The 72,089-nt window shown below is 42.7% G+C and overlaps 1 protein-coding gene across 1 annotated transcript; it reads left to right on the top strand.

Annotated features, from left to right (window-relative positions):
- The first annotated feature begins 16,378 nt into the window (after positions 1-16,378).
- LOC121880038 (collagen alpha-1(III) chain-like) lies at positions 16,379-68,330 on the top strand. Its single transcript, XM_042387032.1, has 2 exons — positions 16,379-18,625; positions 64,931-68,330. The coding sequence occupies exon 1, from the start codon at positions 16,599-16,601 to the stop codon at positions 18,615-18,617; it is 2,019 nt and encodes a 672-aa protein (XP_042242966.1). The 5' UTR covers positions 16,379-16,598; the 3' UTR covers positions 18,618-18,625; positions 64,931-68,330.
- Positions 68,331-72,089: the final 3,759 nt, after the last annotated feature.

The raw sequence follows: 72,089 nt of genomic DNA, 5'->3' as shown, positions 1-72,089 counted from the left end.
ATTTGCGAGATACACAATTTAGAAGCATCCTTTAATCAGCACCGGCTAAACGAAACACATTCACATGACTTCTGAAGGCACATAACAAAGACCTTGTCAAGAGACGAAGTGCAATCAACTCTCGAAGATTCCCGTGGAAAATGTGTGTAATGGTGGTGAGACACGGAGCAGTACAAATATTAACACACTATTCCGGCTCGGCTTCTCCACCAAGGTTGGGTCTGGCAGTGTAAGCTAGCTAGGCGTCGTGGACACTGCTGGCGCTGGACCTCCAACATCCACTAAGGTGCTCCTCCACCATGCCCAAGGATCATCTCTTACTACAACATGGTCTGCTCGCAACACCCTCACAGCCCTGGACTCCATTTCTGCATTGTTTGTTGGCTATAAGGATTACTGTTAAAGCAAATGAGCTTCCATGCAATTTGTGGTATAGTTTTAGCATTGGTGAACAGTGCACAAACAACCGTAAAAGTGGTATAGTAAACATTCTCGTGGCAAGAAAGTTTATTAGTCACAAGAGAACACAGGAAGGGTAATGCTAATAGGAATTTTCAGAATGCTTTTATATTTCTGTGAAAACTGGAAATGTAAAATACTGACTGTTCTGTTGTAGTGGAATACTGATTCTCTGGTCACCATTGTCCAGTGTTTGTGTGGGAGTGTTGTTGTGTGAAGGTGTCTGACGAAACCAGTTCCGTGTGTCTTGTAGCCCTGCCTGCCAGGCTGGCCATTTTGGTCCACCCTGATTGGTGATTGTTGTCCAAGCCATTGTACTGATGCTATTGTTCCCTAACACTGTAAACTCGCTATAAATCACTTACATTTTCGAGAAGCCGTTAACAGAAAGTGAAAATACAGTAAATAAAAACAGGCAGGTGGCAGGAGCTGTTCACCTTACAGGACGCCATCCATCCAACTATATAAGCGCGTTTCTGGCTCAGTTGGGGATGTTGATTTATATTTCAGCTTGACACACTGAAAATAATATTTGGGAAGCAAATGTCCCGACGTGTTTAACTTTGTGTGTTTCTTGGTATATATATATATATATATATATATATATATATATATATATATATATATATATATATATATATATATATATATATATATATATATATATATATATATATATGTATGCACTCTTTTTAATAGCCTTATCCTCCAAAAGAGAGTAGGGGTTGCCAGAGGTGCGAGAGTTGTGATAATGAGGGTAAATTGTGTAAGAATGGAGAGAAAACCCTCGGCTGAGAATACCCAAATGACGCAGCAGGTGTGGCTTTGTTGAGTGGCGGGAGGTGCTGCCTGGCCTCTCTTGTTCTCTCATGTCGTAAGATGTGGTGTGACGCTCACACCTCGCACTAACAGGTTGACGACGCCAACTTCAACCTTCAAAATAACTGAACAAATTACAGCATTGTGTTATAATCAGTACAATACTGAAATAGCTCTGCTTTAAGATAATACTCTCATTTGTAAACACCTGTAGTTTATACAGAAACGAATCAAGGGTTTGAAGCCTAATATATGTAATTTATCGTCAGAGACAAATTTTTCTTGGACCAGGGATGGGCGAACTGAGTGGCCCTTCATCTTGGTGGGCTGCATGAGTGGCCTTACTTCTCAGTGGACCACAAGATTGAATTTGGCATGATCACCCCACGATTTGCCATAAATACCTTTAATATAGGCAGAATATTTCATAAAGAGTCATGGAAAATATTTACCTATTAAGAGCATAGCCATCAACTTCAAATACTAAGAGCGAAAGAGAGCAGTAATAACACAGTACAGTCCATTTCATGAGACACCTGAAGACGAGATTGAGGAGGTGTAGAATATATATTTACCAGTTACGATTCCCTTATAATGCCTCATAGGTAAGCACAACCTCCCACAACCTCTCACCACCACGGGCAGTAGAACACTAAGTTGAACATAGAGTCTTGCCATATCAAAAAGTAAATAAACCTACTTTAAATTTTATGTATGAATAAATAACGATAAATTGTTAAATCAGAGCCGCTCCTTGTATGATTCGTGTGTGTGTGTGTGTGTGTGTGTGTGTGTGTGGCAGGTGTGTGGCAGGTGTGTGGCAGGTGTGGGAAAGACATGAGCTGGAACATAACTCTGGTGTTGTGGCCACTTCCTAATACAGTCAGTATCTGGTAATGTGACCCAAAAGCAAAATAGATAAATATTTGTGTTTAGATTTATCTCTCACCTTTCTCGTTTCTTGGAATTGAGGAAAATTACGTATCCCAAGTATGGTAAACTATTGTGAATGTGTAGTAAACAGACAAACATTTACATTCATGACAGGAGATTAGACCGTACCATCCTGCCTGGGCTGGTGTGAGAGGTCCGAGCTCCTTACCTCCACTGTCTCAATAAGATGTGATACTGTAAACTATTTTGACGAATATTTTTTTATCTATTTACATATTTATTCACAAAGCGATGTTGTGATTCACCCAAGCTTGATAGTGGAGTGAGTGAGTGAGTGTGTGTGTGTGTGTGTGTGTGTGTATGTGTGTGTGTGTGTTGGTTCACTCACAGGTCCTTTATGAGATACATTATATACTGACTTAAGTATTTGTGACTAGTACCCTTTAACAAGTCGTACTGCCACCATAAACTGGGTCCACAATAACACTTTAGTGGCTGAGACTGGGTTTAATTTTATTCTGAATAGGTGGTCTTGTTTCGTTTCATTAGTATGTAGTAAGTTCTCTACCAACTTTGTTCTTAGTGTTGTATTAATTTATATTTTTTGATGAATCAGGTTTTTAAGAAGACTCTGCATTACTGTGTACATTTTGTATTTGTTGAGTGGGTGCTTCAACAGTCGGTGATGGTGCACCAATAAGAGCTCGGATGTGAGAGGGTGATGGTGCACCACTAAGGGCCAAGTATAAACAATATGATGGCGCCAGGTAGACATACAAGGTGAGAGTTACCAATGGTCGAAGCGTGAAACAAGTGAGGACAGCAACGAGTGGTCAGATGAAGATTAAGTCATAATGTACAGCAGTAAATTAATGTATCAGGCAACCAGCTTGTAGTCTGGGGCCCTGAATAGTCAACAAGAACATCAATGACTGAAAATACAAGTCACAATTCATAACTGCTCCGGTTTTCTGTTCTTTCACGTCGACTTTTTTTTTTGCAACTACAAGAGCTTTAACTTTGACTTTACTGAAAAACACAAGATAGACATGTCGGCCATCAGCTCTCTCACCTTACCGCTGCTTCACAAACAACAAACCACGAAATTAACCCTAATACTAATGATGAGATTGGGGCCTAATAGTAATGAGACCCGCAAGTGTAATATCTGCATTATTGCCTGTTGTTGGGTTAGTGAGTATTGGTCAGCTTTGTTCGTTCAGCGACAAAATTCAGGTGTAGAACGCTGTAGATACATCACGCCATATAGTGTCTGAATCTTTACAATGTAGAACAGCAAAACGTATATACAGTTTATATGACAAATTGTTATATATTACCTCAATACAAGTTATTGTACGAGATGGCGCCTGTGGTGAGTGACCCGCTTACTGTACACACACAAGTGACCTGTGGTGAGTGACCCGCTTACTGTACACACACGAGTGGCCTGTGGTGAGTGACCCGATTACTGTACACACACATGACCTGTGGTGAGTGACCCTCTTACTGTACACACACTGAGTGGCCTGTGGTGAGTGACCCTCTTACTGTACACACACTGAGTGACCTGTGGTTAGTGACCCTCTTACTGTACACACACTGAGTGACCTGTGGTGAGTGACCCTCTTACTGTACACACACTGAGTGACCTGTGGTTAGTGACCCTCTTACTGTACACACACTGAGTGACCTGCGGTTAGTGACCCTCTTACTGCGGTTAGTGACCCTCTTACTGTACACACACTGAGTGACCTGTGGTGAGTGACCCTCTCACTGTAAACACTTTGAGTGACCTTCCTGTAACTCTGTACTTTTTGAAGACTCGGGTTCTCATATTGACCTATGTAATACGATTCACCATATTTTATAATTTTTATAGAATCCGGCGATTTACAAAATATTGTATATAACATGATGATTTATATAATTTATTTATATAATAATGGATTTAAAACTATAATTTATATAATACGATAATATAGTGTGTTTCGGAAATACAGTACATTCATAATTCGCGGATGTACGATATTCCTGTATCCCTGAGGCATACATAAGAATAAATGACTCCATGATCACAAACTCGGGGAAAGGAAAACTGCAATAAGTCTATGGACATAAAACATAAAATATCAAGACCTATATAAAGTAAGTGGTAACAGTCGAGTGAGTCTGTTGACAAACCACATGCAGTGACACGTACAGTACACCTTATTAAGTACGATTCTCATTCAATGTTAGGTCCGGCATTATTGGTGACCACTTATTGGCTCATATCTGCTGCCCAAGCGACTGACAGGTGCAACATACACAATTTTCCCTGAGGATACTTTGCCCAGTGATGCTTGAGGATGTGCCCATCAGTATACGTCAACAACTGTGGTACATGCATGATGGTGGCCCAGCTCATTTTGCTCGAGTAACAACGGAATTCCTAAATGTTGGCTGTCCTGGCAAGTGGGTAGGGCGTGGCCATGGCCTTGTTCTATGGCTACCTCGATCATCTGACTTAAATCCCCTTGATTTCTACTTGTCGGGTCACGTTAAAAGTAAAGTGTATGCTACAGAGGTCCAGACTCACGAGGAATTGAGGCCCCAAGTACAAGACAGTGCCACAAGCATTCTCAACACCCATGGAGTCTTACAAACGTGTACGGAAGTCACTTTTACGACGGGCTGAAGCCTACGTTCAGAAAGAGGACCGGAACTTTAAGCCTTTACTGTAAAATACCATATATCAGATTGCATATGATTGTAAATAAATTATACCAGCAACATTGAATATTTCGTCTATACTCCGTAGATTTTATTACAGCCCGGCCCCCAACTGTCATGTGTTATAACTCGGAAACTATGGAGTATTAACATTATGGTCATGAAGTCATTTATCATTCTGCTTGTCTCAGGATACCCCAGAATTATGTAACGTCTTTCCGAAACACCCTGTATAGTGTACTGTATCTATATATAATATGAGGATTTATAAAATAAGATAATCTATTCTGTATAATAGGATAATTTATGAAATATTTTTAATATAAGATTTATATAATATGATGCTCTATATAATGTGATGATATTATCGAAAAAGATAATGATTCATAAAGAAACATGGTAATATATAAACTAGGCTCACGATTTAAGAGAAAAGCGATAATTGTACACCTAAAATAAGTTAATTTCTCTTGTTCGTATAATTATCAGCATATTCTATTATCGCCTTCAGCAAGAACCATCATCACAAACTCCTTACGTTACACTTCAAGGGAGAAAAAAAAAATATGAACATCAGTACGCGCGTAACTCTCTCCGGCCCGGGAACACGCGTGAGAAGGGTGTTATCCAGCGTAGCCCCACTAAACATGATAGGTTTTCTCCGGGTAATTCAGTTTCCTTCTCAACTAACACCGGACAACAAATTTCATAACAAAATAACAAAGAACAGACTAAAACCTCCCAAATTGTTAAATAAATGGAAATAATATAAAACCTTTTAATTAATATAACGCTTACGACAATGGTGTTATGTGAGGCGTTTGGGATTACTACTGGATGTCTTATTTAAGTCTCCAGTAAAGCTAATGTATTTGTCAATGATAGTTTTAGCAATATGGTGTATTGTGCAGCTGGTTTCTTCCATTGGTTTGTGCAGCTGAATCGTTCCATGCGTCTGTGCAGCTGGTATCACTCCATGGATCTGTGCAGCTGGTATCACTCCATGGGTCTGTGCAGCTGGTATCACTCCATGGGTCTGTGCAGCTGGTATCACTCCATGGGTCTGTGCAGCTGGTATCACTCCATGGATCTGTGCAGCTGGTATCACTCCATGGGTCTGTGCAGCTGGTATCACTCCATGGGTATGTGCAGCTGGTATCACTCCATGGATCTGTGCAGCTGGTCTCACTCCATGGGTCTGTGCAGCTGGTCTCACTCCATGGGTCTGTGCAGCTGGTATCACTCCATGGGTAACACAATGGTATCCAACAATTGTATTAAGACAGGGGGGTGTAAAAATTCCCATTTTCTCTAATACAAAGTTATCGTTATGGGGTAACTATTGTATTTGTTGAGTGAGTGTCGGTAAGTGGTACTCACACGCCTCGGTAAACACTGTGCCTGAAGTTACCTGGTGGTGGTGTGGAAATACTGAGGAAATGCTGCTATTACTATCTACTAATAAATGATCCAAATGTCACTGCTGCTTCTAATACTTCCGCTACCGACAGTTGTTTTATCAATGGTGCTAAAAACTCGTGTTGTCCTTAATGTTATATACAATTACAAAACATTATGAGTTCTGTTTGGTTATGTATTATTCCGCCATGTCTTCTGGTGTGTGTTTGTGTGTGTGTGTGTGTGTGTGTTACGTGTGTGACTTTCCCATTGTATAGGTGAGGTAGGTAAGGAAGGAGGAAAGGGGATGTGGAAGGAGGAAAGCGGATGTGGGAGGAGGAAAGGGGATGTGGGAGGAGGAAAGCGGATGTGGAAAGAGGAAAATGAATGTGGGAGGAGGAAAGGGGATGTAGGAGGAGGAAAGCGGATGTGGAAAGAGGAAAATGAATGTGGAAGGAGGAAAGGGGATGTGGAAGGAGGAAAGGGAATGTGGAAGGAGGAACGGGGATTAACTACCTTATCGTTGACACAACCTAACATAACCTAACCTAACCCAACCTTGACTCAAGCACGAATCACCTGAAGATTAACCCCTAGCTTATTTCATCATAAGATTAACTACCCTAAGGCTAATGCTAACGTAACCTAACCTAATGTAACCTAATTTAACCTAATCTAACCTAACCTAACTCCTCCCCAAGTAGCGTTAGTGTGTTAAGTCATTAAATATGCTTAGGAGAGTCTAATATTCGGGTGGTCCTTAGTCCGAGCAACACAGCTAACCAAACGATTATTACAACAACAAAGTCATCCCCGAATCTGTTTATAAATTGACTTCATCATGTGTATAACATTTCAATATATTACTTTTTTCTTTTACTGGACGATTCACGATTTATTGATCTTATCACCACGACTTTTAAGTTTAATTTTTTTTGTCATAACATGTGTGTTTTAATCAGCTTATAACATTCATTAGAAGACACACACACACACACACACACACACACACACACACACACGTATACTAGGACCACTACTAGTTTGCTGTCACACGGAATCGAGTAAATATAACGATCATCCAGTGATGATACAATGATATGATTTATTGGGGAAATTACCTTCGTTGGTGAGTTCTGAGGCTCGAGAGGCCGATACTTGACCGACAGGGTCGTCCACGGATATTGCACGTATGGAGGGCAACATCTAGTGCGGGTGGCGGTAGCGACTTTCCGGCGCTGGGACTTGTCCGTCTCGGCATGTTGTCGAGCTAACTCGAAAGCATTAACTCCTTCACTGCTGGACTCCACTTTTAATACTGTACTTCACTAACACAGACGATTTTATTCAACACAGAGACACCCCTCGTATCCATGGGGTTAACACTTCTCATGGTGTTTTCCTCCAAACGTTATGGTGTGTAATGATCGTCTCTTAGGTGCGGGAGTCGATTTGGGACTTTTCAGGTTTGTCTTAAACGATCATTATCCTTTCCCGTTAACCGCAACATTACATTTGCCATTCTTTAGAAGACTGTAATGTTGCTGCTTTGGCAGTCTACTGTCAACCATGTGGGTAACAAGGCCGATCCAACATAGTTGTTCGTGCTCTTGTAATTGGTGTAATCGAGGATATTGGCATTTGTCCTCTTGTCTTCTCAGCAGACTCAAGATGGAACGTTAGTGAAGGTTCTCAAGTGCATCGAGGCGTCTCCTGTATGTGACCCATGTCTCGCTGCCACACAGAAGGGAGGGGAGGACCATTGATAGATATACACGTAGCTTTGTAGATAATTGCAGCTCCCTACAGCTGAAAACACGGGTAGGTAGTCTGCTAAAGCCTTGAGACGTACATCTGATCCGATGTTGGATCTCTGCATCGATGTCTGCGGTGGTGGACAGGTGGGAGCTATTGTACTGGAAATGTTTAAAGTTGGAGATGGTAGTCCCGCTAACCTGGTGGATGGCGGAGGCGTGGTTGAACTCGGGGAGAGCTGTGAAAGAATTTATGGTTTGGTTCACCTCAAGGCCGAAGTGTGCATACGCGTCTACTTCGGTGTTCAGGATTTCCTGAAGGTCCCGTTCAGTGTGAGCGACGAGGGTGAGTTAGTCTGCATACTGGAGACCAGTGATGGAAGCTGCCTACACCTTTGTCCTTGCCTGGAGTCGACTCATGTTAAAGAGTCCCTTCATCCAGTATTGGATGTCCTCCCCGCCGGTGTCTTATCACTGGTACGTGTAAGGAAGGCAGCCAAGAAAATGGAAAAGGGAGTTGGTGCCAGTACACATCCCTGTGTACTGGAAGGGCCACACTAAGCACTTGCAGTCACCACACTACCAGAGCCACAGTCAGCACTAGCAGTCACCACAATACCACTCTCACCACAAACAATCACCACACTACCAGGGTCACACTCACCACGACCAATTCTAACAACCTCTCACCAATTTCATTCATTCCTGGCACTACTTATTGACCCCAAATCCAGTTCACATCCCAGTCACCATTTCTCACGGTTAATTCCCCCAATATATCTTACACTGAGGTTTTCATAACGTAGGTGTAAAAATATTTATCGATAATACAGCACAATACCTATAATACGCTAATATATATTATAATTTTAGGGATAATATTTTTTTTGCAGGATAACAAGGAATGCCTATAATGCAAGTATAAATGTACAGTAAAGTTTAAGAAGACGGTATTATACATCTCTCCAATACTAAGCCGTGATTTGGTACCAACAGGGTGTGTAGGTATGGCAGCACCTGAAGGAACGCTGAAGGTGTGTGGAGGAGCCACCTGTAAGGCGTGGGAGCGTGAGGCAAGACTCCGGCGTAGCTGTTACACCCACTCAGCTGCCCCGCGTCCTGCCCCCTGCCCCACGCCACGTGTCATCACGCCCCCTGCCCCACGCCACGTGTCATCACGCCCCCTGCCCCACGCCATGTGTCATCACGCCCCCTGCCCCACGCCATGAGTCATCACGCCCCCTGCCCCACGCCACGACCTGTTCATCACACAGTGTTTCACCACGGCCCCTAGACCACACCATGTGTCATCATGTACCCTAAACTGCACCATGTGCCATCACGTTTCCATGCCATACCATGTGTCATAATACCCCCACCTCACACAATGTGTCACCACTACCCTTGAACCCCACAATGTGTCCTCGTATCCATTACACCACACCATATTTTGCCACGTCTCTGCACCACACTGTAACCACACCCTGCCACACGTCATGTATGACTACACCCCCGGCCACACGTTTTGCTGTACCATACCCCCTCCACACGTCCCGTATTATCACACCCCTGTAACACGTCACATGATACCACCCCCTGTCACGCGTCACATGTTACCACATCATCTATTATCACAATCCCTATTCCACACCAAGTGTATCCCCGCCCCCCATCCCACACCATGGCATCAGTCGGCCACACTACAACTTACCACGTGGGTGTAACAGGTCTGTATATATTTGTATATAGTTATACTGTACAGGGTGTCCAGCACATTAATATGAAACAACTTTGAATCCTTGTAGCTTTTATTGAACAATGCAAATAGAAGAATATTCACACAGCTCATAGTCAGTATGGTTGAGTTTCATTAGGTGTATGGATACACATCACTCGGGTACATTGGCGAACGTTAGGGTACACATTCAACATATGACGCAAGTACTCAATTTCCCTCCACACATTGTTAACATCTTGGGGGTCATGGTGGCCATAGTATGATACGTTCTTTCAGCTGAACAATGTCCTGCGCCTTTGATGCCTGGGTGCCAGACCCCTGGCTTGGGTAGAGACGGACACATTTCGTTTCCATCGAGATTGCCAGACCTTACCCCGCTCGATTTTTTTTTCTTTGGGGTTAAGTGAAGTCCCAACTGTACTCCACAAAGGCGCAGGACATTGTTCAGCTGAAAGAACGTATCATACTATGGCCACCATGACCCCCAAGATGTTAACAATGTGTGGAGGGAAATTGAGTACTTGCGTCATATGTTGAATGTGTACCCTAACGTTCGCCAATGTACCCGAATGATGTGTATCCATACACCTAATGAAACTCAACCATACTGACTATGAGCTGTGTGAATATTCTTCTATTTGCATTGTTCAATAAAAATTTATACAATATTTATTTTTATGTAAACACATTAGCCTCTCTAATCTGGCACGATTGGTTCCGGTGGCAAACTGGACTCGTAAATTTTCCGGACTAACAAATATCGCCTCTACAACCTTGCACTTATTAGTGGCGCACCTCCATTACGTTAATAACTGGCAGGCGGCAACACACCTTTAGCTGATGCTCAACTGTTGCTAAACACTTGAGTAACTTAGGGGAAAAGGTTGTGAAGAGCTTCGGTGTCTGTCTACTCATCTCTCATTGACTGGTGGGTCTACGCCGCTGGAGGATCGTCATGTGTATGTCATCACACGGCATTGAGAAAATTGGGGGGAGTACACCTCTTGGTTTCCACGGTAAGGCAGCAAGTTGTTAAAGTTAAAAAATGGAAGTAAGGAAGCAACTGGCAGGCGAGAAATCTCATCCAACGACAATCCGGCATAGCCAAGCGCCAGCAGTGGGGGAACCATCAACCAATCAAAGGCTGAGAGTTTTCTTTCCATGTGGAGTATACTGCGGTTGTGTTGCCGGAGTAATTTCAAGTAGTGCCAGAGTATTAAAGGGATCACCGGATTACTGGGCGCGAAATAACAATCAGAAAAATGTTGATCATCCAAGTGCCGGTTTACCGTTGTGCCACACGAGAAAGAGGCTGTGTGAATACAAATTAATATACTTGTGTGAATATAACTTTACTGTATGTATCTCAATTTGTATTTGGATTTTGTGAATGTTCTCTACATGTATTTAGGATTGTGCATGTGTATGTACTTATCAATCACAAAATATATTTCAATATACGTGTATACTGTATATTGAATGTTTACTAATAAATGACTTTTGAATCATTAATAAACGATCAGATGAAAGATGAAGTGTAAATAAACACAATACACGAACAATAAAGATTACATTGGTTATTTTTCTCCTTAGCAAATCACCCATAAGGGGCAAAAATTTGTTACACTTCTCTACGATTCTTGCCCCGGGTGCTTACTAGGCTACAGGAGTGGTGAACTATATTACAGATCAAATGCATACAACACTCTTCATGTATTTCAAGATGTATAAACAGAGTCTTATTATTTGGATTTTAAGGCACCACCGTCCGAGATAGGTTAGGTTAGGTTAGGTTAGGTTAGGTTGTAATTATGTTTTTCAGATGGTTTTTGATGTATTTTGAACGATTGTTGGACAGTTGTTAGGTGTTGGACAGTTGTTAGGCAGGTGTGGGACAGGTGTTGAGTGGGTGTGGGACAGTTGTTAGGCAGGTGTGGGACAGGTGTTGAGCAGGTGTGGGGCAGGTGTGGGACAGTTGTTAGGCAGGTGAAATGGTATGAGTGGAGAAAGTGTAAGGCAAGTATGGAACAGAATAGAAGAAGTATGAGGGATAGGTGGAAGAGGTATAAGGCATGTGTGGGAAAGAGGTCTGGTGCAGTCGTTGGACAGGTGTAAAAAAAAAACATCACGAGTATAGGACAGGTGTGACAGATGTGTAACCCTGGACTAATCTTAAATATCTGACAAGCCACATAACATTTTCACTATTACGAGCCAATAGCCAGAGATGAATAACCACCATTACAGTGTGTTTTGACTAGGCTTTAACACGGTAGAAATACAGTCACCCCAAAAAAACTATCTGTACTCGGGGTGATCGATGAATTTCACAATGAACACTACGATTCCTTTTGTCTCGGTAGGGTTGTCAAAATACTTCATCCATTGTGTCATATTTTTTCAACACAATTTTGTATAGATATTTTTTTTTTTTTTAGTAACTGTACACAGACGTTACCTTACACGATATACAAGGGGTTGCCTAATAAACGAGTCACCTGTGCTTAATGAGGCATAGGTGGGAGAGATGGTAGATAGGTCGTAGGTAACAATAGGTGGAGTAAGTAGGGAACCAATGTCTGGGAGATATGGGAGAGGGTGAGAGACAGGTATGGGATAGGTGAGAGACAGGTGTGGGATAGGTGAGGGACAAGTATGGGATAGGTGAGAGACAAGTATGGGACAGGTGTAAATATGTGGGACATCTGTGAAGGTGTGGACAGGTGTGGGGCTGGTGTAGGGCTGGCGTGGGACAGGTGTGTAGCAGATAAGAGACAAGTGTGAGGCAGGTATGGAACAGGTGTGTGGGGCTGGTGTGAGGAAGGTGTGAGGCAGGTGTGGAACAGGTGTGTGGGGCTGGTGTGAGGCAGGTATGGAACAGGTGTGTGGGGCTGGTGTGATGCAGGTGTGGAACAGGTGTGTGAGGATGATGAGTCAACAGGGAGGGTGAGCCGCCGCCGACTTCCTGCTTACTCAACAAACATTCACCCACTGACGTCACACACCTGATAAAGGCATTACCTCAGGCTAGATGGTGAAGGATGGAGGGTGATGGGTGAAGGATGGATGATGGAGGGTGAAGGTGGAGGGTGATGGGTGAAAGGTGGAGGGTGAAGGGTGAAGGTGGAGGGTGATGGGTGAAGGTGGAGGTGATGGGTGAAGGTAGAGGTGAAGGGTGAAGGTGGAGGGGTGATGGGTGAAGGATGGATGATGAAGGGTGAAGGTGGAGGGTGATGGGTGAAGGTGGAGGGTGATGGGTGAAGGTGGAGGTGATGGGTGAAGGATGGATGATGAGGGTGAGGTGGAGGGGGTGAAGGTGGAGGGTGAATGGGTGGGGAAAGGTGGAGGTGAAGGTGGGGGTGAAGGGTGAAGGTGGAGGGTGATGGGTGAAGGTAGGGTGATGGATGAAGGTGGAGGGTGATGGGTGAAGGTGAGGTGAAGTGAAGTGTAAGGGATGATGATGGGTGAAGGTGGATGATGATGGGTGAAGGTGGGGGGTAAAGGTGAATGATGTTGGATGAAGGTGGAGGATGATGGGTGAAGGTGAGGGTGAAGTGTAAAGGTGGATGATGATGGGTGAAGGTGGATGATGATGGGTGAAGGTGGGGGTAAGGTGGATGATGATGGATGAAGGTGGAGGATGATGGTGAAGGTGGGGGGTGAAGGGTAAAGGTGGAGGTAATGGGTGAAGGTGGAGGTGATGGATGAAGATGGAGGTGATGGGTGAAGGTTAGGTGAAGTGTAATGATGATGGGTGAAGGGGGGAAGTGGATGATGATGGATGAAGGTGGAGGATGATGGGTGAAGGTGAGGGGTGAAGTGTAAAGGTGGATGATGATGGGTGAAGGTGGATGACTGATGGGTGAAGGTGGATGATGGATGAAGGTGGAGGATGATGGGTGAAGGTGAGGGTGAAGTGTAAAGGTGGATGATGATGGGTGAAGGTGGATGATGATGGATGAAGGTGGAGGATGATGGGTGAAGGGTGAAGTGTAAAGGTGGATGATGATGGATGAAGGTGGATGATGATGGGTGAAGGTGGATGATGATGGATGAAGGTGGAGGATGATGGGTGAAGGTGAGGGTGAAGTGTAAAGGTGGATGATGATGGATGAAGGTGGAGGGTGATGGATGAAGGTGGAGGGTAAAGGATGAAGGATGAAGGTGATGGGTGAAGGTGGAGGGTGATGGGTGAAGGTGGAGGGTGAAGGTGGAGGGTGATGGGCGAAAGACAGAGGATGTATGGAAAACGGTCCCGCGCGTGTGTGTGTGTGTGTGTGTGTGTGTGTGTGTGTGTGTGTGTGTGTGTGTGTGTGGAGAGGAAGAATCACCCCACACCCTTAAGGAGTATAATAACAGGCATTAAACTTAGAAGAAGTCCCAAGATGAATAATTATACTGACGTCATTGAATCCTACAGAAAGGTCATACGGCAGGTGGTGGTGTGTGTGTGTGTGTGTTATGAGGTCCTATCAATGCTTCCCAACGAGTAAGTCAAGTTATTTAACCAGGAATTCAGCTGTTTAAAGGGGGATTAATAATTACCGTAACTTAAATGTACACAGTATTTATGGACTTATCTGAGTATTTGAGTCAGGGATAAGTTAGTGAAGGTATGAATCATCTCAACTACACAAAGGTAAACTGTTAAGAATCCTCGTAATTTATCACATCCTCGGGACAGAATATAATAACTTGACGAGCTTTACTTAACACCACGACAACGTTTCAACAGTATATAATAAGAAAAATATATAATACTGAAAAAAATATTCCGTTTTCAATGTTAAATTAAGATAAAAAAAATATATAACAAAGCGCTATCACACGACAAGGAGCCAAAACATCTAAGTTGAAAGAGTAGGTGAAGTTTATGTCAGTCTCTGCTGTCTAGTGTAGTGCCAGAAGAAGCAACTCACGCAGTCAGACACATGAGGCGATCACGTGACATTATCTTGGTCACCAGTGGAAAGAAGCCGACAGCCCAATAGTCTAAGTTATTTCAATATTTGATAATGAAGAAATGTTCACCTCGTCACTATTGTACCACACGGCTATTACCACTGAGGTCACTATTGTACCACACGGCTATTAGCACTGAGGTCACTATTGTACCACACGGCTATTAACACTGAGGTCACTGAGATAAAGTTCTCATAATATCCGAGCAGGATAGGACTCGTAGCAACGATTTAAGTTGGATAAGTTTAGGTTAGGAGGGAGATAGGAAGGAACTGGTTCACAAATAGGGTGGTGGACGAGTGGAACAAGCTTAGCAACTTTGTAGTAAGTGCTGGAACGCTGGAAAGTTTTAAAAGGAGGCTAGATAGATTCATGGATGATAGAGAGTGGTAGTAACTCTCGACAGGAGCTGCCATGCACAGGTCAAACGGCCTATTGCAGACTCCTTATTTTCTTATGTTCTTATTGTTATCATAATATCGATGACGTCACACCCAGACTCAACAAGAACGTCGGGTCAACACAGCTGTCAGGACAATTACAGGTAGCTACAACATTATTTAATTAACCTTATAATTCAAAAACTTATATTTACTGTATATCACTGGTGTTGTGGTACCTGCCGGGTGTTGTGGTACCTGCCGGGTGTTGTGGTACTTGCTTGGTGTTGTGGTACTTGCCGGGTGTTGTGGTACTGGCTGGGTGTTGTGGTACTGGTTGGGTGTTGTGGTACTGGCTGGGTGTTGTGGTACTGGTTGGGTGTTGTGGTATCTGCCGGGTGTTGTGGTACTGGCTGGGTGTTGTGGTACTGGCTGGGTGTTGTGGTACTGGTTGGGTGTTGTGGTACTTGCTGGGTGTTGTGGTACTTTCTGGATGTTGTGGTACTAGGCTGACAAGTAGTGTGTGGGCGTAATAACTAATATGTGGGCAAGACAAGTCGCGGGTGGTGGTGACATGCCCACCCGTCCCGGATATCGGGAGCCCTGGGGACAGGGAATTCAGGGGAAACACACACACACACACACACACACACACACACACACACACACACACACACATGCGAGCGCGCGTGTGTGTGTGAACGCGTGTGTGTTTGTGGGTCTGTGTCTGAGCGCGTGCACTCGACCCCGGATACCGTCTTCCCCGCCATTGCCATAATTACAATGAAAGACAGTTGCTGCAGGAAAATAGTTCACTTAATAATCTAATGCTGATGGTTTACCAGAGATAAATAAATGTACAAACAATAACAGTTGTAGAGTTGTAAGGTAGGTAGGTGTGAGGAGTGAGGTGTGAGGGGTGAGGTGTGTGTTGTGTTAAGGCGGTACAGTACATCTCGACACCAGCCACACTTTCCTCGGTGGTCACAGTCACCCACCCATCCTCTCAACGCTCACATTGATGCCTTCTTGTGTTTCTTCTTTAATGAAGTTTACAAATTGAGTCAAGCAGAAATGAAGCGAAACACCTGGAGGAGGTGAGCTTGAGAGAACTTAAGAAGTCAGATGATCTTGAGAGACGGCGTAACCCAGTTTCTGAAGTCGCTCCAGGATTGGCTGGTGATGTGTTGCGGGAGCCGCCGGCTGGCCAGGCATGCGCAGTGCGGCCCCACATACCTGAGCCTAGGTGTGTGCTCCCCCACTCACCTCACCTGTGCAGTGTTGTCGTCGCACCCAGAGCGAGGTAAAGCTGGGGAGCGTTCTCACCCAGTGTGTGTGTGACTTACGCAGTATGAACAAGCGTAGAAGAAGCAGGGCTGTAGCCTCTTGTGCGTCGTAGTGCTTCACAATAAATATAAAAAGGCCAATAGTGGCGTGGATTTCTTTAAGGTAAAGTGACGTTTCTTGTAAGTTGAAATCATGAAGATGGCCAGGCGAGGAGGTGCGGACGCAACACCTATCTGCCGCTGCCGAGTGTTGTATTTGGGCTCGTCCGTCCCTCAGGTCACCAAGGATGGCCTGCAGGGTATACAGGAGCCACTCAGGGAGCTATATCCTGCAGAAGGTGCGGTCAGTGCACGGGGTATAGACTCCTGGCTCTCAGTGTGGTCCAATGGTTTACTACTGGAAAATGTGGACGAAAATCAGAAAAAGGTGACACGTTTCTTCCCCATTGAATCACTTCACTACTGCGCCGCTGTCAGGTACGTGGTGGTCTCGGGGGGCGAGGGCGCTACAGTGCCAAGATTTCTGCCATTGGACTCGCCCTTCGCCAGGAACCCCAACATCAACCACCCGCCGCTGTTCGCCTGCATCATGCGTCGCATCACCGGCATCAAGGTTCTCGAGTGTCACGCCTTCATATGTAAACGTGAGACCCCAGCAAATGCCCTGGTGAGGTGTTGTTTCCATGCATATGCTGATTCCATGTACGCCCGTAGTCTTGAGGGCGGCGGTAACAGTCAGTGCGGCTCCGTGTACGGCGGCCGTGCAACAGAGGAGCGCGCCATTGAAATAGAAGACTTCAGCAGTGCAGCGTCTGAAATAATCCCTGCGTCACTTGGTTCTTCACCAACTCAGGACGCACCCGCCTCGCCCTCCTCCCATGGCTCACCGGGAGACGAAATGTCAATATATAATGGCGACGAAAACCACAAGGTATGGGCAGGAGCACCTAAAGGAGACCCAGAACTTATCTATTCCGACTACTCCTCGGGGACGCTACGGTCAGCGAGGTCTACATCATCGCTTTACGGAACTACTGGCGGGACTCGCCCCTCACGCCCCCGGCAGATGATTATGCCCTCAGTCGCCCCGCCCCCTCCACTCGACATCATCGAAAAAGATAAAAAAGGAAAAAAAGATGCCAGAAATAAGGCTCGCCGTGAGGAGGACGAGATGAGTAGACTGACCAACGGTGGACCTCCTCGCCCCGCTAGTGTAGTTAACGGCGGTATGAGGCACCATAACGGTAGTCTCCCTCGCCACATGAATGGCCACTCCTCACCAACTAAGGGGAAGGGAAAGTTACGAATTCTTGGCAGCAGCAGTTTGGTTGAGAGAAAGAGTAAGGGCATGCGTGGCCCCCCACCCTTCATAATGGTGCAAGGGCCCCCGGGTCCTCATAGCCACCATGGTCCACCTCCCCCCCACGGTCACTCTGTACCACATGGGCCCCCTGGTCCACATGGTCACCCAGGTTCACATGGACCTCCAGGCCCACATGGGCCCCTTGGCCCACATGGACACCCAGGCTCACATGGGCCACCGGGTCCACATGGACCCCCAGGCCCCCACGGGCCTCATATGGGACCCATGCCTCCACCACATATGGTACCACTACAGGGTCCACCACCGCCACACATGCTGCCCCCACCAGGGCCTCCACACGTTATGCTACCCCCTCCTGGACCCATGGGACCACATGGGCCTCCGGGACCACATCCAGGCCCCTATGGCCCTCCGGGCCGTCGGCCTCCATCAAGGGTACTTGAGGAGCCCATCTACATGCCGTCTACCCGACCCCTGAGCCCCACAGCGTCCTACCAGCCGGGACACTTCCCTCATGAGCAGTACCTCATGGAACAGTACGCCACTACTGGCCGGCCCAAGCATAAGAAGAAGAAGAAAAGTGGCAACAAAAAGGAGTCAGACGAAGATATATATGGCAGAAAAGGCCATCTCAACGAGAGGGCCTTCTCATACAGCATCCGAGAAGAGCACCGATCACGCTCTTACGGGTCGCTGGCGGGTATTGGCGAAGACTCTATGAGCAAGAAGGACCGAGAGATTCTACAGATGGTGGCAGACCTGGATCTTAGTGGGGACGAGCTGGAGAGGGTTGACCCTCGGCCCGGAGTGTACCGCCCCCCACACTCAGACCGACTCTCAGCCTCCGGCACCATCACCTCCAGGCTCTCCCGCACCTCTAGACGATAAACACCCAGGTAAGACCACTTCACGCATCACGTACTTACTGCTTCACTGAATGATTCTTACGCCCAATGAAGTAAGGGGTAAGTCACCCACTCAATTTACCGCGAGGATTTTGTGTGCTGAATATTCTACGGTTGAACAAATACTGAAACCCGCCAAGTCACCAAACTAAAACTCAATGCGTAGCTCTTTATAGTCAACACAAATACTCACTACTAACTCACAGAGAGAGAGAGAGAGAGAGAGAGAGATAACAATAATAACGGGATAAATAATTATAGAGCAATAAATGGAAAATACTCGTATCCCAGGAGGTGAATGAGGCAATTTGATTGTTTGTGTGACCTTCCTTTCAGTATAAGTTGACACACCACCTCACCAACACACTCATGCAGCCTCTATACTAACACTGTTTCTTTTTACTCTCACACTAATTTTTTTTAATGTTTCGTCATTATTCAACAAGTCTATTTTCATTGACTTTAACATTTCATTCTGTTTCAAATTAGTTTCATTTTTTCTTCGCTCTTCCTTCCTTATTTACCGATATTTTTTTCCATCATTTATCTCTTCCACTTTTTTCATTGTCGCTGTCATTTGTCTCTTGTAGATGTTAATAATTGCCACAAGTCCATAAAACTTTCAGTGTGGCCCATCAGGTACAGGTGTGAGTGTGACCCATCGGGTACAGGTGTGTGTGACCCATCAGGTACAGGTGTGAGTGTGACCCATCAGGTACAGGTGTGAGTGTGACCCATCAGGTACAGGTGTGTGTGTGACCCATCAGGTACAGGTGTGAGTGTGACCTACTTGGACAGGTTGCTAGACGTTTCTCCGTCAAGTAGTTTTGCCGTCACCAGTGGTCGATTCCCGTCACCAGCTGCCAGGCTGACCGGTTCCCCGCCACCTCTGTTCGTTTCCCCGTCGCTGTAAAATCAAGGAAGGAAATATAATTATAATTCTACCTAAATTAGAAACATACTGCTAGACCAGATGCTTTAGAACACACCAAGAGACTGCAAAACACCTCTTGGCACACACTGGGCAGCTCCTGTGTAATTTAAATCCATATTTTATTTTCCGTTATTAGCTTATATATTTGTTTTAATTGTTTAATGTGTTTTCACTAACCATATTATGTGGGCGCCTGTTCCATTCACCCACAAAGCCTTCCCATTACTTTACGCGACAATCCTCATGTTATTTTTAAATATAAAGAGATGATGGACCATTCTATGATAGGTGTCATTATCATTATGATATATTCTCAATGTGTCTGTAAAGTACAATTTCATGCATTACGTTTACTCTGCAATTCGCCGTTCATTACCCAGTGTTAACGGCAATTGGTAAGAGATTACACAGGTGCTGCCTAGGTCAATATGGTCTCTCAAAGCATATACTGTACAGGTATATAAAACATCTAATGACCTTTTGTTATTTATCATAATTTAAACAATTTTCTCTGGACTGTCCCTCAAATAATTATAACCAGTATTACAACTCCCCTATTTTTAATAAGTAATTTTTTGCCCGTACAAGAGACATTCATAACCATAAAAAATCCAAATATCCAATTCTGGTTAAGAAGGAAATTGTAAGTAAAAAAAAAAAAGAAACAGAACCTGGTAATAGAGACACCGACAGGGTTCACGGTGTCAGAGAGACTGCGAGAATGAGGAAAAAACAACAATGGCGTATGGTTGACTGGGCGTGGTCATGGATGGTCACCGGAGCCGTACGAGAGAGATTTCAAGGCGTTGCAGCAAGTTATCTGCTCCAGTAATAGACGGCGCTCGGCCACACTCGTGTTGATGAAGATGATGGAGTGTGTCTGAGGTTTGTGTTGGTCCAAGTCGACGTTTGTAAACAAATAAAGAATGATATGTGAGATTAGGGTTGCTTTTGTTCAGACGGTGTTGGTTTTGATTATACACCAGAACTAATCAAGATGAGAGTTGTTGTCAGCGCTATCAAGCACAACTTCTACAGTACCGGTACAGTTTTTACAGCGTGTAATAACTCACTTACCACATAATACCAACTTTTCATTATATATAAATATATATAAAACCAGTAAGTAGTAGTCAGCTACCAAACAGGGAGATACTACCGCCTGGGAAGATATTGGAAGCATAATGTGTTGTCTAATGGTAGACTCTGCTGCCATATGGCATCACAAAAATTGTGACCAAGTCCCAGGCTGCTGATCTGACTTTCTGCCTCATTTACAGACAATTGCAGGGATTCAATTGTTTCTCTTACTTTGTATTTAATTATTATTATTGTTATTGTTATTATTATTAGTAGTAGTAGTAGTAATATTATTATTATCATTCTTGTTGCATTATCTTATTATATTGTATTTTTATTTAATATATTTTTTATATTCTTTTGTTAATTTATTATTATTATTATTATTATTATTATTATTATTATTATTATTATTTCGCCCCCAGGCCTTGATGTGGGTCATTGACCTGTGTCCTGGTTTGCTAATCCCGTTTATATTCTTGAATAATGTATATTTGGGACTCCTGTATTTGGGAATCATCCAAGTGGGATATAACCAAGGGTGTGCTGGCAATTTCTTAACAGCCGGATCTGATTAAGGCGAAATTCAAGTGGTGTAAATCGACAAACGACAACAGTGAGAACCATTACGCTAGGGGGACTGGGGTGAGCAGAAACTCCCCCAGCGGGATCCCAGGCGGAGCCATGGAAGCCAACGCATTTTAGCCTTTTCGAAGAACATTTTGTAACATTCTGACAAAAATTATCCCACATATCCTTTATACTCACTAATGACGTAATTACATGACCTGAGAGTAAACCATTTTTTATTAAACAAAACTAGGGTACAGTATTTTCTTAAAACATATATTCACATGAAATAAATACTGAAGAGCTCAACAAATCAGTACAAGTTCACTACATGTCAATGACACGATCAGTTCGACTACTGTTCAAGGCAAGTTAGTTAAACCAAATAAGCTGCTAGATTTTAATCATTACAAATATATAAGCATGGAAAATAAAGTATTTTTTGCACCATTTCAAGATAAATTTTCATTGTCTGCTAAATAGTTAAAAATAAATAAAAAGTTCGGTGATTCAATCAAAATTCAACAAACGGTTCGGGCGAGGCGGTCCCAGCACTCCATTGAATGTAACCTCTTCATGGGAATAGTGAAAGTCCATTTCTTTCAGGGAGAAAGTGGAAAACTATCAGACATGGGAGAGAGAGAGAGAGAGGGAGAGAGAGAGAGTTGCGCAAGTGATAAGATGCGCATATTACTTTCATCCTGTTGATCCCTCACCCCCAGCACCCTCTACCTCCTCTCCACCAGTCAGATATAGACGGGACGGGAAGACATTAATAGATTATAGATGTTGAAATCTGGCCCAGTAGCCTTGTGGCCCACGGTGTTGTTATCTAGGTGTGTGTGTGTGTGTGTGTGTGTGTGTGTGTGTGTGTGTGTGTGATAAAATATTTATATATTATATAAATATTTATATTAATATTAAAAGATCCCAAGCTCTACAAATCCGCAACACCCGCATTTTCAAGATGCGGATGTGAAAATTTTGCAGATGTGACATCCATCACTAGTACTGTATACTGTAGTATATATGTTCAGTGAACTAATATTAAGTGCTGTGATTTAGTGTGGACGTTAAAGATTCACCCTGTATACGGCACCGTACAATACGTTTGACCACAGGAGTATGTGTGGATGGTTCCATTTGTCTTGGCTCACACCACACGCCCTTACTGCCTCCCCACTCCCCTTCTTCCTCCTCCCTTTGGTTTAAACACTAACCCAAGCAGGAGCGAGAGAGGAGTTCAGAGATATAAACTTGGAAACTTGAAATATTAGCCATTTATACCAGCACCAGGTGAAGACTGGGGCATGAAACGTGTGTCCCACTATAAACAATGTAAGTTATTCTGTAGACGATGTTGCCAACACACTTAACATGTGCTAAATAACTGTTAACATGTGTTTAAAATAAGCTACCATGTCGTGTATTAAGTTCCTGTTAATATGTTAAGTACCTGTCAACATGATCTCGTGTTAAATATATGTTAACATGTGTATTAATTACCTATTTTAACACATTTTTCTCTTATTCATATTTCACACAAATTTCACGGCCACATCTGCAGCAAAAGAGGAGGCCACAGTGGAGGGAAACTGGTTCACATCTGGCGTACACACACACACACACACACACACACACACACACACACACACACACACACACACATTTATTTTCCGTATGAGTAACTCTTAAGTTGCTACAAAATATGTGCCACACCCAACCATCACGTTTAAATTCTCAAAAACAAAACTCTGTCTATCCTTGGTAGATATTTTTTTTACGATGAAACAAATCATTGAAATAATATATTACTACAGAATAATACGAAGAAGTCACAGCGCCGCCGAGAAAAATAAGCTATGTTTACTAGAGTGACGTCATAGGCAGTGATCCACATTGAGGACACCCGGGAAGCGCACACTCACCCGCCAACACCAAACACTTCACCACAAATTAGTCAACCTACAGGCCCACTTACAACTGACGGTTACCTTGTATTTACTGTTAGAGGCATATCTTCATCAACATAACCACGTACAGTCAGATTCACTTAGCTGACACCGAGCCATTTACAGTATGATCGGTTGGGAATGTTTTAGTCGATTTCTATTTTAGCGATTCTCACATCACCTACCCTCGAAAACAGATCATTAACGGCTAATAATAATTATAATAAAAGACTAACATCTGAGTAATTACAATATAGTGACGTAAGATGATTTAGGAGTATGTTGAAGAAATGGGATGCAGATGGTGAAATTCCTCTCGAGAAGTGGGACACAGGCGTTCAACTCAACTTCTCCACCTGGCATACAGATGAGAGGGTGACTGAGCTGCGGTGTCCCAATAAAACAGTTAACATTACCTGCTGCCTATGAATAAAATATGACAATCCTCGACTTAAATCTTTAATTTATGCCATCCTGTAACTGTATTTTATAGCAGCTCTGGGACGGTGACAAATATAAGACAACTTAACATATATGGACGAGGATTTTTACGTCAGCAGTTGTGTAGCGGTGACTGCGGGAGGACTTGCTAGAATGCTTGTGATATAAAAAGTTCTGGTTCCATCTAACAATGGCTCGTATATAATACTAAATAAAGCAACAATAGCTAGATTGTAACAAAGTTAAAGCTTTGGACTGCAATTTCTTATAATATTAATAATAATAATAATAATAATAATAATAATAATAATAACAATAATAATAATAATAATAATAATAATAATAATAATAATAATAATAATAATACAAATAATAATAACAATAATAATAATAAGAGGTATTTCAGAATAGGAATCAAGAATATATGGAATCAGAAAAGCACTCAAGAATATTTTTATATACAGTACATATAAAGATAAATACAGCAGCCAGCAAAAATATACAGTATATAATATTTTCATAATCTAAACCTGAAGAAACTTGTTACAGGGACGAGCACTTGATCCTCCATCACCCAGCCATCACTGGTGAAAGTTGTTGGTGTGGGGGTAATAGCCCTGACCTGCAGTAGCCTACCACATTGCTACCACACTCTATTACAACACTCTGCTACCACAGTCTATTACCACACTCTGCTACCACACGATTACCACACTCTACCACCACACTATTACCACACACTACCACACACTGTTGTCACACACTGCTACCACACTACCACACATTGTTACCACACTACCACACACATTTGTACAACACTATTACTACATACTTCTACCACAAATCACTACCACACTCTTCATACACTGCTACCACACTCCTACTATGCACTGCTATCATACTCTACCCCACACACTGTTACCGCACTCTATTACCACACTTCTACCACAGAGTTATCCCATTTTACCATACAGTGCTACCACAGTCTACCACACTCACACAGGTTACCACACTCTACCACACACGCAGGTTACCACACTCTACCACACACACAGGTTACCTACACTCCACCACACAGTTACCACACACTACCACACGCACACACACAGGTTACCACACTCTACCACACAGTTACCACACTTTACCACACTGCTACAACACTCTACCACACAGTTACCGCACTCTACCACACACACAGGTTACCACACTCCATCACACAGTTACCCTACTCTACCCTCCTTCCCGTTCCCTGGTCGAGCGCCTCACTGCTCCAGGTTTTCCCTCCCGAGTGTAAAACCTAACCTTGCCCTTCGCTCACGTCCGTGTCGCTCCCCACAGCTCACTGCCTGGCATTTGGTGGCGTCATGCAGCACTGCCCACGCCTAAGTCTTACTACACCTTCACCACCACCACACTCACCTCTCACCACCACCACACTCACCTCTCACCACCACCATACTCACCTCTCACCACACCCTCACCACCACATTCATCTCTCACCACCACCACACTTACCTCTCACCACACCCTCACCACCACATTCATCTCTCACCACCACCACACTTACCTCACCACACCCTCACCACCACCACCACCACACTCACCTTCACCATAGTGGCGGCTCTAGCCTCTAGGGTTCTTGAGGCCCTGGGTAAGAGAGTCGTGTGGGGGCCTTAGAGGTTTGAACCTGATGACCGTTAAATACAGTAAGACGGACATTTCTGGTTTAAATTTCACATCGCACTCTCCATTTAACTGTAATGCATTTAGTTTAATTAATTTTTATTACAAATGGTCATAAGAATAATATATAATGCATTACATCAACACTACACTCTAAATACAAATGTACCAGCACATTAAATAGGGTCACATTAATTATGTTTTACGATGATGGAATATAAACAGATAGGTAATTATAGATTCACAAGTAACATGTTGATAAGGTGACAGATAATTCTCTATTAATGAAATGTAACTTCTGGAGCCTTCTTGGAGGCCAAGTCCACAATCTGAAGTCTGTCCCGATTCCATGGCCAAACCTGAATGTATCTGGACGAAGTGACCTTCACTGAGAATTGTAAACAGACACTCGCTTGATTGTTGATGCTGCCACGCCAAATTTATGACTGTCGCTCCTCGCTATTTGTAACCTAGGATTCTGGGACCATAGGAGGATGGAGCACTCCAATGGGCGAACGTGTTCACCAAGCGGCCGCGACGCATAATACATTAAGCTCATTGCGCCTTACATGATAGTGTGCGATAACATCAGATTATTCAATAAAACAATTATATAATTATATTCAGTGGGTTATTGACATCCAGCGTCATATATCTAAGGATAATTTCTCAAAGCAACACATTGATTATTTCTCAGTAAAAGATAATTATTTGCCTACTTAAGGGAATATACTGTACAGTACTCCCTTCGGTTCTTCAGTAAGAGCGATGGTGGCAGCTACAGCTTTACATCAGTTATACACCTTTTAATATATATGGCTATGGTCCCTGATTGCAATCAGAATCAAAGCCACACATCAGATCAGCCTATAAATAAGGCAGACTTCACCATGCTTTAGGTTGGAATCTGATATAAAGATACATTAAGAAAGATAAATTCGCACAAGTTGCCCTGACAACATGCCACGGGCCGGTCTGATGACAAGAAATTTGTCGAAACGTTACCAAATAAATGTTGTTTATCCATACATTGGTTCTGTTATTCATCCTCCGTGTGTAGATTTTTTAACTTTATCCATATTACAGGAGCAAGGACAGAGGGTGGTCTGTTTTGTAATGTTATACATTCTCTGTAGTAAAGAGCGGAGGGGCATCTTAAACCATTAGAGCCCTACAGTCAGAGGGACTGAAACCTCATACAGCCGTACAGTAAAAGAAAACTAAAACCTTATTGAGCCGTAAAATAAGGGAGGACTTGAAAACTCAGAGAGCCCTACAGTAAGGGAGAAACAGTGACCTCCACAATAAGAATTTCACCAGGAGGAGGGAAGTAAACTAGCCCATTCATGATGGAACACACCAGGACAGGGAGACAGGTTGGCCGCTCATCAAAATTTAGCAGGTCAAATTATTATGAAGTACCAGGGAGACATTTTACCCCCCGCCCCCCCAAGTTCTTCACATACTCACCACTCAACTTCACTTTAACACAAATGGGCTTTCTGACAGCTCCAAAACACGAGAAGCTCAACTGATTAAATAAACTTTTGCTGATTTTGGTCAACCGCACATCAATGGGTCAAAGATAAGCAATCGCAGTTTGAATGTTGAGTTGCTATATCTCAATACTTAAGTACTCGGCACATGACTGCAAAACTGATGACCAAAAAAAAAAGGAATTAAAAATGCAATGTAGATTTACAAGGTCAAAAGGTAAAGAGTAAACTGTTGAATTTTTACCGACTTGCATTCTGTAATTAGATTTTACTTTGTCTTAAGATATTGACACATGGGTGCTGGGAGACATAGTGCATTCCCTTAACAATGTTCGTGACCTTAGATTTTCAATTAATTTCCTTATTCATCCGTGAAGAGCGACATACCTTGATCAGTGTTATTAAAATACAGAAGCCTCGTCATGGTGGTGGTGGTGAAGGACCCGTAGTGGGGATGTCAACGCTGACGTAGATACCAGTCCTCCCTCCCTCCCTCCCTCACTACACACTTGGATATGTTAAGGTTGATGCGAAGTAAATTTAGATAATAGTTCATAATATTATTACCATGAAAATGTGAATAACAAGAAACGTAAGATAGGGAGATACAAATTCCTCTCACACACACATTACGGTACATCCTTAGCAAGCATTGACGACATACCGTAAGATGTACGATCATGGAGGTGACAGTGGTAGTGAACGATGCGGGTGTCAGTGTCACAGGTTCACGGACACCACTCACAATATTCTCACGCACCGGCTGGTCCTTTTAACCAGAACAAAAAGTGCGATTGGGTCATCACAGAACGAGTATTTCTGCTGGCGGCCCAGTTCACCCCTGGCCTAGCTGTCTCATTTTTGGACTGGGCCGCTAGTTAGTAGCCTGCCCGGACTTCTTACCAAAATCACTATCAAATTTTACAGTACGGATGTTCAGAGTGAACCATGCGGAAGTTCCTTCTGTACGTGCTTGTCATGTTTGTTTTGACAGTCAAACCAGCGGTGCTGCTGGAGTCTGAACTAACCGTACCTCCTCTTGGCATGACAGTTCTTCCAGTTATCAATTTCAGATTTTTAAGAAGATTTAAATACGCGTTCTCTTATATATGTGTTGTATAAAAAATATATGTTACAAATAATCAGGGTGTCTTAAAGGCACACATCAACAGTGGAAAACAGTATGTCTTCCAATCAGTATATTGGGCGTTAACGAAGACATCTTAAGGATCCGCCTCCAGCGCGGCCGTCCCAGCAACACACCGTCTCAGGGCGAGGCTCAAGGGTGGCCGCCTCCATACTATGTATACCAATGGACCAATACATTATACTAACAGTGGGTTCTCTGATTACGTAAACTTTTTTTTCACCTTATGCTAAAGTGAATTATTTCTTTACATCTAAAGCAGAGTAAACACTGCCACTCTTCTATAATAAATAATGTTCTGCAGCGGGGAATCCATTGGTAGAGAGGAGGGGTCAGCAGCAAAAAGTAGCACTATTAATGGATCACGTCATGGTCACACACCCACCACAGCTGTGTGTGTGTGTATAGATTTCTCACTCTTATTAAATCACGGAAAAGCGTGTTTAAAATAAGAAATTCTTTTTACTATCGTAGAATAACTAAACTACGTCCAAGTTATGCTAGATGAGATTAGTCTAAATTTATTTAGTCACGTTAAATGTTATTCATTTACAGTTTGCCCTTTGATTTGTTTACATGAATATCTCTCTATACAATACAGATTTCTTTAAGTTTTCGAGAAAATCTAGAAATTGTCGATATTTTGCATATATTCATATTTAATAACACACACACATTGGGTTTGTCAGGATATAAACAAAACAATAATTCTCAATATATACAGTACATCTTGAAAAAAATCTGAAATCCATGAAAATTCCATCAGCACAAACGTACACAAGTCATCATGTTAACCATTAACAAATATAAAGAGCCAACAAGAGGTACACCATCGCCATGTGTGGTGGCCAGGCAGGTGGGAGTGGGTCACTGGGACACAACCCACTGTTTCCTCTACCGAAAAAAACAAAACATGTAGTGAGTGACTGAGCCTAGTGAGGTGAAACAGCGGTCACGGGTAGGTACAGTAGTTTCCCACGCTGGTAACCACGTCCACCGGGGATTGAGGACGAGCCGCTCTAACTCTTCCCCATATAGCCGTTCTTAAACCACTTTCTAATTACTTCTGTACTGTACTGTACTGTATTGTACTATACTGTACTTGTAATTTGCTATTTTATCCTCAAAGACAACCCTCGATATATCAATATTTCTTATGAAAATGTACTTCCTTCTTATTAGCCTCTAAATTAATTAATTCATACATGTACATCCCTCTGGACGGGCTGAGCTGACATACAGGTATACAATCTGTATATATACGAGCAATTAACAATTTTATACTTGTATAAAAGAGTAATCCTTACTAATGTGATTGTTACCCTTTGTCAGCATTATTAGGTATAGGGGTTTGAGGTGTTAGGGTACGAAGTGTTGGGGGTTCAAATGTGTTGGAGGTTTGAGGTGTTGGTGGTTCGAAAATGAGTCATACCACCAAATTTCCAGCCTTGGCCCATTTATCTTTGTGTAAGATTACATTATCTGTTCTTTTGATGTAGTGCAGTGTTCATGTCAAAATGAACTATTTCATTGATGTAAAAATAATTCATGTATTGATATAACATTTATAACTATTTGTAAGCCCCAGAAGGGGATGGCAAAGGTGACGGTGGGAGTAGCATACTACCCTGTCCTTTCGATGTAATAGTTTTATTGTCAGGCTGGTTGAGGTGCACAAAATATATATAATTTCCCTACACTTACTTTTACGTTATTACCTTGATTTTGAATTCCACATTATTATTTTTTTTAACTCTTGAATTCCGCCTTGAAGTTATTGATGCGCGTGGTGGAGGTGGGGGCGGGGAGGAGATGCAGCCTCCAGTAAAACAAACACTTCGGCCTCTGCCAGTCGGAGGGATGGACGGTCTGCCACCCACTCTCCGTAAACCAGCTCATTTGATCGATCTATGAACCACATTTCTTGACATATGCAATTTTAATCTCATTCAATTATTAGTTAATTTCATACTTATTATATGCCGTTATAACTGTCTAAAAAATACGCAATGGATTATTTTTTTTCACATTGATAAAAATAAACGTAGCAGCACAAACGACCAACGAAGAACCACAGATAAAACAAGAGACCACAGACAGAGAACAAGAAAGCACAAGCAACCACAGAGCAAGCACTAATGTGTATAAAGGTGCACATGCAAGTAGTAAGCAGCAGACGGGGGAAATAATATAAGAGGGTGGTGCGAGTCAACACGGCTAACACCCTTCACTGTTTACATCAAAGAGAAGAACGACAAGCGTAGTTATACTCAATAATGGAGGAAGAGTTAATAATTTTCACGATTCTGTCACCACATAAAAATTACAGTACATGTCCTTCTTAGCTTAATCTGTACATGTACTGTACTGTTATTCATAAATTAATTTGGCATTATACTGTGATGGTTCTTACGTCACATGCTCAGTTCTGTAGTAACTGTACATCTAGCTCATTGCATTTACTGATCTCTGAATAAGCTTCCTGATAAAAAATTTGAAATACTTAAAAAAAAAGTTGTGTGGGTACATATTACCGTCTGTCACAATGTCTTTCGGGTCAACTCGTGCTTGTAGATGATGTTTGTGATAATTGACATTTCCTTAACACCATAAAAAGATGACGTCATGGTGGTTGGGCAACAGTGACCGTGTCGACCAGTGAACACCTTACTGTTGTAATTCTGGATAAAAACAACGTACCTGTAAACTCAAGTTGTGTGGATACTTAACATCTCTAAAACATTAATTTTTATCAGTGATTAAAATGTCGAGGATTTTCACCAAGTGGACAAACCACATGATATATTAATAAGATTTAATTCGGATTTACAGTATTCTACAACTTCTATGAGTGGTCATGATTCAATTCCGGGCCTGAGTGGAGGACTGGGCTACCTCCGTGTATTCAAATTCAAATTCAAATTCAAAACATTTATTGACAATTACATCAAAAGGAGCTGGTTAGCATGCTAACAAGTCCACCTAAAACTAGTCTTAACAAGTGCTCTTTAACATTCTACTAATCATAAATCGGATATGTATACAACAAATAAATATGCATAAAATCTACAATCTTATGTTAAACTTACAGATTTTTTTTTCATAATATTCTTAACCATATTTTTGTTTATTAAATAACAAACCATCTCTGTAATATCAGTAATACCATCACCCCTAAATTCTGATAAACAGTTATATTCCATAATGTAATGATATAATGTATGAGACTTTACATAGTCACACAGTTTACAAGGAATGCCATCAGTTCCTTCAATATATTGCCAATAATATTTGTATCCAAAGCGTAGTCTCATCACAAATGTATCATACTTAACCGAAGCCTTACCATAAGTACAACTTGTAGAATTCAAAACTCGAACATAATGTTTCAAACTACTACTGCCGTTGTTCAAAAATTTTCCGAATATTGTCCATTTCCCATTGCTGTCGGATTTTTACCATTCCAGATTTTATTCTTTTAATACCCAAACCTCCGTGTACACTAGCCCCTGTACACTATAGCGTGTGCCCTCTAAAGGTGGAACAATCCTTCAGGGAACTAACAACCCACCAAGAGGCTGAGGTAATCCACTATCTGCTGGATGCTAGGAATCGAGAGATCAATATCTGTCCAGCCACTTTAAATCTTAGCAAGGTTTATATATTGTATTGTCTACTCATATATTTTGTCTGTGTGAGATACCTGTGACAATGTGGGATTAACTCTTCCTCCCGTTTTTTGTAATCACACAACAGCTCTTTTATTAGAACCCAATGTTTGTTTTCCTCAGCATTATATACTAAAATTAAAAGTGTGTATAGAAGACTGGAGGGGGGTACAGTCGCTTAAATAACATACAGAAATACTGTAAGTAGAAACGTTTATTTCAGTTCACTGGTGTTTTCCACTATCTGGCAGGGGAAAGTGGCCAAAGCCATTGAATCTATGTAGTGCTCCCACTACCATGGTGACCTGTGGTGTAATGGTCAGGATGCTCGCCTCGCAAGTATTGGACCCGGGTTCGATCCCCGGGCAGGGTGAAACTATGGACAAGTTTCTTTACGCTGTTTGCCACTGTTTACCCAATAGTATTTGGGAACCTGGATGTTAATCGATTTTGTTGATCGTGTTCCGGGGTAATGGTTAGCCAGTGCAGATGGCGAGTTCTCCGGTCTTCTCGAATTATTCCTTGACACTGGGTCATGCAACTTGTTAACTCAAGGTGTGGTTGTTGTGTTGACAACAGCTTCTATGCCTGCTCTAGAGCCGGCCATCCTTGTACACGAGGGGCAACCATTATGATTATGTAAATACCATAACAATAGGGCTCTTGTATCAACATCGGTCATGTTTAAAACTGAACAATAAATAGTCTTACGAAGTTCTGTATAACATTGTGTGGTTGTGTTGTTGTTGTCCCGCAGTAAAGAGGCCACTGACAGCGGATATGGACACTGACGTCATGCGCTATATTTAACTCGGTGCGATAACTCGTACACCTACCACTACAGTTTGAGGGTCAACGATATGACTGTCAACTACACGTTTATGTAAGAGGAGAAATGGACATATAACTAGTTAACAGGAGAAGATTCACTAATTAAGATATATAACAAAGGGAAGAAAGGTTAATATTGTATATGAGAAGAGCAAAAATTTATGAAACTTCTAAATAAGAGGAACATCGATAATAGTCATAGGTGCTAAGAAAGAGATGTTGAGCATGATTAATGTATTGATAAAGCAAGTGTGTGTGTGTTCCATGACTCTCCTGTGTGTGTGTGTGTGTGTGTGTGTGTGTGAAGACTCAAACATGACCAGCGTATGTGTCATGTGAACAACCAAGACATGACTAGCGCATGTGTGTCTTCGAGACATGACCAAACCACACGTACTGTACATCACATGACATATGTAAGTACAGAAACCATTCTTAACTACCTTAGTTCTTTCTCTCTCTCGTGTCCAAACTCAGGTGTATAACTGCTTTTACTTGAACGCGTGTATTTGGGCGTGTGCTCGTGTCTGCATATGCATTCATCCGTTCGTCCGCGCGTGTGTATGTGTGTGTGTGTGTGTGTGTATGTGTGTGTGCGCAGTAAGTAACTCCTCGTCAGCCACATCAAGGGAGTGGTCCAGGAATGTTGTTTCACCACCACATTATTACCCCACCGTGCACCTGGTGCCCCACCGTGCACCTGGTGCCTCACCGTGCACCTGGTGCCTCACCGTGCACCCGCTGCCCCACCGTGCACCCGCTGCCCCACCATTCACCCGCTGCCCCACCGTGCACCCGCTGCTCGAACGTGCACCCGCTGCCCCACCGTGCACCTGGTGCCCCACCATTCACCCTCTGCCCCACCGTGCACCTGGTGCCGCACCATTCACCCGCTGCCCCACCGTGCCCACTACCCGCCGTGCCCGCTGCCCCACCGTGCACCTGGTGCCACACCATTCACCCGCTGCCCCACCGTGCACCGCTACCCCGCCGTGCACCGCTGCCCCACCGTGCACCTGGTGCCCCACCATTCACCCGCTGCCCCACCGTGCACCCGCTGCCCCACCATTCACCCGCTGCCCCACCGTGCACCCGCTGCCCGAACGTGCACCCGCTGCCCCACCATTCACCCGCTGCTCCACCGTGCACTCGCTACCCCACCATTCACCGCATTCACCGTCGATTTTTGGGCTGTATAAACGAATTCAAAACACCCTATGTACTAATATTAAAAAATAATTCAATAAACAAGAGGAAAACTCAATTACATCATCCTACTCGTGACCGGAGAAGCTAAACTACGAAGTTAACTGCAGCTATTATAACAAGCAGCCATCCACCAATTAGGAGAATACACAATTAAGTTAAGTTAAATGTGGGGCACAGCAGGTCTACCAGTCTATAGAAACAAACTGTATGAGTTAACTGGAGACCGTTAGTTTTTCTGTTGTGAGGAGAGTCTCTATTATCACCAGCTACATGTTTTAGCTGTCACTGGTCGGTCACTGGTGGTGAGGTGGTGGTGTAGGTGTGGATGTGGTGGTGAAGATGTGGTGGTGAAAATGTGGTGGTGAAAATGTGGTGGTGAAGGTGTGGTGGTGTAGGAGTGGTGGTACATTGTAGATGTGTTGATATAAGTGTGGGTGAAAGACAAGAAGCTTTTAGTGTAGATGGGTGTCGTGAGGTAGTGGTGGTGAGAGTGACCACAGTACACTCACGCTACACCTCCTCAAGTGTAGCCAGGCTAGATGGTCCGCACAGTTACACTACACGACCAGTTAGGTTCACTGTGTCACGCGTCGGTTATCTTGGTTATCTACAGTAATCAACAAATAAGTATTGTGCAGGAAATTACTAATATAACTGTATTGTGGTTTGTGATTGAAAGTTTAATGTGAGCTAAGACTTTTTTTTTTTTTGCACTTTCATTAAGAGTTTCTTTGATTTTGTAAGGTTTAAGGATGCGTCACTTGTTCAGTCTAAGAGTTTAGTATGTTGAGTTATATGGGATTATAGTGTAGTCCAACGTGAGGGTGGCACCATACAAGCGGCGTTATCAGCACACACATGGAAACTAATATGCATACGTTACAATATGGTTTACACAAGGTTGTAATATAAGCACTCTGACACTTGGATACCCCTAGTAATATCCAGTACAATGTTATTAAAGAATATGGCTCATTTTCCACCAGATCATAATAAGAATCGACGGTTGATTTAGCTCCGGTATGACTTCTTTTGGAGACATGGAACCGTTGTAACTGACAAAACTTGACTGGTTACTAGTTGCTAAACGTAGCCCTCGTACAGCCACACCACCAAATTCACATCCATTTTTTTTTCGTTTAAATGTTTATTACAACGAATTTTTTTTACAGGTGAATGAAACAGAGGCAATGATATTATCTAAATTTTCTCGTGAACTAAATCAAGCCATTTTTTGTTTTTAAGATTAATTGTAGAGAGGAAGAGTTTTACAGTGTCTTCACAACAACCCAATTTCACCATATGAATTAATATTTATGTATTTATTTACTTCTTCCGGGTTTATTTTTTAATGAGAAATTCCAAGCTGAACAACAACAGAGATCCTCCTCCTCCCCTTTTTTCCACTCGGTGTGCTGGCTGTGGTTAAGGTAGAGTTGCCAGAGATCTCTATCTTTCTCGGTACAGTATTTAATCTTTGTCAGTCTCAACAGGTTTCGACGTTCAGAATCTTGATATAACATTTAATTTCTTTTGCCGAAACATACAGAAAACACACACAAAGTTAAACCGTTTATTAAGAGGACATGACTAACCTAACCAAACCTGACCTAATCTAACCTAACCTAATCTAAACAAAGTCACTAAATAGAGGTATGGCGAGCGACAAAATATGACTATGACCCTAAATTATTTCAAATATATAACACTTGATACGGACGACAAATGTGGACAAATTTTTAAACCAGCCAACAATTAACACATAATTACATACGCCAACGTGTAAACATAACAACTTACGGCACTTGAACTGAGATAAATATTAATCCCTAATAGAGAAATTGCCATCATCGGTTTAAATAATGCCAGCGAGCTTTACATTCAAGTTTATTACTGTAGGCAAGTGCGTAATTAATATGCAAACTGATTACGAGATTAAAAATAGCGCCACCATCCAAGCCGATTGAGTGTACTACATATGGGATACCAAGGTGACGGGAGGGTGAGGGGAGGAGGAGTCAACGTAAAACACAGACCACTCCCTCCAACAACCTCCACCTCAACCCCCTTAGTTACTAGGAGCTGAGTGAAGCCTTAAAAAGTAGGACCTCTTTAGTTTTACTGTCTTTGTCACTAACTTTATTATTATTATTAGTAGTAGTAGTAGTAGCAGTAGTAGTAGTAGTAGTAGTAGTAGTAGTAGTAGTAGTATATAGATGATAATAATAATAATAGAGGCCAACATAATAATTATAGTCCAGGGCCAGACGAGCTTGACACTGTTGTACTCTCCACTAGTCATAAACGATGGTACGGCGAATCCCTTGTGGTGACGGTACTATAATGCTGGTGCCGAGTTTATGGTGATATAACAGTACAGGAAACATTTTGGTGTTAAGTATTGAGAGAGAGAGAGAGAGAGAGAGAGAGAGAGAGAGAGAGAGAGAGAGAGCGTGGTAACTGGCCGGTGGCAGATATAACGGCACCGACCACCTCGACTGGTTCACACTACCGCAGTTTATGTCTCGGTCTGGCTCTACCTGTCTACCAGCACCCAGCCTCTACCTGTCTACTAGCACCCAGCCTCTACCTGTCTACTAGCACCCAGCCTCTACCTGTCTACCAGCACCCAGCCTCACCTGTCTACCAGCACCCAGCCTCTACCTGTCTACCAGCACCCTGCCTCTACCTGTCTACCAGCACCCAGCCTCTACCTGTCTACTAGCACCCAGCCTCTACCTGTCTACCAGCACCCAGCCTCTACCTGTCTACCAGCACCCAGCCTCTACCTGTCTACCAGCACCCAGCCTCTACCTGTCTACTAGCACCCAGCCTCTACCTGTCTACCAGCATTCCGCGTCAGTCTATCAGGGATGTGAGTGGTGAGGGTGTAGTGGTAATGTGAGTGGTGAGGGCGGAGCTGTGAGTGGTGAGGGCGGGGGTGAGTGGTGAGGGCGGGGGGTGAGTGGTGAGGGCTGGGGCTGTATAGACTTGAGTCATACACCTCTTGCCTCTCAATTCAGTCTTCTCATTACATAGTACAAAATTCAACCAGAGTTTATAAAGAAGACATATTTTGACATTATTATTATTATTAGTAGTAGTAGTATATTTTTTTTACTGTTGTGGTAGTAGTGGTAATAGCAACCTCGTGCTGCCATCAGCTTCATACTCTGACGGCCTGCCGCCTCATTCCCCTAGATAATATATCCAGGATGTAGGCCTATAGGAGTGGGGGAAGTGCCGAGGCGGATCATCGGAAAATGCATAATGGAGGTGGTAAATGATGATGTCAGGGCAGCAGCAGGGAACCTGCAAGTATGTGCTGGCCACCAGGCTGGCGGTGAAGCTGCCATTCACGCCATGAGAAAGGTATTTGAGCAGCGTGATTGTGAGGCAGTACTTCTGGTCGACGCTTCCAACTAATTCAACATACTCAACCGCAAGGCTACACTGCACAACATCAAGATCAAGTGTCCAAGCTTTGCAATGTATGTTGAAAACACCTATAGGAATCCATCAGACCTCTATATAGTAAATAACAAGGCTCTAAGAAGTGATACCATCATACAGTCAACTGAGGGAACAACGCAGGGGGACCCTGTTGCAATGGCAACGTACGCAATAGGCCTATCCGTGCTCCAACACACAATAAAATTTGAAACAACCAAGGTCAAGCAAGTGGCGTATGCTGACGACCCTACAGGAACAGGAAAAGTGGAGGACATCAAAAAGTGGTGGGAACTAGTAACACCACGAGGTCCACAAATAGGGTACCACCCAAATGCCAGCAGTCCTGCCTCATTGTGAAGCCAGAACATTATGAACGGGCAATGGAGGTGTTCGGTGGAAGTGAGGTCAAAATAACAAAGATAAGGGCATACAGGGAGAGAATTCGGAACGTTGATCAAGGCAGCTTCACTCCTCTGGTGTTCACAACCTCTGGTGGGATGGGACCAAGTGCAAGATGCTTCCACGCCAGACTCGCAGAGGTGCTATCCGAACAGAAGCAGCAGCCCAGAAGTTATGTTACAGCTTGGATGAGATGTCGACTGTCCTTCTCTCTCCTTAGGTCGGCTTTGTTCTGCCTCAGGGGAACGAGAGCACCGGCCCCAAAGCCGACAACAGTTGCAGATATTGACTATGAGGCAACAGTCACTGAATGCCGCTTGGATCTGCGGCTCAACTAACTTATGTACAGTATTAGGATATTTAATTTTAAGGTAATAAAATAGAGGCGAAGGTGTGGCTATTGGGGAAGGATGGGGGCCATTTCATACAAAAAAAAAGAAAAAATTAGCAGTAGTAGTAGTGGTTGTTTTTGTTGTAGTAGTAATAGCAAGGTACACTATGATATAACAATAGACGCCTTCTACCGGGATGAAACAGTAATCCACGACCATAATAACATTGGTAATCATCATGCTATTTATATCCTGAAATTACTTGTCAAGATTTATAACAATATCTCCGATCATTTTAACACAAACACTGTCAACATAAAACCGAAAATCAAAATTGGGAACAAAATGAATACCTTTCTGACATCTTGGATGGAATTCGAATATATTTGACTTGTATTAATTCCCCAACTCCTTCGAAAGTGTTTGTAATCTATTCATTTTCACCCTAGAGTTTACTAAGGAAACAAATGCGCATCATCGGAAACAAAATGGCCACCAGTCCACTATCTTGAACGAGACAAAAAATTACCTAACGAGCATAATCCATTTAATGTCCTTTAAGTATCTGCCAAAGTTCATGAATATTCACTTCTTTTTTTACACACATTATACTGAGCCGGAGAAAACAGACAGAAGAACAACAATGGTGAATTACCTAGGTTGGGGAGCAATAATAAATGAAGGTGGTGGACAAGACTCCTGCCGCCCTGCACCCAGCCTCCAGGTCAATAATAACAGGAATATATATACTGACTGTCCAGCAAGATTGACGACCTCTTATATTTATCAGGGTTAGTTCAAACTGACTGTAATGTGTTAAATGTTTCACGTTAACTCGGTCGACGCAACACAAAGACGTCCTGCACGGGAGGGCCAGAGGAAATAATAAAAATAATAATAATGATAATAATAATAATAATAATAATAATAATAATAATAATAATAATAGTAATAATAATAATAATAATAATAATAATAATAATAATAATAATAATAATAATAATAATAATAATAATAATAATAATAGTAATAATAATAATAATAATAGTAATAATAATAATAATAATAATAATAACGGTTAATTATAAAAAGTTCTTTCAATGACGCTTAAAGAAATAATATTAGTGAGTGTTGAGGTTGAGGCAGGAATGAGTCACCTTGGTGGGTGGAGGTAGTGTGTGTGTGTGAGGAGCAGGTTACGTCAGGCAGAGAAGGTCACCAGGCTGCTCGTGTGTCGCACTCTCCTCCTCCTCCCAGCCACACACCTCTATACCATTCACCTCAATAAATGCTTTGTATGTGCAAAAGGTTGAATTTCTCTTGCATCATTACTTTGATTTTACCACCAAAACCAATATTTTACATTCTAAATCTTAAAATATTCAAAATTATCGACTCTTTCGTGTACTTGGTTAAAGATATTTGTATACTTGTGTCAGATTGGTTATTTTTAGTTCCGTAATATAAAACGCTACCGTTCATATCCTGGTTGTGAGGAACTCTTGAGGACAGTACTTGTTAAACAGCGAGCATAAAGGAGATTGTTGTCGTTGTGCACGTCCTGTCCTATTGTCAATAGTCTTTAGATTTCGTGTTTATGTCTTTGGCAATTATTTCAGAAATAATACCAATATAAAAATATATTATTATTACAACAATAACAACAACAACAATAATAAAATGATAATAATAATAATAATAATAATAGTAAAATAATAATAATAATAATAATAATAATAATAATAATAATAATAATAAAAAAATAATAATACTAATAACAATAATAATAATAATAATAATAATAATAATAATAATAATAATATAATAATAATAATAATAATAATAATAATAATACTAATAATAATAAAAATAATAATAATAATAACAATAATAATAATAGGTCACTGGTAAACAATGGTCAAGTAAAACATCAATATAAGCAACAGATCAGCTGACTCAGGCTGGAGGTCAGAAAACCAGTATTTTACGTAAATCATAAATCTGCATTGTAAATGTTAAGGTCGTGTTGAGGTGCGGGTGAGGGGCTGTGCTGTGCTGTGCTGTGCTGTGCTGTGTTAATGTTCTGGGGTGATGTGTGGAGGTGTACCTGAGGAGCTGTGCAAGGTGTACACAGCTTAACAAGAACACATGGGTAGTAACAGGTAATAGTGACTACAAAATGCCCACACCTGTTCCTACTTTACAACAGCTAAATGACTAGGCTGCATCAGAGTGCCCCCAGACGCCCTTTTGAATTAGACCAAACATTTAACCATATATTTACTTAATCTTTCCTTACATAAGTTACAGTTCATAATGCACAGTTCCAGCTTGTAAATGTACTGCTGTACTCGAGACTGCAAGATGTTGTACACAGTTATACAGTTCACTAGTTTCAGTACTAATCTTCTAGCAGTCGTAACAGATGATTTCTTCAAACTGCTCAAGTAGTTGAAGGATATTTTCACACCCTTTGTTCTTTCTGAAGAGCGTCAAGTGAGTCATTCACCTCCTCACTATTACCAATTTGAAAATAAAATCGAATTGAAGAGCTTGGATTATATCACGTAGCCGGACTTTGGAATATATATATATATATATATATATATATATATATATATATATATATATATATATATATATATATATATATATATATATATATATATATATATATATATATATAAGAAGAAAGTTTTCTCCTAGACATCTTTGACGAGTGTCGTCGACTTCCCCAGAGTTCATGGGGCGGGAGGGAGAGAGAAGTTAGGAATTTGAAGAAATCTTTTTAACCTTCCTACAGGAAGCGGGAGAGGACGTAGTTTCTTTACCGTCCATCTTCCCTTTACGTCCTGGTGGCCAAGGTTTTCACACTAATGCTCACACCTTTCCTTGGTCAAAGGTGGATACATCTTGACATGTTCTACAAGCTTATGAACATTATTTACTGTGGTGTTGAGAGGCACTATATTAACATAAGTGGCTGGGAGAGGATCACTGCCGTCTTACGTCACCTTGTTCCCCTCAGTACTGATGCTGCCACCACCAGGGCACCAATATTCTTGGTCATGTTCTCTCCAGGAACACATCTCTGTGTCGTGGAAAACGTCAGTGTGTCGAGGAAAACGTTAGCGTCAGGACAAACGTTAGTGTGTCAGGGAGAACGTTAGTGTGTAGAATGTTAGTGTGTCAGGGAAATCGTTATTATATCGGGTAGAACGTTAATATATCGGGGAAAACGTTAGTGTAGGGGAAGAGAGGCGGGAAGGGAACAAGAGTGAAGGTAATTCTCAGGTACAGTATCCGGTAGTTACAACTTGGTACAGTATTTCAATTGTCTCCGGAATGGGGGATGGCAGAGAGCTTCAAGTTACAGTATAATTTTAAAGCCATTTTCTCAGCTATCATTACGTCACAGGTTTATAGAGCCAACTTCACATCCTCAGCTCGGGAATCAAGATCAAGGCAAGAATGTAGAAGGCTCCCAGGCCAGGCCGAGTGGAGAAAGAGACTTAAACGCTGCCACATACAAGTAGTGATCTAATCTTACTCTACTGTACTGTACACTTCTCTGAGTTAAGGTAAATTATTTATCTAATTAAGAGGTGAAACATGTAGTTGCCACTTGTTTCCTTTATTACTGTGGGAAGGAAACTGTTGTATTGTATGAGGAAAAAACTGATTTTACTTCAACTTAATACAGTCTTACAACAGCCAAGCGTCCGGGTTTTCTAGTAATCTTCAATAGTAATAAGACAATACATGTATTTATATTATAGATCCAGTACAAATACGACTCCATGTTAACCACCATCTTTGCGCCATAGCCTAAATGAGTCAGTCACACTCTATGCCGAGTTATCTATAGTAACATTTATCGACACAATCTCACACTATGGCGGACGTCGTAACAAGTATAAAGGTAAGTTCGTCAGGAAGAGATAGATGAATAACATAGATACCAATATATACACTGAGTATTAACTTACACCTACTCTAGTCTATAATGCTGATGGTGCAGTACCCACTAGCTTCCTGATCGCTCACCCATAAGAACAAGGCCACGTGTACTGTATAAGAACTAGGGCACGTGTACTGTATAAGAACTAGGGCACGTGTACTGTATAAGAACAAGGGCACGTGTACTGTATCAGAACTAGGGCACGTATACTGTATAAATAAGGGCACGTGTACTGTATAAGAATAAGGGCACGTGTACTGTATAAGAACAAGGGCAACAAAGACTGGAAAGTGTCTAAGTCTTCCTGGAAAAAATAACTCGTTACGTCTTCACCTGTCATAAATACGTCATTAATCACTTCTCTCTGTACTAACTATGGGGAGGGGGAGAGGGGCAGAAAGACCTCAAAACTGTTCAATCCTCGTCGAGAAAATCTAATGTTCACCCATTGTTCATATTATTTTACAATTAGTGAATCTTACTGATGGTACTCAGATGTGGTACATGATGTTTTGAGTGTGTGTGTGTGTGTGTGTGTGTGTGTGTGTGTGTGTGTGTGTGGTGTGTGTGTGTGACATACGCGGCCTAGGTTACACACACACACGCACAAACAAGCAGACCACGAACGGACCATATTCTGGGTTGAGGAGAGTGGGGGATGAGAGGAGGAGGGTGTTGGGGAAGGGGAGGTGGTGAGGGGGTGTTGGGAGGGGAGCAGGTGTTAGTATGTCATGGTCGACACCCCACATACCTGCCCCACGTCTCTCACCCACACACCTCCCATTCACACACCTCTCCACACACCCCACATCACACCTCCACATTCACACACCCACATTCACACACCTCTCACATTCACACACCTCTACATTCACACACCCCCCATCTGCACACCCTCTCACATTCACACACCCTCACATTCACACACCTCTCACATTCACACACCTCTCACATTTACACACCCTCACATTCACACACCTCTACATTCACACCTCTCACATTCACACACCTCTCACATTCCACACCTCTCACATTAACACACCTCTCACATTCACACACACACACACACACACACACACACACACACACACACACACACACACACACACACACCACTCACAATGCCAATATCCTTAATCTATTTTTTGTACACTAAGTCCTTCCAATCACTATTCTCACAATCTACACTTTCTTTCACAATCAATCACCTTTACAATCACCAATCCTAACTTACACCCATTTCACAATCACAGTTAATTAGTCTTACAAAGCACTATCCTCACAATCAGTCCACACACACAAAATTTTTTTTAAATTCCCTTCATCATTACAACACTAGCACCACACCCATTCATCATTGTCACTATCATCACCATTCCCATCACCATTCCCATCACCATCACCATTCCCATCACCACCATGACTCATAGCTCCTCCGAACAGGTGAACACACACAGAGGTTAGTACCACCATCTCACCTCCTCACTCTCTCTCTCCCTCCCCCTCCTCTCTCTCTGTCTCTCTCTCTCTCCCCTTTCTTTCTTTCTTTAACCACCCACCCATCATCCTCCCTCTGCCTCCCCTCTCCCTCCTGACCTCCTTCCCTTCTCCCTCCTGACCCCCCCTCCCCTCTCTCCCCTCCTGACACCCCCCTCTCTTCTTCTTCCCTCCCTCTCCCCTCCTGACACCCCCCTCTCTTCTTCTTCCTCCCTCTCCCCTCCTGACACCCCCTCTTTTTTTCCCTCTTCTTTCCTCCCTCCCCCCTCTCTTCTTCTCCTCCCTCTCCACACCCTCCATTCCTTTCTTCTCCCCCTGCCCCTCACCACACATCCGCCTTCCTCCTACCTCTCCACACAGTCCAAACAGTCAAACACCCGTGCCCCACCACACACACACACACACACACACACACACACACACACACACACACACACACACACACACACACACACACACACACACACACACACACACACACACACAAAGCACTCATATTCAAGCTACATGGACCTGATACTTCTTGCTTGTAAGGAAAGAGTTACTGACAACCACGCAATGAAATCAACGTTGAAAAATAAAACACACACTAAAGTAACGTGGTTTTAATAGTTACCAAAGTCAATAATAAATAAATAGATCCACAATTGCAGCACCGTTGATGACTAAACTATAAGGTGTCACATATAATTAAGAAACACGAATGATGATGTACGGTCAGGGGTCAAAATTCGCCCTCCTGACCAATGAAGCAGCATCGATCCCCAATGAATGATGATCAAGATGAAGTCAGTTCGAAGACTCATTCCCGTGGTTTCAGTTTCACCACGGGGCATGAACTTTTGTCCGCGACTGTACAAGTAAACGCGGTCCTTATGAAGTATTAAGAGATTCTGGAGGAGGAACTGAACTGGGCAGGTAAAAAGAACGTAGAGGTTACCTGTACTTGATTTAATTAGTGGAAAAACAACGTAGGGGTTACCTGTACTTGATTTAATTAGTGGAAAAGGGGTAATTAATGGAAAATAGAAGTTTATTGAATTTGTAAGAGGAAAAAATACGATTTGACTGACCTGGTTTAGGCGTAAGATAACAAGGAATAACTTTCTCGACCAGGGTGAAGGAAGGATAACAGGAGAGTAACAAAGGAACACAAAGAGGGAAAAATAATAAAGGTGGGGTGAAGGAACAAAAGATAATATAGTGCTGTAAATGTTGGCCCATAAGACGGTGGTGATGGTGACGGTGGTGATGGTGGTGATGGTGATGGTGGTGGTGGTGACGTGGTGGTGGTGGTGGTGGTGGTGGTGATGGTGGTGATGGTGTGGTGATGTTCCTAACCTGGTAACCTCCCACCTGACGAACGACTTTAAGACTACCACTACCACCACCACCACTACCACTACCACCAACACCACCACCACCACCACCACTACCACTACCACCAACACCACCACCACCACTACCACTACCACCAACACTACTACCACCACTACCACTACCACCAACACTACTACCACCACCACCACCAGCACTACAACTACATTATACATAATTTTTTACTCTGGGTGCCGGGATTCGACCACGGACCACCAAGGTTGACGGTTGACAATGTTATCACCGCGCTTCAATAAGTAAGATCTTTAAGCGTATTACTTATCCACAGACAACAATAAGGAGAAAATTATGAGATAGAACACTGAAATTTGTTGTCAGGTAGCTATCCATGGCCAAGATGGGCTAGAAGCTATCCATCGTGGTCTAGTACTGGATAGATGCCTGACTACCAACAAACGTGGTCTGGGTTCGAATCCAGAGATCAAGAAGTGATATTTTACAGGGTTTTTTATAATTATATACTACCACTAATACTACTATTACCACCATTACTACCACTACTACCACTACGACTACCACCACTATTACTACCACTATCATTATCACTACTACTACTACCACCACCACTACTACTACCAACACCACCACCACTACCACCACCACCACTAACACTACCACCATTACGACTACCACCACCATTACTACCACCCCTACTACCACCACCACCACCACCACTAACCACCTTACAATGTCCGGTTTCGTGAGGGAATGTTGCCTGGACTACGATAATCTTTTTTTTTCCCAGGAAGAGAAAGTTTACTTAGATTTATTAAGGACGAAAAAAGACCCAGAGATCCATCTTGTTCCCTATTTAAAGCTAGATGAGGTTAGGTTAGGTTAGGGTGGGTGTGTGTGTGTGAGGGAAATAACTGGGTAGGGTTGGGTTAGAGTTAGGGTGTGGGGGAGGTTGGCTGGGTTGGGTTGGGTTGGGTTAGTTGGTGTGGGCGGGAGTGACTGGGTTGGCTAGGAAGGGTCCTGGGGAGTGACTGGAGTAATAGAGTCAGATGTGGGGTGGTGGAGTAACAAACGGATGGTAGGGTGTCTAGGGTACAAGAGACGGGCGTGTGTGGTCATGGGTGGGCCTCAGCACTCCCAGACAGGAGGAAGGAAGATGACGTGTTGGCCGGGAGAAGATAGGCGGAAGGCGTGGAGCATACTGAAGGGGGGCGTGGGGGGGCGTGGGGGGCGCGGGGGGGGGCGTGGGGGCGTGGAGGGAGGGGCGGCGTGGGGGTGAAGGCGTAGGGTAGTTTCTACACTCGGAATGTAGTGGCTATTCCTGTCTGGCCCAACCTACTGCCACTCCCCCACCCACATCTCTCCCTACATACACACACATACACACACACACACACACACACACACACACACACACACACCTCACTCCCGAATTAATAAAATTATCCTACACTCTTGACCTTGAATTAGTTTAGAGAGTGTGTATGGCCGTCAGCCGTGACTATCTATCAAGGACTGTAAATACTTCACCTCAGAATATATTGGCAGAACCCAGCGAGGCCAGGGCGAGGGTAGTAGTCACTGCCTCCCTCCTACAGTAGTTGTTGTTATTATTTTACTTGTGTTTATGTTGTGACCACGTGTGTGTGTGTGCGTGTGTGTGTGGTGTGGGTAGGACGCTCCTGACCAGTGTATGAGACCGCTCCACCTACCCCGAGTAACCTGAGTCAGGATTATCAGAGAATCAAACGTTTCTTAGCCTTAGGTATAATAGGTGGATGTTAACCTACGAATCTTGGGACGCTGGACTGTTGTGAGAATGTCTTGAGTTAAGTTGAAGTAAAATAACTTTGTTCCTCACACAATACAACAGTTTCTTTCTCACAGTAATAAGAAGTGTAGAGTAGCTCCCATGTGACGTACAGTACAGTACAGTAGGGTACATTACACTACAATTACAGTACAGTCAGGTAAGATAGATCACTACTTGTGCGTGGCAGCGTTCAAGTCTCACACACTTAGAGTTAACAATCCAAAAGAGACAGTATGTGTTATTAAGACCAACGCACAGGAGATATATGTCAAGAACAACACCGAGGTGGGAGATAAATAAGATATACGAGTACATAATATACCGAGTACCGAGAATACAGCAGATGGCAGTAGTGTCGTGCAGGGTATATCATGTATATAAAACTGCTTATATAAATCCATAAACAGGCATTAACAAGGGACAGTAACTACTAATAAGAGTAGTAATGAAGGTTGGAGAAACATGGTAGACGGACGATGAGTTGGCTATACCAGGCTGTAGGCGAGTGTCCACCCCACCCAAGGAAACCAGGAAACATAGACTCTAACTAATATATTGTAAGATAAAACAATCTTTTTTTTAGTCATTTCTTCCTGCGAGTCAGTTACCTGTTGGTGTTGTAATTCGTTGTCTTTCATCCGTTAGATTACAACAAAATGGTATACGATAACCTTGAACCAACTAAAATCAGAGTTCAAATATCCTTGTACAAGGAACTGATTATTCACATCCTCATTATAATCCGACTTCAACTAAACACGTCAGCAGCCACCTGAACTATCTGGTGATGAGAACTGATAATATTGTACAAATGTGGAGGCCGTGACCTCGGTGACTGGCGGAGCGACACCCTCCATTTTTCCACTAGAGTCAGCCATAACATTTATATTTACTTCATCACTAATTAGCCGATCAGGTGGTTGGTCTATTCTTTGACTCTGTTATGACCTTTTATTACCCACTGTTAGCACACAGGTTTATATACAATTACATACTATTAAGATACTGTCCTTGTGACCGGCAGGGTAGAGACCTCACCTGGATGTGCTCTTAAGTGGGAGAGTGACACTGGAGCGTCTCTAATTCCTCACAGTAAAACAGTAAAGGGGAAACACTGGAGCACCTTAGCTTTCGTCTTTATTCAAGACATCTTCAGAGGCAATCGAATAAAGACGAAAGCTAAGGTGTTCAATGTTTCTAGGAGGTCTTTCGGCGCCTTAAAAAAGGACCTATCAAGAGTACCGCGGGGAGTGACCACAAATCAAGGCGTTATCCTTGGGGGATGTCCATTACCTTTACAGTATCCTAGCCTACCTACCCGCCCCATAATTCACTGAATGGAAAATACTCAATGAAGACAGAAAACAGGTTCTGGAAAATTAACAACAAAAACTGTAATTCTTCCACTGTGGCTGGTAGTGTCATTCTTCCACTGTGGCTGATGGTGATTTGTCAACACTGTATGTTCTAAACTTTGGTTAGTATTTGGCATAAATTTTTTAGGTAGACAGGAACCAACTGCCAGGCTGGCTCATTTAAAATTAAAAAAATAATTTTTGAAGACCAACTTATTCCAAGTTTAAACATCTGGCGGTGTTCGGGTTAAGGAATAAAATTACCCGAGTTTCTACCCAAATTAACTTGTAGGTAACAATAAAGGATTACTGTAAGTGATACCCTCAGATGGTAGACCCGTGAAGCATCCTTAATATCAATTGGCCCCTTTTCTCTTCGGAGGTAAAATACTTATTATACTTACCGAAGGACATTTGTAGACTCAATAACGCTAAATTATATATCATTTAAGACATAAGGTATCTTCAAAATAAAGTGAGATTTATTAAATACCCAAATATTTCTCGTGAAGTCATTTTTTTTATACACGTATGAAAAAAAACTACAAGAATAAACTTCTCGGTAAGTGAGAAGAGTTGATCCACGTCTTAAGTCTTCAGTTAGCTCATGTTTACCCTAACAGTGATCACGTACACAACAGCAGGTGCAGGAGAGCCATCACCAACACGCTACTGACTCACACAATACACTGAACTGAAGACAAAGGACGACCCTCTCTAACAACACTGAGAAGGATGATCAAGACAGATTAATACGAGACAGACAGACAGACAGACAGACAGACAGGCAGACAGACAGACAGGCAGACAGACAGACAGGCAGACAGACAGACAGGCCTACAGACGGTAGTTGGTGGGGAGGCAACTGTTAGGGAGATGTAGTGTTCCTGCCCCTCATGGTGACTGGTGACTGTCATGGTGGTGGTGACTAGTAACTGTTATGGTGGTGACTGTTGATTATCATGGTAGTAGGTGGTGACTGTCATGGTGATGGTGGTGACTGTCATAAGGGTGGTTGGTGGTGGTGACTAGTAACTGTTATGGTGGTGACTGTTGATTATCATGGTAGTAGGTGATGACTGTCATGGTGGTGGCTGGTTGACTGTGATGGTAGTAGCTGGTGACTGTCATGAAAGGAGGCCCCAGAGAAGGAGATGGCAGGGTTGTTGGTATGCGTTGACTGGCTTTGTAGTGTAATGACGGAGGTGGGTAATCTGGAAGGCCTTTGTTAGGTAAAGGCACAATAGCCATCATCATTTCTACTGCAATTTCCTTTCCTGAAATTTGCGACAGTGGTTGAATCAGATTGCTGGAGAATGTCACTACTCTACTCTGATGATTTTCAAGGATTTGTTATATTTTTTCAGCCCTAAATGTGGAAAAGAGAATCCATTTTGTTATTCAGATATTATTATGACGCCATTTTAGCAGTCACTTTACGTTATAGCCACAATGAACTGGTTTACAATTTCGAGTTTATGTGAAGAAAATAACCCAGGAAGCTTTTGAGATCATTAGTAGTGATTAATTAGGGCGGGGCAGGACGGGGCGGGGCGGGGTGGGGCAGGGCGGGGTGGGGCGGGGCATACACGAGGCGGTGAGTGAGGACGTGAGCGTTTTACTGTTACTGGCACCAAGTGTAACGATATTTGGGTCGTTTTCTAAATATATTATCAATGTAAATCAAGCATCAAGCACTAAAACAGACCGTGGCATTTGTCAACATATAGAACTGAAGTACCTGTATGCCTAACGTATTCTCGTAACACGGTGTCAACATTTTCGAGTTATAACCGATTTTATATACGAGCGCCCCATAAGGATAACAATGTGTCGCAGCCTAGCCAAGTAAAACATGGCAGCAACTTAGCTAAGCACCCACTGGCTTATGTGGTTAGGCTACGGTACATTACAAGTCTTAACGGTGCTAGTACAGTATATAAAATCAGCTTCAACTCAAAAACTAAGCAATTGCACAGAAAATAACTAAACATATCAGGAATCAGTGTAAAAAAAAAACTGATATGGAAAAAATATGAGTAATAATTGTAATGCACGAACTGTCATGCGCTCGATAACAATCTCTTTTGCATTAGTTTGACGTGACTTCTGATTTAATAACAAAACTCTGATGGCTGATTACGCTACCTACCTCTGCATCCATGTCACGGGCTCCTATCCCTGCGTATGTATGTTCTCTCGTCGCTTTTGAAACTCCTTGTCAGTGGGAAGAGTTTGTTTGGGAGTGTACATCAGTAATTGTCGACGTATCCCAGGGGCGTCATATATTTCCGAGCCTGGAGGGGGTACAGTCACAAAAATTATTCTTATTGAGTGATATAGAAAGTCAATAAAATCGGTGCTTTAGCTACAGTTTAGGGAGAAGAATAGCCAAATGTCTGCGGAGTAAATCTGCTAAATTATCTGAAAGTCTAAAAAAAGTATTAGGCATCAACAATTTTAAGTCATAACTAAAATAACATGACTAGTAAACAATGGACTACTACAGGGCTATAATATTTGTATCTCGTCTCTCTGAAATTGCCTTTTCAATTCATTAAGCCTGTAAGAAGTATTTTTATTTATTACAAATTATTTCATATATTAGTTTAGGATTTTTTTTATAAGAGGGAGGGTGAAGGATATTAAGACAGGAGAGGCATGGGGAATAACTGAGAGGTGAGGGAGGGGGCGTGAGGATGATGTGAAGGAGGTGGACACGAGGGGGGAGGTGAGGGAAGGGGCAGGGAGGGGGAACACGAGGGAGGTGAAGGAATACAGGGGAGGTAAGGGAGGCGGAGGGGAACACCAGGGAGGTGGGGAATACAGGGGAGGAAGGGGCGTGAGGAAGAGGTGAGGGAGGGAGCGACAGGAGGTGAAGGGAATGCAGGGGGAGGTAAGGAAGGGGCGTGAGGAGGGAACACGAGGGGAGGTGAAGGAATAAGGGAGGGAAGGGCAAGGGCGTGAGGAAGAGGTGAGGAGGGGAGCGAGGGGAGGTGAAGGGAATACAGGGGAGGTAAGGAAGGGGCGTGAGGGAGAAACACGAGGAGGTGAAGGATACAGGGGAGGTAGGGCAGGGGCGTGAGGAAGAGGTGAGGGAGGGAGCACGAGGGAGGTGAAGAGAATACAGGGGAGGTAAGGGAGGGACGTGGAGGAAGAAGTGAGGGAGGGGGGCACGAGGGGCGGTGAAGGGAATACAGGGGGAGGTAAGGGAGGGGGCGTGAGGAAGGAGCGTGAGGGAGGGGAGCACGAGGGGTGAAGGATGGTCCAGGTGTGTATATAATACCATAATGGGTTCTTAGTCTCCTTGTTGACCTAACAGTTGCACCTCCACCACCGCCACAACAATACCATCTACTGAATAAACAACACGTGTATACAGACATACAGTACCTTCACCTATCTACACACACACACACACACACACACACACACACACACACACACACATATCAGATGCAACAGCAACTTGAAGAGAACTAAAGCTTCACCTCGGCTTCTGGTTAATGTTTTCATTAACCTTATTATTTCGCTAAGGTCTGACGGTTAGCCTTTATGGCCAAGGCACAGTGTCACATCACCCACTATGGATAAGATTTTCAGTTTAATTAGTTGACTTATATAGACTGTATCAACAAAAAATGAACACGTCTTTGAAGGTAACACATCATTCTAGCTCTGACAAACACTAAGGGAACCAAACCGTCCGCAAACCAGCGTGTCTACGAAAGCTTCCTGCCATTATTCTGTCCAAAAGTTATGGACCAAATGATTTCCCAATCTTAACATAACACACACACACACACACACACACACACACACACACACACACACACACACACCTATTGCAATATCCCTCCTCCTCCCCGCCTGAGATGAGAAGGATGAAAATAGTCAATATACTTGTGGAGAACCCAGGCAGGATGTATAACAATGACTCTGACCTTTGACACAGTGACCCTGAGAATAAAAAGGGATTGTGTTCTCTCTGGAGGGGGGGGGGGTTAACGCACCTGTGTACCGTGACATTCATTACCTCCTGGACCGTCTAATTATTGCCCAGAAACTTAACAACAACGCGGGTGACAACATCTTTCAGGCTTGAGGTGTAAACTCTCCCAGACCAACCTGCCAGGGGTGTGGATTCTCAAGGCTTCGTACGGTATTTTTCCCCACAACTGGGAACGAGAAAAACTCATCGAGGTGAAGCAGAGTTTAACCGTGTTTTGGACTTTAACTTGACCACCATTTTTTTTCCTGGTATTGTACAAACGAGTCAGTCAGATGTGTTTTCACGCCATCATGGAGAATTAAAATATTTTACGAACCTCTGAGAATCTTAGTTCAGATAACGCTCTGATAAACACGAGAACGCTGCTTCACCTGCCCCTAAAACTATTACGAACTGCTTATCTTATAATTACAAAATTAACAACAATTGTGAGACACTATTAGAGGCATCGGGAAACAAGCAGGAACTGTTCTTAGAGCCTTGTTTTGAACCCAATTAGACTGTTCTTGTCGTTAAAGTAATTTTAGGAAGTAAAGTGGCGGGAGGAGGGGAGACTGTCAGGTGTTGCCATATACTGTTCCACCCTTTTCTACTGACAGCCTGAAAAGTCTTAGGCCTACTGCTATTGAGAAAGATAACAAGGGTTTGTGCACTGTGTTTAATGTGTCGGTAGGGGGATTTCCAATTGTCAATTATGTTGTAATAATAATAATAATAATAATAATAATAATAATAATAATAATAATAATAATAATAATAATAATAATAATAATTATAATAATAATACTAATATTATTATTATTATTAATAATACGAGTTCTGCAAAAGTCACAGTTTTATTTAATATTAGTTACAGTGAAATTCACATAATAAAATGATAATACATCATACAGTATTATAATGCTATAGTCGTACTATAATTAACACAATGAGATAATTTAACATAATACCTCCATGAGCCTCAACGAACCAGCGAGTGGCGGGGAGGTTACATAAGGTAATTGTTCCACTTACATGACAAATACTCGTCAAATGATAAAATTATAATTGTAAGTGAAAGTTTTGCATCAGTTAAGTGGTCCTAAAAATCACTTAATGGACGAGATGTGACTAAGACCCTCCTATGATACATTATCCAGAGTTAGGGACCACCAAGACTCGTAAAAGTTTTTCCTGGTAGCTAAAGACGTAAGAAGGACAACTGTTAACTATCTGGGTGACTTGAAACACACACACACAAAAAAAACTACAAAGAAAATAAAATTAAAATTATAATGGGACTTTACCTTACGTTCATTTAACACCAGTTAGAAGCGAACATCAAGGTAAGACTCACGTACGGTATATTAATTATGTGTGGTATTATGTGAACGTCCAGTACAGTATCTCGGTAAAAAAGTCCGTTTCCAAGGTGCCGCGCATAACGTCTGCACCGAGGAATCCGAGGATGTGTATCAGAAGGATTGGGACTCAGAGGCTGATCCGTTTGGTTTAATTTTGCTTGCTTGCTCAATCGGGGAATATATCAGGCCTTTTATGAGCTAAGAAGCTAAAAAAATTGGGCGCAATAGTGAAGAAGAAGTCCCGGGTTCGATTCCTGTCTATACTGTAGTTAGGGAGGGGGTTAGCTGACGGTACAAGCCCCGCCCCCCTTGCAGCTCATTGGCTCGTACATAATGTTCGATTAATATTGATATATAGCAAATAAATCCATATACAGTGTACCTATTAAGGGTATCCAGTTCAAGCTCACTCTAATGCTGAATTTAACGTATGTAATAATATAACTGCCGGATAACATCAACTGTCAAGGTATGAGTGAAAAAATAAATAAAGAATATTTACCATCGAAGGAACAGAAGTTTATTCATTAGTTAAAACAGTTATTTTCGTTAAATGATTTTATTATGCAAGTGCTGTCATTCTTAGCGGTTATCTTCTCCTTACAGTCAAAACATCGCCGAAGTTACTAAATTATTCCTCGCACTGTACAGTACAGTACAGTACACTCCGTGAAGGAAGTGTTCCCAATCTGTGGTTGATCCTCCATTAGCTCAACTTCTGTTAATTGTCTCCAATCTTCGCCAAGGGAACGACTCTGACAACCACCTCTCATAACCAACGTCATTTTTATATACTCTACATTATATCAATATGGCTATTATTTTTTATTTAGCTCTACTCCTTATCTGGTCTTCCCTTTCTTTTATCTCATCTATTTACTCTTTACCCAAGTCCACACGCACTGAAACACTTATCCCGGGGCCCCCTAGAGTGTGGGACCCAGCGGGAAGTCTCTGGGTCTTCTCTCCCCACTGCACCTCCTCACACGTTTACTCCTAAAAGCGCTGCTTCAATATTGAGAATCTCGTCAATAGCAACTTTTGGGTTTTATTAACGTATACATCGCACTTTACTACTTTCAGGGCAATGTTTTTTTTTCTGAACTTAAGGCTTAAGAATTATTGAAAGGATTCTAAACTATGTACTGTATATCCAAATGTATTTCAGGGCACTTTTCATAAACCTTTTACTCAATATTTTGCACAAACAAAACAAAAAAGAAAAGTAAATTACTTTAAGTTACCAAAGAGCAGTACAGTAATGAATATAGTTAATATTAAGACAACAGCAAAACAAGATAAATTACACGTGACAAGTTACAAAAAGAAAGGTAATTACTTCCGGCTCAGATATATGATAATGACGCCTTTAAAGGTGGGTGGCAACACTGTCCTGTTCCCTCCCCAGGCCACCTCCCGCGCTCACTAGCATTAACAACACACAGGGGTCACACAGTCCCTATGTTTCACCATAAACCGTCTTTAACCTCAGTCACATAAGAACCAAAAACTGAAGAAAACTGCAGTGAGTTTATTATCCCACACTAGGCAGCCCACTTTACACCCAACCCACATCACTCATATACCGCCCAACCAACAGTGTATTTGAAACTTCCCAACTTAGAGGTTCAGTAATCTTAAGGTAGAAGTCTTACACATTATATAACGTTATAGCATCAACCTTACCATTACACATTTGGATCAATATTCCATAACAGACGTCGTGATCACAGTGGTAATTACACATAACACAACAGAAGCAGTTTAGTGCGTGTGTGTGTGTGTGTGTGTGTGTGTGTGTGTGTGTAGGGAAAGCCGTAATGAGGAGGTCGTCCTTCAGGTGTGTGTGTGTGTGTGTGTGTGTGTGTGTGTGTGTGTGTGTGTGTGTGTGTATGTGTGCGTATGTGTGTGTGTGTGTGTGTGTAGGGAAAGCCGTAATGAGTGAGGTCGTCCTTCAGGTGTGTGTGTATGTGTGTGTACCTCCACTTGGTGACTGTGAAGTAATTATGCTAACTCAGGAACACACTCTCCCTCACCCAAGGCTCTCCCCTCCCCCAGTAGGCCTGCAGGAGTCAGTCCACCACACCCACTTATCAAGGTTAACAATGATAAGGTTTCATGGCTTTATTATCGTGTTCCTCGTCTTGTTAATATCTCCTACAAAAATATGTAACTAGCCTTAAAACACATACTAAATTAGGGTGATTAAGGTGAGTTAGGTGGTGTTGTGTGACGTAAAGTTGTAACGTACACACACACACACACACACACACACACACACACACACACACACACGCACACACACACACACACACACACACACACACACACACACACACGCTTAACATGGGTATCGTCGTTTCCGAGTAAATAAGTAACTAGAGGTGATCATATTAATGTACACAAGAGGTTTAATTAATTCATCACACTGGTCAGCTGCCCAATACACCTCATACTGCTCAGTGAAGTAACAACAAAGCTTCGTTAGGTCGGGAACATGTGATAAACTGAACATTATTAACCCACAAGACCTATATAAAATTATTCCTGGTCTGAAACTTTGACAATATGTAGCTAAAAAAAATATAATAATTACCCCGGGATTTTTTTGAGAACATAATAGAATGAGATAAAGAAATCGTGAGAAAAAAAATTGAAAACGTTAAGTAATATCCATCGAAAAAAATATATGACAATCGCTACAAAGATAACCAACCCATGACTGATGAGACAACCCGCTCGGGCCACGTAGCTCACAGGTCGCCAAGATGATAACGTATCGTGAACCTATGTCGCTTTAATTCAAACAGAGAAAACCACTTAATGTGTGACCCTGACGAGGAAGGTGACATCTCTCTCTTTCAACACTATCCACTTACCTTCCTTGGCATTGATACTGTTTTTATAATATATATTCATGAGAGGTTCTTGAACGTTAGGTTAACTTAGGCTCGAAGTTTCTTAGTTTTCTGATGCTAATGATAGTCTATGAAAGGCTGGTTAGGCACAACTCATAAGTAGGTGATACAATCTCCCTTTCTTACCATCAGCTATAATACAGAAGATGTTTTAAACGTGTAGTTAAGTCAATCATCTTTGCAGAGGCACCAGACGACAGTAACAGAAGGAATACTAAGTGATATTTCCAGTCTGTTGGGTAAACAGCCAACGTTGCCGACGTGTAGTGTTGCCACGGGCTCACTACACCACCTCACCCCACCCATACCAATCTCCACCTCACCCCACCCATACCAATCTCCACCTCACCCCACCCATACCAATCCCCCCAAGGAGTGTGTGTAGGGGGGGTTACGACACAACTATTGACCTCTTGTGAGCTATTTCCCGTTTAAGGTTAATGGTCTCCCACTCCCTCACTGACCCCCCATCACAGTCTTACTCCCACTCCCTCACTGTCCCTCCAACACTCACCCCAGACGTGATGGAGAACAGTTCGCCTCCACACTCAGGTGGTGTTGGGCCACTGCCTCACAACCCCCCGTCAAGGTGAGTGTGATTTAGCGTGCAACGTGCCCAAGGCTGACGTGCCCGGGCCAGGTAGGTGCTGGGACATACCCAAGGATGGTTGTACCACGGTAGTTTGGAACACACTCAAGGTAGTCTGAAACACACTCAAGGTAGCCTGGAACACACTCAAGGTAGTCTGAAACACACTCAAGGTAGTCTGGAACACACTCAAGGTGGACTGTAACTCACCGACTGCTAGTGTGTCTTGCTTGTCCGGGACTACGTTATTGCAAAGGCTTCCTGCTCGTCTGGGTCGAATTTTACCCTGATCTAGAACGATTTTTAAAACACTCTGGAACATACACAAAATACCTTAGTATATACGGAGGTTATATGCACCTAACTTATTAAAATTTACAAGTTCCTTATTTTAAATTGTAGTCATTCAATTACCGGTTAGCAATAACTAGTAATGACCTCCAAAAGCTCCCTCGGTCTACCAGTTAGCCAGCCGGTGGTGACATTCATGCAGCTGCCGAACGAAACTAAAAAAGTCAGGTGGCGGAGCGTGGAGAAGCAGCGCGGCACAACAACAGGAAGTAAGAGGTGTCACCCAGTAAGATCCAGCACTGGTGTCCTCCCTGATCCGGAAATCTAATCTCATTCAGGAATTAATATCAGAGAGAGACAGTGTGCTCTTTAGTGATTTAGTTTTTTGGTAAGATTAATTTAACTTTATGTGTTCTTAATATTGACACGATAAGGGGAAAGTACAGTGTGTGTGTGTGTGTGTGTACAAGTCCAGAATAAGTAATTGCAAAAATCAGTACATTTCTCTTCATATATGGTACAGTTTATGGCACCGTGTTATTCAAACAAAATTATCATCACATAGGAATAACTGTACCTAAGATTTATAACCACAGTCTATAATCAGTTAATGGTAACCCAAAAACTATCAGATCTGGCAGACTCACAGTACCGAAGACTTGGATAATAAAGCTTATTTTTACGGGTTATGACTATTACACTGTACCAATATGATAAAACACACACACACACACACACACACACACACACACACACACACACACACACACACACACCTTAACTCCCCATGACCATCAAATAAAATGAAGCATCACTCGAGATTTTTAAAAGTTTTGTTTTATATGATAACAAAAATGTGAAATGGGGCGGACGTGATCACAGAGGACCGACAGAGGCTACGGTCCTGTACCCTCTGAAGCTTCCTAGAGACTTATGTTCAGTTATTGATATGAAGGCATGACGTCCCCCAGCACATATCAGTAAATAACTTAACCACGTCTGTTGTTATAGTGAATCAAAGAGTCTCACCGTCCCTGTCTGTTTCAGGTGTTACAGCCAACACATTAAGGCCCAAAATTTAACATTAATGTGGGTTATTTTTTTTAAGACACGGGAAAGATGGGTCGTAAAAATTCATTGAAAATAAAATTAATCCCATTTGAATATTTACAAATGTCTGGAGTTTTCTTTTAATTATAATCCACCTCAATGACTCTGGTAAGAACATAAATGTAGACACTCAAGGATAGCTGACAGGACACGGTGGTTGTGGTCTGTGGCGGAGATATAGTTAGGTATTACTATAGTGTGTTACAATGTTCAACGTTATAGCTTGTACATCGTGGAGGGTAGAGTGAACACAGTGACACTTGTGTTTGATTATATAAGAGGAGAGAAAGTGAGGGTGTAGGAGGTGAGGAGAGGCCCGCTGGGAGAGAACACATGGCGGTGTGTTCCTGATATATTTATGAAGACACAAAACAAAAGTAGACGTCACACATACACACACACATACACACACACATGCACACACATACACACACACACACACACACACACACACACACACACACACACACACACACACACACACGCTGCGACGCAATAACGTGTGTTTTAACTCCAGGAATGCTGCAGAACAGGTTGGCAAAGATACGTGATAACTGAGTCTGGCGGGTGCCCTGGTAAAAAGATGAGGCACACACACACACACACACACACACACACACACACACACACACACACACACACACACACACACACACACACACACACACACACACACACACACCATCTTTTAAACACCGATAGATCAGCAGATTAAAAATTACTAATAGAAATGAAATGATGAGGCAGGTGAAGAGTAACAGACAACAAGGATAACGACAGACGAAACATCCAAGGAAAAGTGAAAAAGGAAGTGATAAAGTCAGAGTACATAAAGACATCTGATAACGCCACAAACTAGGAATAAAAACAACCAGTAATGTATGTGTCCCGTAGGATATACAATATGTGTGTGTGTGTGTGTGTGTGTGTGTGTGTGTGTGTGTGTGTGTGTGTGTGTGTGTGTGTGTGAACCTTGAAGACAAATGAAATAGGGGTGTGTGTGTTGTAGCGAGCATTATGTCACCAGGACCCATCACTGATTTATGAGACACATCGGACACCAGACACCCAGTGTGACCTTGACCTTGGTAACAGGGGCCTGACACCAGAGACCCAGTGTGACCTTGACCTTGGTGACAGGGGCCTGGCAACTACCGGTACTGTACACCACGTTGTAACTGTGACACCAAACTTTTTCGACACACAACAGACACAACACCACTCTGTTTTGACCTCTGACCCTTAAGTTTGACCTTGACCTTTAGAGTTGTGGCCTTTCACTAATATAATTAATTTGCTCCATCGAGGGAACAGCCTGTAGAACAAGGTGACCACAAGGCCCGGGGTTCACTGTGCCATAACTCTCATGAACATCACAGAACAGTATTGATCATCGAGCTCTTCTGAAATATTGTCTTGGTTTATCTACACACTGAGGTATGTTTACATCAGAGGGGGAGGGGGGGAGGGGGAGACAACACAAGAATAACAAATATGAATAAAAAGACAAAATAAAAAGAGGCGATAATGAGGGGGAAGAGAAGAGAGAGAAGAAGAGAAATGCTAGTCACTTCCCCATGACCTGACCTCGGGGGCGGGAGTCACAGGTCAACACCAGAACTCCAATAATTACCTCCGAGAACACAGGTGAAGGGTCTGTGTCGTGCCTACCACACCATTCACCGCCTCAAGGCCGTACTGCTGCCGCTGCTGCTGATGGTGAGGTGCTGGGAGTGGTGGTGGTGGTGGTGCTGGTAGTGGTGGAGGTGGTGGTGCTGGTAGTGGTGGAGGTGGTGGTGCTGGTACTGGTGGAGGTGGTGGTGCTGGTAGTGGTGGAGGTGGTGGTGCTGGGTACTGGTGGAGGTGGTGGTGCTGGTAGTGGTGGAGGTGGTGCTGGTAGTGGTGGTGGTGCTGGTAGTGGTGGAGGTGGTGGTGCTGGTACTGGTGCTGGTGGTGGTGGTGGTCCTGTTGCTGGTAGTGCTGGTAGTGGTGGTGATAGTGGTCCTGATGCTGGTGGTGCTGGTGGTGGTGGTGGTGTGTGTGATGGTATGTGGTGGTACTAACGACAAGTGCTCTCATCATTACTGTTGTTGACCTTTCTGTTGTTGCATAATAGGGTCTCTTGCTGTTGATTCTGTTACTGCTGTCACTGTTAATGCTACCGTTGCTGTCGTCGTCTGTTGTCGTAATATTCTTTCTCACCGTTGATGCAGGTACAATACAAACGCTAGCGGATCATCATTCATCACGGTGCTTTACCTGCCTATAAAAACCCTCACAGCGCGTTCTTTGCCCTTGAGTTTGATGGGGCCGACCTCCTATTGCCCCCTCCCCAACATTACCCACAACCCTTACCCACACCCCCACACCTGTAACACCACTCACCCTCACCCCACACCTCCATCATCCACACCCCACACCTGCAACACAACTCATCCCATACCTGTAACACCACTCACCCCTACACCTGTAACACCACTCACCCCTACACCTGTAACACCACTTACCCCACACCTGCATCACCCACACCTGCACCATCCACACCCCACACCTACACCACTCACTCACACCTGCATCACCCACACCCCACACCTGCATCACCCACACCCCACACCTGCAACACCCACACCCCACACCTGCAACACCCACACCCACACCTGCAACACCCTCACTCAACATCCATACCCCCTCACACACACATACACACACAAATACACCAAATACACATAAACACACACACACACACAACATAACATCAGACATGCACACATACACACACAATCACACACACACACATACATACACACACACACACACACACACACACACACACACACACACACACACACACACACATGCACACACACAACACATCATAAATGCACACATACACACATCACAAACACACACACACACACACACACACACACACACACACACACACACACACACACACACACACACACACTCTCTCTCAAACATTCCAGTTTCAACAACACTAAACAGGCGGGTACCTCACTGTTATTTAACGGCATAAAGCGAGTTATGATTGACTGAGGGAGGAAACTGCCCTTGGTATTTATGTTCTTGTTATGTGTTGAGCTGAACTTATGTCGACGTTCTTGGCTTTTTTCTATCTCAACTAACTTAACCTAACCAAACGTTGCCTGTCATAAAATAACCAAAGCAATCTTAACTTAACATAACCCAACCTAACCATAACGTAACAACTGTAATCTTAACTTAATCAAATGTCACCTAACCTCACCTAACCTAACCTCACCTAACCTAACCTAACCTACCCTAACCTAACCTAACCTAACCTAACCTACCCTAACCTCACCTAACCTAACCTAACCTAACCTAACCTAACCTAACCTAACCTAACCTAACACAAAATCTACCTACCTTAACTCATCAAACCTAACTTACCCTATACCTTAACCTAACTTAACTCCACCCAACCACATCGAACCTTATTGTCACCTAACCTATAAATTCACCCCTGACAAGAGCTAATAACATACGTGATTTAATCCACTAACTAATATATACAACAATCTTACCAACGCCTGGTTCTGTCTCACTTAAGCACCATCCCAATGGCGTCTAATTGGCACAGAGACTCTACACTGTATATACTTGAAGTTATTGAATACTTTAATATTACTTAATAAAGGAAAATATGTTAATTTGAGAACGTTTGAGTGTGTGTGTGTGTGTGTGTGTGTGTGTGTGTGACCTTCATCTACGACATTTCTCTCAAGACATGACACGAAGACGAACAGCTTGGGGAGGGAAGTGTCGTGTACTACTCTCTCATCCACCACCACACTACTGCCTGCCCTCATCCACCACACTACTGCCTGCCCTCATCCATTACACTACTTCCTGCCCTCATCCACCACACTACTGCCCTCATCCATTACACTACTTCCTGCCCTCATCCACCACACTACTGCCCTCATCCACCACACTCCTGCCCTCATCCAACACACAACTGTCCTCATCCACCACACCACTGTCCTCATCCACCACACTACTGCCCCTCATCCATTACACTACTTCCTGCCTCATCCACCACACTACTGCCCCTATCCACCACACTACTGCCCCTCATCACCACACTTGCCTCATCCAACATGCCACACAACTTGAAGGCCATTATATTAAGGTGGAATGAATGACACGAAAGCAGAAGAGTGGAGTGATAGGGAGGCGAGTGGGGGTGATGGGAGACGAGGAGTGATTGGGGAGGCGAGTGGGAGTGGGATGGGGAGGCGAGTGGAGTGATGGGGAGACGAGGGAGGATGGAGAAGGAGGAGTAATGGGGAGGTGAGTGGAGTGATGTGGGGAGACGAGGGAGGATGGGGAGACGAGGAGTGATGGGGAGACGAGGAGGATGGGGATGATGAAAAGAGTTGCTAGTGTGTGTGTGTGTGTGTGTGTGTGTTGGTGGGGGGGGTGAGAGGGCAGTAGATGGAGGATGGGAAGTTTAGGGCAGGGGTAGGCTGTGGAGGTGATAGAGGTGGGGGGAAGTGGAGGGGGGGGGAAAGGAGGGGGGCAGGTGGATCATGGTTCACCTTGGGCCCCTGTTACTCCAACCTGGTAAACCCCGTCAACCCCCCTCCCCTTCCCACCCCCACCAAACACCCCAGCCTCTCTGACCTCACCATCCCCGATACTCCTCATACATACATACATACATACATACATACATACATACATACATACATACATACATACATACATACACACACCCACTTACATCTCTGAGTATGGGTGCACAATAAACTGGCTACAGTACGTGGCCCCTCCAAAAAACTGTGTCTTTCCCACCATCCTCCTCCTATTCCACAGTTACCTCCCCTTCACTACACCCCAACACCCCTTCACTACACCCCAACACCCCTTCACCACACCCTAACACCCCTTCACTATACCCCAACACCCCTTCACTGTACCCCAACACCCCCTTCTCACCACACACCCCAACACCCCTTCACTACACCCTAACACTTACTACACTCTCAACACCCTTCACCACACCCTAACACCCCTTCACCACACCCTAACACCCCTTCACTGTACCCCAACACCCCTTCACCACACCCCAACACCCCCTTCACCAAACCATCACTCTATCGGTACAGGAAATGAGAAAAAGATACACTGTTACTGATAGGGACCCCGCTAAGTGAGCTTCGGGTACCAACTGTATTACTGTACCATTAATCTGATTCAACTCCCGGTAACAGAACTTCACGTAAAGTCCCGGTAAAAGTGCTTCAAGTATCAGTTAATGCATAGTTCCGGTAAAAGTGCTTCAAGTATCAGTTAATGCATAGTTCCGGTAAAAGTGCTTCAAGTATCAGTTAATGCATAGTTCCGGTAAAAGTGCTTCAAGTATCAGTTAATGCATAGTTCCGGTAAAAGTGCTTCAAGTATCAGTTAATGCATAGTTCCGGTAAAAGTGCTTCAAGTATCAGTTAATGCATAGTTCCGGTAAAAGTGCTTCAAGTATCAGTTATTGCACATTCCCGGTAAAAGGTCTTCAAGTAGCAGTTAGTCCCGGTAAATGATCTCTAAATAACAGCCAGAATACCGCTACCAAGTTACACAATGTTGGTTATTTACCATCCCTTGCTGCTGGCCGTGGGTGGCGTCGCCTTTCCCTGGCCCGCTGACGTGTGTGAACCAGAGTCTGTTTCGACCCAAGTGACTTACCAGGGCACTGCGTCTCTCTCAGCCTCGTAATGTTTATATTCTAACTCACTGTTTTGTTGATTTCTCGACACACTGCAATAGTCTTTATACCTTCGCATTCCTTTAATTTCCTCCTTCTTTTTTTTATCTTCATTTCAGGTTCTCGTTCTTTTTATCCAAAGTTATATACATTAGTTGCTCCTGGCGATTTTAGTCAACCATATATCGGAGTCAAGTGTGCGTATATTACGGTTGTTTTCTGTTCACCTCCAGTGGCGGCGTCCTCCTCCTGTGGACACATTGGTAGTTCATCGCGCCTTTGGACTGATGGACGAAAACAACTCAGACTTTAAAGACCAACAGTGCACCACCTCCTCCATCCACACAGGTGACCACACGAATAACGGCACCTAACACAAGACAATATATTTTGAAAAAAAAAAATGTCTTCTAACTAGTTTTAGTAAATGTATTTTGTTAACATACAAATTAAGTTTTAATTTTATTTAAATTCTATTTCGGGAGAGGGAAAGACACTTCTACACGTGAGTTGAAGTCAACCAGTTAAAATTAATTCCTGCTTATTCAATTACGATAAACATTCATAATACGAACCTTTCGCAATCTACAGTAAACCGAAGAATGCGGCCGGTTAACTTCCTGGTGGAAGTGAAAATAAGAAAAACTCTTCGGGAGGTCAAATTGTCCTTGAGGCGACCTCTGACTTTAAAAGACACCGTCTATCTAATTATGGTGTGTGTGTGTGTGTGTGTGTGTGTGTGTGTGTGTGTGTGTGTGTAATAGCTGTCATCATGGTACTATCAACCACATCATAACCCACGAGGCTGGGTGCTGCCGCTAACATCACTATACCCACATGCATCTCGTAACTGCTTACTCTTAGCTGGTTTATCACCTGTCAATAGTAAATATAATATTTCCGCCTCGTATATAAACATTATTTATTTGTATTCAAACAATTATAAAATGTGATTAGCTCTATATAAATCTCTATAATTAACATGATTCAGTGTTCCCGAAAACGTGAAGAATCCAAAATCTAAACTACTTCACATTTATTGAAGTAACAAACAAAACGTCTCCCACCTCATATGAAAATGTAGGAACTAATATTTTTTTTTTCTATTTACAGGTGGAGGGCGCGGTGGCCTGCCTGCCTGCCACCTCCCGGACAGACGGCCTCACAACCCAAGTATCTCCCTGCCTCTCCAGGAAAGGATTATCGTCTGCACTGCGTGCATTAGTGCTCTCACAATGCCAATGTATTATTACTTTACAAGCGCCATATTGAGATAGGTAAAGATTCCTTGTGGAATACATAATTAAGTTAAATTGCGTTCAGGTCAAGTGTGTAGTGACCTATTGTTGACTACAGTGTACTGTAAGAGTGGAAGATGAGTGGCTACAGTGTGAACGTGTGGCTACAGTGAGTGGGGTATTAAGATACAGTGTGCATGCTGGTGTAACTGCAATACTCAGAAGAACGGGTGGGTGGTGCAGGGTGGAGCTACTTCCTGGCAGCCCTCCACCACCCACACTCAACCTTATGTTTGATTTTCACCATTTTATATAGCGAATAAGGGCATAAAGATGTGAGGTTAATGAATTAAAGAGGAGCAAACAAAAGGGCAGTGATGGTTGAAACGATGAGTGAGGCACTGGACAGCCAAACAGACACTACTGCAGGTGGAGCGTGTAGTAGACTAGCAGCTGCTCGACCTGGAGGAGGGGCGGGAGGGGGAACGCTCTAGTCTTGTGAGGGTCAGGGACGCTGTCGCAGCCTGGCACCAGCCCCCCACCCCACCAAACACACACCACCACCACACTACCACCCCACACCACAACTACCTCCTTACGCTCTTGTACAGCCTGTCACCAACCCACCTCCACTACTACTGCCTCAATGACCCACACACCATGTCCCTTCACCCCCATTTTTCCGGAGTCTGGGTCACGCCCTGGTTAAGCAACGTAATGCTGGCATCAATATTCATTCCCACGTATTTACTGCCAAAGAAACAGTCACTGATATCATTACACGTAGCCACTACGAACACTACAAACCACCACTATCATCACAAAATATCATATATACTATCATTACTCGCCACCATCGCTAACACCACCCAACTACCACCGCTTTATAGTTAGTACTGTACAGATACATTAACTACCTACTGGCGCTCACGAGACGACAGTTAACTACCACTTGAACCTGACGACCCACGCCGGAAAAAAAATAGAGTATCTCCAGAATGTGTTTAATTTTGAATGGGAATGACAATTATCTCTAATTATTTGTATTGTTTGTCCCAGGTATTAAAACAAATAATCCAGAGAAAATATTTACAATGTCTCAGTCCCTGGAGAAGGTGGTGCTCCGTCCTTGTGGAGACCAGCTGTCTCCTGCAGTTATTTACAAGGAAGGGACGAAACGAGAGAAAGAAAAAAAACGGAAAAAGACAAATAGACTGACAGAAAGAGTTGCTCAAGCAAAGTAAAACAAAAGTTGCCTGCCCTGTCCCTCTTAACATGGAGGGAGAGAAACAGACACACGAATTGAGAGAATTGAAATCAGGAGAACAGTTGTCGGTGTTGCCCCTCGTTCACTCGCCTCACTTATCTTTACACCATATGTCTGAGAAACTGTAGAGTGGGTGCAAGTGTGTCGCCCTCCTCCACGCTCCTCCCTGGCTAGTTACCTGATCATCACCAGAGCACTGACACCCGTGTTCGACCTGCCAGGGGATGTGATCTAGGCTAACACGTATGACAGAAAGTGCGATGAGTGTGACTGTCAAGGGATCATACATACTCTTGGGTAAGGAAGTATTTGTGCCATGAGAGTCAGACACCCTGTCCTGTATGTAATAAAACCCCTAAGTTTAAGTATTTTAAACAGCCCCATCCTGTGAGCTCTATTATTGTAGCATTATAAGAATAACAGCAATAGTATTAATAATAAATTAATAATAATGATAATATTAATATTAATAATAATGGTTTGCTCAGAGATTAGTTTGTTTACTTAATGGCGTGGCATTTGTTTATACAATATTCACGACCCTGCTACATGATGACTGACAGACTCGTCTTAAAAATTTCCCCAAGAAATGGACGTTGTATACTGGATATATAACATACCAGTGCAATGAGCATACTGTATTTTATTGTATACATGTACTTCAGGATGTAGGACACTTCACATTGTATATTTATTGTCTTAGGTTTTGTTGTGCTTTAGTGAGAGGTTCCCTTCATGGCAGTTAAGCAAGCGACACCTTGATGTTACTAACCCCAAGTACTATGGACGCTGACGCTATAGTATTTATGGTACTATTGATGGTGGTACTGGTGTTTCTAGTACTATTAACGCGGGTACTGGTGTTTCTAGTACTATTGACGCTGGTACTGGTGTTTCCAATACTATAAGAGTGCATGCTACAGTTTTAGGCACCATAGAAGCTAGTGCTAGTATTTCCAGTACTAAGGAAATTGATATTAGTGTTTCTGGTAATACATAACTAGAGGCTCCTATTTCTAGTTTTATGGAAATAGATGCTAGTGTTTCTAGTACTAAGGACGCTGGTGCTAATGCTTCTAGCACTGTTAACTAGGCCTGCCAGTTACAGACAGCGCCCATAGTGGGGGACATAAAGGGAATGCTCTAGTATGTGAAAACTGACGTTGTCAAACATGCACAACGTGTACATAATACAATTGAGCAATGAATTATTCTTAAGGATATATTAATTTTTCTTTATATATTATTGACATTTGTATTTAAAACAATCAGTCGAAGTCTCATATTAACCTCTGAGTGATTTAGTCAGCGCTTGAGGGTCAGATGAGTATTATCTAGAAATCATAGACGAAGGCATGTAGGTCTAATGTATAGCTGACCTTCAAACGCAGACCCTCAGATAATGTTTTAGAATTCGGACCTAGGGGGCAAGAGTACCCCGGGAAAGAGAAATAAGAGAGAATTGACACACTTAAAGAGGTCATTCGCGAGTTCAAAGGAGTCATGATACTGTTCCTGGAGACGTTACTTGTGTGTCTACTGGGACCAAGAATCACTAAGTGTCATTCCAACTGGGAACCTCTAAAATAATGTATCTAACAACTATTCACTTGGGTTGGCGAGATATATATGCCGGTATCTCCCGTGCCGTAGTGAGATTCTGTACAAAGTATCACCTATAAGATCCATACACCATTAACGTCTACAGAACAGAAATAGGCTCCAAAAACAGAACGGTGGCAACTTCTAAATACTCCAAGGACACCCTAACTTGTGAATAAATCACTTATAATGGCTATACCGGAGCACTGTTACATCTCAGCTGTACATTGAAAGATGCTTTTTACTGTTTGTCTTATTTGTTAGCAGCTCAAACAATGTACATATGCATATGGTTTATACCTGAACTAACAATGATCAATTACTGTATGCTGGTGGACTCAGCACTGTTGCAAGGGTCTTGTGTATAGCCCACTCTCTGTTGTAGGGAATAAATGTTGGACAATTATTTTGTTTCTCTCCCCCTTAAAACCACTTACACAAAGACGTATTGTAAAGAAATTAAACAACAACTAACATTTCATACGCAAGAAAACACACAAACTAAAGGAACAACGTTGTTTACACTAGGCTCCTGTACTGGGGCATTCAGGTGTAACAATAATATGGACAAATGGTGTGAAGTAGGTGGCAACTTAAGCATTTCTTCACACTTACGTGAAAATAAACGATGACAAAACACTGGGAGTCACGCCAGAAAAGTCCCAAGACTGCAAAATTCGGCATATGAACGGTCTAGATCCCTGTGTCAGGAAGAACGATTGCTATACCGGCACAATATCTCCAAAATGCTAGAAAATACGCACAGTACTGGAAATTACAGAAACTGATGTACACTTATTGACAGTACACTGGAGGAAACGCTACGGGAATTTTAGGTAGTTTGATTTTGTCTGTATTTTCAATAAATTGTTTTATGTAATGTATAGATGAAAATTCGGTGGCAGCAAGGAAAAAATTAATTACAATTGTTAACATCTTATTTACCAGTCCTATGTTAATCGTATGGAATTGCACGGCCATTTCCCAAAGCTAACCATACTGACATAAATAGTGGGGCAGATTAAGCCAATTGCTTGTTCAATACTTTTATTGTTTTGCATGCAAAAATAATTACTATTTTTTTTAGTTTTCTGAATACAAAATGGTTTTATTTGATCATTATAACTGTGCTAAAACATACCTCAATTATATCCTGGTGGACAATGAAGTACTGAAGAGAAGAATCATAACCAAATCAGTATCCAGCGTTGTGAAAATTACCGCCAATTTACTAACACACATGTAACTTGATCCATATTTTGCTGATCCGTTAAAATATCGTGTTTTAAATGTACAATGTGATGACATGATGTATAAAAAAGAAAGAAAAACACATTCAAATCACTGGTGTTTGTAAAAAAATATATAATTTAGCATTTCATCACTACCTGTAATATAAATATGTACCCTTAATCATGACCTTGACCTAACAAATGATGGTCATTCCTTCACCAAGTGTCCTGCGTAACTCTGCTAAGACTCTGTAAAACAATGTAATACTACAGTGGGTAAATCAAAATACATAATTCAGTTTTAACCATCACCACCAGGGGTCAGGGGGCATATTGCACACGATATCCTTGGGGAAACTGAAATAGACATGAAGGCAATGCCTATACTCAACTGGCACTTCTGTTTGATATAACTTATTACAACTTCCAACACTTACTGCTGGAATATTATAGTCTCCCCTGTACCTCTGGGCATACTCAAATGTCTAGCAGGTTATGATAATAGCAAAAAGTATGGGCGTCTGCAGGGGGGTGCATGTTCAACGTGCATCGCCAGGTGTTGGGTAGAGTCTTCACTGAAGACGTGATTGATCGTTTTGAAGCTGATAAGCGCCGCCTGCAGTATATAACTATTGAAATTTCGCTGCTAATGTTCTGAGCAAGTCATCATCGTGACAGACACTTAGAATTGCCCATCGCTAGATTTTCAGAATTATTGATATCAAATTAATCATTTTCGTTAGTTTTTTAAAACTTAGGGTTAATCCTACTATAATTTTAACGGGTAGTAGTTAATAATTTGATGATAATAGTGATACAGTACATGATGTTGCTGATCATACATTACTCGAAAGTAACTTGATCATAATTTATATGGATGCATATATCTGCTTTGAATAAAATGAGATGTCGGGTCCTGTCTTGCCACCCCCCCACCTCGAAAAAATCCTGCGGACGCCCATGAATATAGGGAGCAACAGCAACCCATAAGTTAAACATGACTGGAGCCATTTTCCTTATTCAATCCACTCCTGTTTGCTATAACTTAATTGCAACTTCAACACTTACCGATGAAATGTTATCGAATCTCTCATGCCCCTCTGAGTACATCTATATGCCGATCAGAATGACATAATGGCAGCACAGATTGTATGGAATAATCAACAAAGATGGCGGCGCTGGTCGGGCAGTAGCTTCAGGCAGAGCCATAGATAGAGTTGGATAAACTCCATTTAGGCTCTGGCTTCAGGGATATGATGGCATGCCGCCTCCAGTTTATTAAATCTCCTTGAGTATACCTGTGGACCTGTGTCTTAAATATATATTTTTTCAGTTTCTAGGTATGGTCTTTTTTCTTTGCTCAAATCTGAATTATAGTGTGATGTTCTTAAAGTTTGCATAGACCAATTACAAAATTCTAGCACGAACAAAAAACATAATAAAAATGAGTCTAAGTTGATCTGTACCTCTTAGCTCACAGAAATGTATCTATCCGATACAGTAAAGTGAAACCCATGGAAAAAATTATGACCAGAAATAACTAGTAATGAAATTGCACCCAAATTTCTGGAGATGTTATTTGCATAATAATAAACAGAATAGACCCAACATGCACAGAACCTGACCTAACCATCCAAACCTAACCTAACCTAACCTAACCTAACCTAACCTGACCTAACCATCCAAACCTTACCTAACTTCCTAACCTGACCCCCGTAACAGCAAAAGAAACGTACCTCAATATGAAGGTGGGTCAAGTGGAGTGATGGCATCCAACTGTTACACCTCAACAAGTGATTTTCCTTTAATGCCACATCCCTGTCGCATTTTGGACACTTGTACGGGCCTTCCATCAAGTCCATTATCACATATATAAGCTAGGATTTCATTCACGTGGTAGCGTTAGCGCCAAAATTAGGTCATATTGAAATGTACGCTGTTGTTTCCACTGGTATGGTTACATTAGTGGTAGAGTTAGCATTGTGTGTTTGCAGTACATTTCAATCAGTCCGTAGCAATTGAAAAGGCAATCACATGGAGATGGACGAGGGAATTCCGCACTGAGACGTCGCTAGTTCCTGTTTCATACACGTGCCCTTCTCACCCAGCAAAATATTCTTTGAATTTTTCTTTATCTAAGCTTAGCTCCTTTACCAAAGTATTGTAGGCTCCAAATTTGAATCGATTCAGCAGTAATCTATGCTCCTACCATCTATGTTTCCCTGACCGTTTTCCCTTTGCATCATGCATAATCTTATACAAAACCAGGATAATTAATAGCATATCATCCTGTTCATATACTGTGTCATGATCGTGATGACGGCTAACCTGAAAACCTTAAGGATTCATATTACGCTCAAACGTCCACAAAACCTTCCGAGTCCCCCAGTGGAAACATCCCCCGTTTTCTGTTTCCTTTTAATATAATCCAAGGATTTCGAGGCAAGACGCTGTATGTTGGGACCTGTTGCCATCCAACCCTTTGTAATCAATTTAATTTTGCTTTTGATAACTCAGTCAGAGTATTGTTAGTGAGGATAATAGTAGGTACTGAAACTGAGTTCATAGTCTCAGTTTCAACGTCAGAGTGTACAGTAAATTAATTCATCGAAATAGAAGTAGGTGGACTCTGGCCTGTTCTGAGTGAGGGTGCCGCGGGCATTTCAACCGTTAGTAAGTGCTCGTCCCTTCACCCATACAGGTAGGCCATTCCACTGTATTGTAATTCGCCCTTCTTTAAGTGATTTGACCCAATTAATAGTTGATTGTGCAAGTGTTACAGTAACGTAGTTGATATGCTCTGAGTGAAGTCATATTTACGTCTTTAACGTCCCCTGAAACGTGATGTCGTTGTCACAGTAAGTGCTCATCCCTTCACCCATACAGGTCCCTAACGCAGCCTAGGCCGTGTCTGTAGCGTGGATGTTGTATCC

Source organism: Homarus americanus, unplaced genomic scaffold (assembly GCF_018991925.1).
Source record: "Homarus americanus isolate GMGI-L3 unplaced genomic scaffold, GMGI_Hamer_2.0 scaffold30108, whole genome shotgun sequence".
NCBI lineage: Eukaryota > Metazoa > Arthropoda > Malacostraca > Decapoda > Nephropidae > Homarus > Homarus americanus.
This window is presented reverse-complemented; position numbering and strand designations above follow the sequence as displayed.

Excerpts from the sequence above, each read along its gene's own strand:
- LOC121880038 (XM_042387032.1), top strand. The coding sequence starts at position 16,599 with ATGAAGATGGCCAGGCGAGGAGGTGCGGACGCAACACCTATCTGCCGC.